The 71,505-nt window shown below is 45.8% G+C and overlaps 1 protein-coding gene, 1 non-coding gene and 1 pseudogene across 2 annotated transcripts; 1 reads left to right on the top strand and 2 right to left on the bottom strand.

Annotated features, from left to right (window-relative positions):
* The first annotated feature begins 230 nt into the window (after positions 1-230).
* LYRM9 (LYR motif containing 9) lies at positions 231-18,391 on the top strand. Its single transcript, XM_030296717.1, has 4 exons — positions 231-267; positions 13,690-13,833; positions 15,507-15,599; positions 16,848-18,391. The coding sequence occupies exons 2-4, from the start codon at positions 13,708-13,710 to the stop codon at positions 16,863-16,865; spliced, it is 237 nt and encodes a 78-aa protein (XP_030152577.1). The 5' UTR covers positions 231-267; positions 13,690-13,707; the 3' UTR covers positions 16,866-18,391.
* A 9,106-nt stretch (positions 18,392-27,497) lies between these two features.
* TRNAK-CUU lies at positions 27,498-27,570 on the bottom strand. Its single transcript has one exon. It is a non-coding gene; the product is annotated as a tRNA-Lys (tRNA).
* Positions 27,571-34,184: 6,614 nt separating this feature from the next.
* Positions 34,185-34,656, bottom strand: LOC115500381 (annotated as a pseudogene).
* Positions 34,657-71,505: the final 36,849 nt, after the last annotated feature.

Here is a 71,505-nt window from a genome sequence, read left to right on the forward strand (position 1 = left end):
GCCAGAAGGAAGAGTGGGTGTTCAAGGTTGTCAGCGAGGCAGCTTTCTTTTTCCATCGGGCAGGGTCGGATCAGGGAAGGGGCACCCAGCGGGTCTTGCCTGTAGGGTTTCCTCACGAACAGACCCCTGTCCCTCCTGCCGGCCGGCAGAGGGCGCTCCGCGAACAGCCGACGGGCGGGGGCGGGGCCGCGCCGGGCTCGGGGCGCAGGCGCACTTGGGGCTGCCGCGTCCGCCGCGTCCGGGGTTGACGTTGCCCAGTGGAGGCGGGTGAGCCGAGCGGCGCCGGCGGAGGGCGGGAGACGAGACGCGGGCGGGTGCGCGCGCGCGCGCGGGCTGGAGCCGCCTGGCGCGGCGGGGCGGGCTGGGGATGGGAGGCCTCGGGCGTCCTCGGCTTTGCGCGGCCTGTGGCCGACCCGCGGGGACCTGCGCGGTCCCCTTTCGCTCCGCGTCGTCGGTCGTGGCCGCGGAGGGCCGGGTGTCCTGGCGCGCGGCTCGCGGAGGCGCCGGGCCCGTCGCAGGCCTGGCGGGCGGCTCGGAGGAGGGGACAAGGCCCCAGGACTCGGGGAGGGTCGTGGGGCCACAGGGAGCCCAGGGGACTCCGGGCGCCTGTGCGAAGCGCTCACTCTGGCACACACGTCCGCGCTCAGCCTCGGCTGGGCTATTTTTCGTAAAGGTTTTATTTCTAATCTCTACACCCAACGTGGGGGTCGAACTGACAGCCCCGAGATCAGAAGTGGCATGGTCCACTGACAGAGCCAGCCAGGCGCCCATTTTTCAAACCGGGGGGCGGTGGGGGGGGGGGGGAAGCTTCGCAGTCCGTCCGCCCCCATCAAGCTCCCCGGGAGCTTTGCTTGCCTGCAATAACCTTCATGTTTTGATGGATGCTTCTGCATAACACATCTAGTCACGCGGAGGCCAAAACCCCTTGGTCCTCAGGACTATTTTTGTTTTTGTTTTGTTTTTACACAGCATACAACTCATTTAAAGTGCACAATTGAATGTCTTTTAGCATATTCAAGAGCTGTGCATCCATGCCATAATCAATTTCAGAACATATTCATTGTCCCCAGAAGAAACCTCTCCTTTAGCTGTCACTTTCAATCTCCCATTTCCCCCAGCTCTAGGCAACCCCTCATCGACTTGCCGTCTCTGTGGATTTGCACGTTCTGCACACTTTGTGTAAGTGGGCTCGTATAATATTTGGTCTTCGGTGGTTGGCTTCTTTCAGAGTGACGTTTTCTAGGTTTGCCCATATTGTAGCTTGTATCAGTTCATTTCTTTCTTTACTACAAAATAATATTCCGTTGTATGAATATTTTATTTATCCATTCATCAGTTGATAGACCTTAGAATTGATCTTAAAAATTTTTTTTAATGTTTATTTATTTTTGAGACAGAGAGAGACAGAGCATGAACGGGGGAGGGCCAGAGAGAGAGGGAGACAGAGAATCTGAAGCAGGCTCCAGGCTCCGAGCTGTCAGCACAGAGCCCGATGCGGGGCTCGAACTCACAGACCGTGAGATCATGACCTGAGCTGAAGTCGGAGGCTCAACCGACTGAACCAACCTTAGAATTAATCTTAACTCCTCCCCTCCTACCAGGCCTTTCTGGATCTGACCCAGCCTTCCTTGACAGCATTCTGTTTGCTCCTGCTCTCCCCCTTGCCTCAGTCCCTGGGCTCCTTTGGGCCTGGCAATGCCTTTCTCCCTCAGACCTTCATTCAAACTGCTGTCTGCCTTCACCACCCCATCGCCAACTCCTACTCCTCCTTGAGACCTCAGATTTAATGTCCTTGTCTCAAGAAACCTTTGACCCTTGACTGGGCGAGAGATCCCATGAGCCCATCTTACAGGGACCTGAATTCCACCTTGTAGTAATTAGTTATAATTGAAGAATTAGTTTTCATTTGACGTTAATGTTCAGGGTCTTCTGTTTGTTTCTGGAACCCCAGTACCTAGCACCTTGCTGGTGCTCTGTGACTATTTCAGTACTTGCCCACGCGTGCTTACTATGTATCAGGCACTCTACTATACTAGGGACACGGTCATGAACAAAATAAATGGACGCCCTGCTTTCTGGAGTTTACATTCCAGTGGGGGGATACAATGAAATATATGTCAGGTGGTAAAGAGTGCCGTGAAGAAGGATAGCCGGGACTGCACAGTGGTCAGGGAAGTCTTAAGTGAGACCTGGATTCATTTGCGGGGGAGCAACGTAAATGCTGGGAGTGGTTGGGTAAGGGAAGGCCGGAGGGAGGGAGAGCATGAGAGGAGAAGGATAAATCCAGAGCCTTCGGCTAAGCCATCCTCTGAGATGAGCCCTGTATGTGGGTAGGAGCTTGTTAGGAGGGTGGAGACCTGGGTACGAAGCCCAGCTGTGCTCTCACCTAGTTCTGTGTGAGCCTGAGCCTCAGTGTTCCTCCTCTGTAAAATGGGAGCAACCGAGTTGTAGATTCAGTAGCCCGTATGGAGTGCCCTGACCTGGCAGATGGATAATCGCTTCCTTCTCTCACCCTCAAACCACAGTGATGCGTTGTGGCCTGCGTGGGGGAGGCCACGGCCACAGGGCAGCCTAACGTCACAATGACTCACTGCAGGTTGCTGCTTGCTCTGCTCCGACACCGGCATGTTCGCCTTTTGTCTGATTTTTCCAGTTTGCTTTGGCCGGGATAGCTCAGCCGGTCCAGTTTCAACTGCTAAAGGCTCAGGGGGGTTGAGCTCAAAAAATAGGATGTTCGGGGTGGCTCGCTGGCCTTTGAGACAGCAGGTGTGGGAGAATGAGCTGAGGATCCAGAGCCAGGGATTCAGGGCCTGAGTTTGAGACCTGGCTCTGCCACCTGCTGGCTCTGTGATTTCAGGACAGCCCCTGTCCTGGCTTTAGTTTCCTCCCTGGTAAACGGAGATCAATCAACACCCATGTTTTGAGCTTCTGTTATGTTGTGGGCACCGTTAACCGTGGAGGGATGACTCCTGTAATACAGTCTGTGTCCTCCAGGAGCTTACAGTCAGCAAGGAACAAATAGGCAGCTAGAGTAGGAAAGGGTATGATGTTCAAGCACCTGATAATATGTGGCACTACCGTGCTGGGCACTGACGTCAGCTCGCGTGATCTTTACAACCCCCTCCTCCCCACAAGGTACACATCTTGTTCTTCAGTTTACAGAGGAGGCCGCAGAATATAGAGAAGTCAAACAAGTTGTGCAGGATCACGTAGCTCGTGAATGACAGAGGTAGGCTCCTAAATCAGGGTTGTTTGTCATCAAAACCCTCTCTGTGCCTCTTCCGTTACGCTGGGATAAGTGTAGACCTTATTAGAGGACTATGGGCAGCATGGGGTGTGAGCCTTGAGGGGGTGACATGGGAGCTGAATCTGTAAGGGTAAAGAGGAATTCTCGAGGCAGGTGAAGGGGGAAGAGAAGTGTTGACGAGCACAGCACATTTCAGAGATGCTATTACCAATAGTTACTAAGCGTGTTGTATGTGCTGGGCACTGTGCCGGGTGCTTTAGGAGTTATTTAATCCTTACAACGATTCCGTGTAGGAAATACTGCCAGTTGCCCCATTGGCAGATGTGCCACTGCCTCCAGGGTGGAAGCTGAGAAACTTGCCCGGGTCCCACTACTGGCAAGTGATGGAGCCGGATTTGCACGCAGACTGCCTGATCCCAAAGCCCGTGAACTTCGCCCCGCAGTTCAGCGTGTGGCTAGAACACAGGGAGTGTGGGAAGGACAGCAGGAGATGAGCTTGATGAGAGAAGTTGGAACCAGATGTCGGAAGGTCGTGGGTAAAGAACACTCCACAGAGGTTTCGGAGCAAGGGAACGACATGGGGTGTGTGTGTGTGTTTAGGAAGTATCCTTCGGTTGGACTGGAGAGAGAGATTCGGATAGTCCGAGCAAGGCATTGTTCCAAAGCTGAGAGCCAAGGTACTGCCCAGGTGCAGGACCTTGAAGGAGTGGGGGAGGCACTGAGGACCAGGAGGGTGAGGGGAACAGAGGGTGGGTCTTGAGAGCCTCGACCCACGTCGGAAAGGGACTAGAGAAGCAAGGACTGCCGCCCCGTTTCTAGCTCGGGAGAATGCGCATGTGCAAGACGAAGCCCCGGTGGTGGGGGAGCAGAACCACTCTGCTTCTGTAATTGCGACTTTCCCCATCCAGAGAAATAATTGCATATTTAAACAATGGCCTGTGCAGGCTTAATTTAGCCTTGTATCAGTGCCCAATAGGGCATAATTTCTGGTCATTTTCTGTAGTTCCATTCTTTTCTTTTTTTAAATATATGACTTTCCCCCACTTATTTTTAGGTGCCCTTTGTCAGGGCACAGGGTAGCGAAACCGACAGTGGGGTTAAATGAGGCCATAGGCCTGTTTCTCAGCCTCTGTACCAATGATACCACTTGGCTCCCAGGAAATTCCCTTTGTGGCTTTATTTTTCACTCTTTTCCTTTATTCTGTTATATTCTCCTTTGGGTTTCCTAAGAGCTTTTTTAGCATTTCCTTAGTTGCCCCTTTTCTTTGTCTGTGTAATTGACATCAGCCTTGTGACTTTTTTTTTCATCTTTGTGCCGCAGGAAGCTATAGATGGTGTCCTTGGGTTTCAGAAAAGCACAGAGCAAAGTTATATGAAGAAGGTTGAAAAAATAAGTAGTGAGTAATAGCACGGTCAAGTGCTTTCATGAATGCAGACCTAGTCCTGAATGAGCCCCAGGAGGGTTCTCTGTGGGGTCCTTAGCCCTGACCCGGGCAGCGTTTTGTGGATGGCTCAGATATGGACATAGCTGGTGTTAGAAGCACGTAGGGGCATGGGCTTTGGAATCAAACAGACGTAGGTTTGATTCCTGACCTTACCATCTAATTAATAGCTGTGTGGTCTCTGGCAAGTTACTTAACCTCTCAGAGCCCCAGTTTCATCATCTATAAAATGGGGCTAATGATATGTACCCCATAAGATCACACATGTAAAGCTCCCAACACCTACCTCGCACATATTGATCACTCCCTGAATGGTAGGTAGTAAGACGTGTCATCAGCTGTGCAGAGAGCTTGAGGTAGGACAACTAGGTAACATGTCCGGCTGTTCATCTCTGGTCCCAGGCCCAAGTCCAGAACCACACACATGTTGGATGCTCTGAATGACACTGTATGGGTGACTGACACAGCTCACTGGGGCTAAAGTCTCTCTCTGTGTCCCCCATTTGTGCCTGGTATGTGATTGTTTCTGTGCCTTTATTGTGCCGAATTGAGTTGAGTTGGATAACAGACAGGATCACGTACCCCAGGGATTGTAGCAGATGACGACTCTGGACTGAACTAATAGAATACAAGGTGGGAATTTAAAAACAGTTCATGGAGGGGCACCTGAGTGGCTCAGTCGGTTAAGCGTCCGACTTTGGCTTAGGTCACGATCTCACTGTCCGTGAGTTCGAGCCCCACGTCAGGCTCTGTGCTGACTGCTCAGAGCCTGGAGCCTGTTTCAGATTCTGTGTCTCCCTCTCTCTCTGACCCTCCCCCGTTCATACTCTGTCTCTTTCTGTCTCAAAAATAAATAAACGTTAAAAAAAAAATAAAAAAAATAAAAACAGTTCATGGAAAAAAGGTTCCTCTGAGCTGAATACCAGGGGCACATGGGGGCCTGAGCAGAGAATGCAGTCAGCAGCATGCCTTGAACTCCCAAGTAAAGGAGGTGACATTGCCACCTCAGCCCCAGGTGGTCAGAACAGAGCTGGTCAGAACACAGGGAAACCGCAGCTTTTCCACTGGACAGTATATCTAAGAGCGAGATCAGTAATGAGGGTGTGTGTGTGTCCAGAGGAGGCTGAGGGGGAAGGGGAAGCATTGGGAGAGGCTAGAACCTTCAGGGTGGGTATCTTGGAAAAGAATGGCTACAGGGCTGGGGTAATTGACTGAACAGTGACAGACTGGACTTGGGGGCCGGTTAGGGAGACTTGAGCCCCAAAGGGCAGAGCTCAGACCAATGACTAGAAGTTTACAGAGCAGATTTTAGCTCAGACCTGAAGGGACTTTGTGACGACTCTGGCAGAATGGAAATGGGGAGCTTGGACTTGGGAGGTCATGAGCTCCCTGCCATGAGGGAGTGTAAGGGAGAAAAGCTGGATGACTCCCTGCGAGGGATGTGGAAAAGAGATTTTTTTACCATGGATGGGAAAAGGTTGCCTTCAGTGCTCTGGTTTTGAAAGACTCCCTACTTTGGATGATTTTTCTGCTCATTCAGTTAACACCTTTTACCGAGCACCTCCCATCAGTCAAGCCATGCCACCTTAGGTATTTTTATAACCCTGTAATTCATTGAAGGCTACAGGATGAATAACCAGAACTCGGTTCTGATTTGGGAAAAAGCTAAATACATTTCACCTGCTCTTCAGTTTGATTTCAAAGAGAAAAAAAGATGGCTTTTTCTCTCTCTCTCTCTCTCTCTCTCTCTCTCTGATGTCGGCAGAGGTAACTAAAATCAATGAAATCCATAAGCCTCTGCCAGTCTCAGTTTGCACGACCAGCTTCCTTCAGCAGGCCATTTTTATCTTGGGTAGAAGCCTCGAACGGCATCATAACATATTGTTTTCCCTTCTGCTTTCCCAGGGGCGGAGAAGGGCCGGGGAAGAGGGCCTCCTGTTTAGTGACAGCATGTGTGCTGTCTTACTTAATCCTCACGTCAGTCTTGCCATGATCTGGGGCCCATGTTTTCACTGTTCCACCTCAGTCTTCAGGGTGCGGGAAAGTTGACTGAAGGTTGTTGCGGGGGAGGGAGGGTTCGATCTGACACCCTTCTGTTGCGTGACCACTGCCTGCCAGGCATTCTGTGAGTAACAAAGCCGCGCCAGGAAGAGAGTGGAGGGCATGGGGAATTTGGTTGCAGATGGGATAGAGATTGGCAGTTGACTGGGGAAAGCCTTGAACACCCCCTGCCCAACACCACCACCCTACACACGCATACTGATGAGCTTAGACTTTGTTCTGTGGGTGCCATTAGAGGATATTAAGCAAGACACTCATAGATCAGATTTTTGTTGTTAGTTGTTCCGTTCTGGCTGAGTATAGGGAGGGAATGAAGAAGAGACATGTCAGAAGGGTGTTGGGTTAATCCAGGAGAGAGGCTCCAAGAGCCTAGAAGAGCCAAGGGAAAGGAAGGGCCCCTTTCCTTTAAGAACTCAGGGAGGTTAGGGGTACCCGCGTGGCTCAGTTGGTTAAGCATCTGGCTTCAGCTCAGGTTATGATCTCATGGTTGTGGGTTCGAGCCCCGCGTCGGGCTCTATGCTGACAGCTCCGAGCCTGGGGCCTGCTTTGGATTCTGTGTTTCCCTCTCACTCTGCCCCTCCCCTGCTCATGCTCTGAATTTCTCTCTCAGAAAATAAACATTAAAAACAAAACAGAACCTCTTCAGGGAGGTTGGGGCACTGGAGTTACAGGCAGAGTCCACATCTCAGCCCCACCATTTCCTAGGTGTATATTCACGATCAGCCTCAGTTTCCACATCTGCACAATGGGATGATAATGTTTTTTCCTCAGAGGGTTGTTGTAAAAATGTCTAGCACCATGCTTAGCACATTGGTCAGCTCTCAGGCAAGGATGAATTTCTTGGGGGAAAGGATTTGAGGATATTCTTGCCTGGTGGCCTCTCCAGACTGAATGAGGCAGGAGGCAGAAGCTGCCTGCAAGTGAGGTGGAGGGAAGCTGAGGGGACCGGAAAGGCTTGGCACAGATGGGTGGGGAAGGGGGGGGTGTTGCTGCTGGAGGTGATGGGTAGGAGTACCGGGGGCCCGGAGATGCCGAGGTTGCTCAGCCAGCGAGCATTGGTGGGGGGGTGTGCTTGGTACCGTGCTTGTGCCGGGAGAGTTTGATCTGGTTGGGGAGGGTGGGGAGACAAACACTCGGAGCCCCGGGCGATACCTGGTGACCTGAGCCGCCACAACGGGCTGTGGGCAGACAGATAAGGGAGCAGAGAGTCTGTGTGGGCGTGAGAGGGGATTGGAAGACCTAACCCAAAAGAAATTTCCTGGAAGAGTGTTAGGGACTCACACAATCAAGGGAGAAGGCTGGAGAACTGGGCAGGCATCTAGACGTTCCTGGAAGGCCAGGAGGCAGGAGCCGCAAGGACAGTTCAGAACAGGAAGCGGCTGATCAGGGCGCACCATTGCTGGGATGCATGAACTCATTTTCAGGCTCTGTCTAACCCTGTTCAAGAACCCATCTCCAGAGGTGGGGAGCCCTCAGTTGGCCTCACCTGGGTCTAATGCTCTCCTTGTGGCCAGGAGAGATGTAGCCATGGACGACAGTCTCAGCAGACGAGACTCAATGGGAGGAAGTCATCCCCTAAAAGGAAATTGGTGGGGCAGGTGGGGGGGGAAGGGAGGGAAGCTGAGCTTAGGAAGAGTAACACCCACGTGGACCCTGGAGCCAGACCTCCCCGGGTGGAAATCCTGGCTTCTGCGTTCGTAGCTGTGTGTGACCTTGGACAAATTTCTTAACCTTCTTTTTGCCTCTGTTTCTGTATCTGTAAAAGGAGAGCATAATGGTACCTTCTTGTAGGATTGTTGTGAAAATTAAGTGAATTCGCGCGCATGGTTTAGAATAGTATCTATCACGTGATGCATATTCAGTAAGGCTGTCGTAGGAATAACTCTATGTGCTTCTTCTTATTATTTGTTGTCAGCACTAAAGGAACTACGGGGATGTGTCAAGGTGCCTGGCAGGTGGAGGAGTGATGGGGGATGAACCTGGGCGGGTAAGAAGGCTTCAGGAATTGGTGTCAGCCTAACAAGTTTAAGACTTTATCCCCTAGGTAAGGGGAAAGCTGTGGAAGAGTTTTTCTAAAATAACTTTCTGTTACAAAGAATTTCAAAATATAGAGAAGTCGAAACAAGAGCGCACCGTCCACCCTTATCGCTGCCACCTGAACGCAGTCTTCACGTTTTGCCACATTTGCTTTTCCTTTCTCACCCTACCTTTTCTCGTTTTGTGTTGTCTTCTGGGGAACCGTGTGAAAGTAAGTTGCAGACATGATGACACGGGTCTGGATGCTTCCTCCCACTTGCTGAGAATGAGGATATTCTCCCACACAACACATTGTCGTCGTACCTACGAAAATGAATAATTGATAATCATAATCATGGCGCGTCCAGCTGTGGGAAGATTTTAAGTTGAGCGTTAGACAAGGCACTGTGGCCGCCATGTGGAGGGTGGCTGAAAGGGGGCCGAGGGCTGGTAAATACCCTTCCAGTTATCCAAGTAGCAGATGATGAAGACTGAACTAGAGTGAGGTGGGGTGATGAGGGCTGTCTGAGGTACCCACAGGTCTCCCATTGAATATGGTAGCAAGATCCCGGGTCAATGAAGGCTTCCGCGGGGAGGTGCCAAACCTTAGAGCTGAGTGTTGAAGGATCCGGAGACCCGCAGGGAGCAGATGGTACGCAAGAGTAGGAGAATTCATTCAACACATGAATGTGGGACATCTACTGTCATGGTTCTGTTTATGTGTCAAGTTGACCGGCCATGGGGTGCCCAGTTGGTTAGCCAAACATTATTCTGGGTGTGTTTGTGAGGGTGTTTTTGGATGAGATTAACGTTTAAATCACCAGACTGAGTAAAGCAGATTGCCCTCCCTAATGTGGGCAGGCCTCATCGGAGCACTTGAAGTCCAGAATAGAACAATAGACTGACCCTCCCCTGAGTGAGAGAGGATTCTCCTGGCTGATGGCCGTCAGCCTGGGACAATAATCACGTGAGCCAATTCCTTATAAATAATATACATATATGAATATATCTGTATATATTCTCTCTCTCTATTCTATTGGTTCTGTGTCTCTGGGGAACCCAATGTCACGGTGCAAAGACTGTAACATGTGAACACGACACAGGCTGTCGTGGAATGTGCCACCCAGAGCTCAATTTGCCTAGACGCTGCAGTGAGTGATAGGAAATGTGATGAGGGGTGGGCAGGGGCCAGATCAAAAGGGGCCTTGGAGGCCATGGGAAGGAGTATGGATTTTGTTCCATAGGCCAGTGCTTTCCAAACTTCAGTACCACTTTCATGATTTTTTTTTTTTTAAGTTTATTTGTTGTGAGAGAAAGAGAGGGGCAGAGAGAGAGGGAGAGAGAATCCCAAGCAGGCTTCTCGCTCACAGCGTGGAGCCCAGTGTTGGAGTTCCGTCTCCCAGATAGAGAGGTCACGACCTGAGCTGAAATCTAAGAGCCGGATGCTTAATAGACTGAGCCACCCAGCCACCCCCACTTTCATGATTTTTGCCATATCCACATTGCAACTGCCTTCTGACTTGCTTGATAATTTTAAAATAGTGTTGCGGGGTGTCTGGGTGGCTCATTTGGTTAAACATCTGACTCTTGGTTTCAGCTCAGGTCATGACCACACGGTTCGCGAGTTTGAGTTGCACGTCGGGCTCCGCACTGACAGTGCGGGGCCTGCTTCGGATCCTCTGTCTCTCTTTCTCTTTCTCTCTCTCAAAATAAATCAGCTTGCATGATTTCTCTCTCAGAAATAAATGAACATTAAAAAAAAAAAGATAAAAAGTAAAAATTAAGGAATAAAATCAGTTTTGTGCCCGTTCCTTTTTTAAACTGTCTTAAGCCACAACACCAATGACATTATGGTATTTTTTGGTCATTACACATGAAAACAAATATAAAATCATTACAATAAAAAGGTATCGGTCCACATGCTGCTTAAAATAATTTCACATTTGCCACACATTTTGGGAAAGTTGTCATGAGCGGCAGGGGTAGGGGTGGATACCAGATCAAGGGTTTCGGGCAGGAGCGTGCCATGTTGAGAGTCATGTTTTGGGAAGATTCACTGGCTGTCAAGTGGTGAATAGATTGGAAGATAGGGAGGCCTGCTGGGAATTCTGGCCGTTGCCCACGGGAGCTCTGATAACAGTCTGAAGCATGGATTATGCAGTGGGAACAGAGGAGGGAGCAGATTGGAGGGGGCATTCAGAGGTGGATTTGGATAGGACTTAGAGACCGTGGCATGAGACTGAGGCAGGAAGACAAGGCTAGGTTGGCTCAGTGCTGGTTTTGGGTTGGTTGCCTGGGAAGACTGAGGTACCATCACAGAGGCAGGGAGCCTAGGAGAGGCCGAGGTCAAGAGCAAAGAGCAGGATGTGCCAAGCAGTTGTTTGGGGCCCCAGGGTCTGGCTAGAGTTTTAGCGGCGATGCTCTGGAGTTCATTGCCCCTTAATAGCCAACCCACACTTTAAATTAAATTAAAACATTTTTAGTTGAACTCTTCTGAGTGGACCCACACATGCATTCTCTGCTACTTATTACTGAGAATGACTAAGTATTATAATTGAGCTGAAAATAATCTCCCGCCCATACTTGCTGGGTTGGTTTCTAAGTATTGCTGGGGTTTTTAACTACTGAAACAAAGTTGTGCTCTTTCCAAATGTTAATCTGGAAGACTGCAGATGGTAACCATCTGTTCCACGACTAGCATTTTACAATATTTGATTAGCACTTTATATAGTTTGGGGAAGCCTGCCAGTGGAGTCTGCCCATCAGGTGGGCACTTTGGCGTTATGTCCTCCGTGGTGGCCCTCGAAGGTCTTTGCCCCCACTGTGTGGGGTTCCCCTGTTTTTTGGAGGCTTTTAAGTGCAACTAGTCAGACTGGCGGGTTGATATTCATGGCAGGAGGATCTTAGGGGCCTTGCACCGTTCGCACTCTTCCTCAGAGCTGGAACCATCAGAGCTCATCAGGGGAGCAGGATTTGGGAGGGTGGGATCTGTCCATCAGTTAGGGCTCTGGGTGCCAGGTAACAAAACAATAAACCCAAGCTGCTTTGGTAAAGGGGATCAGTTGGCTCGGACCCTTTTTTTTTTTTTCTTTTTAAGTTCATTTATTTATTTAGAGAGAGAGTGAGTGGGGAGGGGCAGAGAGAGAGGGAGACCGAGAATCCCACACAGGCTCCGCACTGCCAGCGCAGAGCCCGATGCGGGGCTCCAACTCCCAAACCGTGAGATCATGGCCTGAGCCGAAGTCTGACGCTTAACCCGCTGAACGACTCAGGTGCCCCAGCTCAGATCCTTGAAAAGTCTAGAGGTGGGACTGCCTTCAGGTGGATGGTCTTAGGGTTCAAATGAATTCTTCAGGCTTGGCATTTCCGCTCAGCCTGCTGCCGTGTGGCTTCAAGAGGAGGCAAGAGCGAATCCTTACCGCAGCAAGTCTGGAGGGAAAAAAAGGAGGCCTTTCCACTCACCCCTGCAGAGGTGGTAAGATTCACTCTGACTGGGCCAGCTTCCATCGTGTGCCCACATGTGGATGCAGGGCTCTGATTGATCGGGCCTGGAGTGGAGCCCTGTCCAGGCCTGGGTGCAGAGGCCTGGGGAGGGGTGGATGGCCAGTCACACATCCGGGCCGCTGGCAAAAGGGAGGAAGGGTGGGTGCAGACAAGCACCTGTCCATCCCGGTGTCATGGCAGAAGCCCAGAGGAGCAGGGGGCATTGGCGAACTTAGCTGTGGAGGCAGGCGGTTATTGTTGCCAGGAAGATAATATGCTGGAAATGGAAGGAAGGAGCCTCTGAAACTAGCTACTTAATGAATTCCCTTTCTTAGTTTAAGAAGCTGTGATAGATTTAGTATTCTGGTTCTCTCTCTCTTTTTTTTTTTGAAGGGGAGGGAGTTGTCTCTCTTCTTTCCATGTTACTTTGAAACTAAGGGCAGTCACTTAATCTTGGTCTTTCAGCTCCTTCGTTTGGAACATAGTGAGCTTCCCTCTCGGAGAGGGGAGATCTGTACAGAGCAGATAACAGTTTCCATTCAGTCCAGTTCGACAAGCAGGGCACGAAGCCCCGGGGCCTGGGCTAGGCTGCACAGGCTTGGCAACAGATGAATCCTCAGCCGTGTGGACAGCACTGTAACGGCTCTAGAGCAGGGCACTGCAGCCCCTCAGGCCCGGACAGTCAGGAAGGGCTTCCCAGAGGAAGGGACACCGAGCCGGACCTAGAAGGATGGACACGAGTTCCTCGCATGGAGGAGGAGGGGAGGGGAGCTTGACGCGAAAGTGACGGCAGGTGCAAAGGCACCAAGAGGGTGCCGATTTGGGGGATCTGGGAGAAGTTCCATGGGGCTGACTGCGAGATGAGCCCAGGACCCCGGTTCCAGAGCACATTCTGGCATCAGGGTAGAGGAGACTGGAGAGTGACAGGCTGAAGGCAGGGACGCCTTCAGGGTCAGATGCTGTGGTAGAGGTCGAGGCAGGAGCCTAGCAGGTCTGGGCAAGCTCCCGGGTGACGTCGATGCCACTGGTCCAGGACCACACTTTGAGTGGCGAGGCTCAGACCTCTGGACGTTCTCCCCTCTGTTGCCTGTAGTCAGCTCGTTTCTCAGTCTTGCGGTGCGGGGTCTTCCTGCTCGTCACCCCTACCCTGCCCGTCCGTGGCACCTCGTCCCCCACCAGCGGAAGTTGGCTTCCAGAAAGAAGGCACCAGGATGAGGCTGGGCATCTCCCCTCTGGTCCCTGCGGGCCTGCTCCGGGCTGAGACTTCTGCAGGACGGAATGCCCAGCCCGAGCTTGCGGTCTGGGCTCTGTGGAGCGTGGCACGAAGGCGACCTGGCCTCCACGTTGTATCAAACCCGCTTCACAGAGCCGTGGAACATGGGGGGTCAGGGCCAAGTACCGGCTTGATGCCTTAGAAGCGACGCTTTCTGTGTTTTCCAGGGACCGAGGGTCTGGAAGATGGCCCCACTCCCAGGGGCAGAGCTGGTCCAGAGGCCACTGCAGCTCTACCGATACCTGCTACGCTGTTGCCGACAGCTGCCCACCAAGGGCATCCAGGAGCATTACAGACATGCGGTCAGGCAGGTGGGAGCAGTGTGTACTGGGCTTGGGATGGGGGGGGGGGTTCCCATGATAGGGGACCCATCTCAGGGCCGGGGGCAGGGAGCGGGGTGCAGGGATAGTCTCTCGGGTGGCAGTGAGGGGGAGGGGCGGCAGTCTGGTAAGAGCCACCGAAAACCACAGCCCAGCCCCTCTTGTCTGATTTTCGCTCAAAAAACAGAAGATGTATCATCCACGCCTCAGCTCTGTACCAGGGCTCAAATAAGGCAGCTCAAATGGATACTTAAAATAAAATATGGGACACGACATCATGTTGACGGGCATTCCTGCCAATAACGCACAGCCTCACTTTACTCAGGAGAAAACGTCAGGCGAATCCATAACGGACGGGCCATTTCGCACACAGCTGGCCTCTGCTCATCCAACCAATGTGTCAGTGTCATGAAACACAAGGAGAGCTGTGCTTTCAAGGGGACGAAAGAGACATGACCACTCAATGTAATGAGTGGATTGGATTCTGGACCAGAAAAAAAAAACAAACCAAACACAGTGATTCAAAAGGACGTTATCGGAGAAATTCGTGAGATTGGAATTTGGGCTATTGATGAGAGAGTAGTATTATATCAACGTTGAATTTTTTGGATTTGACTCCCACGGTTATATAAGAGAGAATCTCCTTGTTGAAACACACTGAAGTGTTTAGGGGCTCGGGGCATGATGTCTGCAACTTTTAAATGCTCCCCCCCCCCCCCGCCTCAAATGGAGCACAAACCCATAAAAAGAGAGCATGATAAAGCAAATGTAGGGAGATGTTCACAATTGGTGATTCTGGTAGGGAATTCATTTGTATTCTTGCAGCTTTTCTGTGGGTTAGAAATGATTTCTAAATAAAAAGTTGAACTAAACTGAATGCAAATAGAATGTGGAAAGCATAGAAAAAATAGAGGTAGCAACAGACAGGCTGTGGAAACATGGAGGAGGGCGCAGCTGTCTGTCTGAGGGCGCCACGGAGGACTTCCCAGGGGCGAGCGTTTGAGATGCTCCTAAAGACCAATCGGAGGATGTGTGGGGTCGAGGGTGACCGGGCAGAGAGGGTACCAGTTCTTTGTGGAGGGTCCTGAGTGCCACACCAATGAACTTGGGCCTCCCGATCCATCTCAAGGGTGAACACGTGGCTGGGAGCAAACAGCAGCCCTGCATTGCTCTGCATCGGGCCTGGCTGGATCTTCCGGTCACCTTCACGGCTGCCCTTCCCTCTACTTGGCCTTGCAGCACGGGCCAGGGGAAGCCTGGCTATTGTGGAGCCTGGTGAAAGCAGCTTCCTGGGAGGAGCAAAGGAAACCGAGGGATGGAAGTTTCCCTTGGGCCCGTGCTGCCTGATAACCTTTGGGCCCAGCTTAATTGGGGGTAACTTGGGGGCCAGTCTTCCATTTTGTAATTGCTCTGCTGGCCAGAGGACAGGCTGTGTAGCTGAATAGACCAGGATTTAAATGCTGGCGCCATTGCATGGTGGCAAGTTGGGGTGTCTGAGCCTCTGTTTCCTCATCTCTGGGTGGGATCGTCATAACGGTCTACGGAGGGGTAAGAGCGATATGAGTGGAAAGGGGCTGCAGCGCGTCTGGCCTGTGACTGGTGCTCTGAAGATGCTGGTCTTGTGAATTTTGCCTCGTCATCTTTTTTTATGCTTCAACTTCCAGAGTTTCCGGGTTCATTCAGATGAAGACAGTCCTGAGAGAATCCAGCAGATTATTAAAAGAGCCATTGAAGATGCTGACTGGATCATGAACAAAGTAAGTGCCCGGCTCCCGGCTCCACCTGCCCAGCCTGCACGTTGATAGCTGTAATCTCTGTGACCACCAGGGGTCGCCCCTGCCCCACGGTTGAACCCCTCCCTGCCGGCTGCTCCCCTCCTCCAGAAGCCCAGAGGTGATGACAGGTGCCTTGCTGGTTGCATCTGTTTTCTGCAAGGAGTGGGGTGTTCTCAATCCCTAAAGGCAGACAGTGCTGAAGAAGCTGCGATGGTGGGGCAGGAAGAAGGAAGAGAAAGGTCTTTGTGATGCCTCAGACGCGAAAGCTTTCTTGGGGAACAGTGAGCTCCCTGTGTCCGGGGTGCTCACACTGAGGCAGGGCCATTGAGGAAACATCCAAGTGTCGATTGTGGTAGAGGGAGGGAAGGAGTCAGAAATACAGACTAACTTGCTGGTCCTTACACATTGGCGTTAGAACAACCCCCCTTCCTTCTAAATCACAGTCTCGAGACCCAGGGTCCAGGATTCTGTTTGGAAACTCAGTGATTGGACTAGATGGCTTCTGAGGGTCCTTCTCTATCTGAGATTAAAAAAAAATTTTTAAATGTTTATTTATTTTTGAGAGAGACACAGAGACAGAGAGTGAGTGGGGGAGAAGCAGAGAGAGAGAGGGAGGTAAAGAATCTGAAGCAGGCTCCAGGGTCTGAGCTGTCAGCACAGAGCCCGACACGGGGTTTGAACCCCCGAACCGCGAGATCATGACCTGAGCCAAAGTTGGGCGCTTAACTGACTGAGCCACCCAGGCGCCCCCCCTGAGATTTTTTTTTAAAATATTTATTTATTTTTGCGAGAGAGCATGAGCTGGAGCAGAAAGAGAGGGGAACAGAGGATCTGAAGCAGGCTCTGCGCTGACAGCAGTGAGCCTGATGTGGGGCTCGAACTCACCAACCGTGAGATCATGACCTGAGCCGAAGTCAGATGCTAAACCGACTGAGATTTTCTTTTCTTTGAACAAGACTCCGCTTAAAGATTAGCATGGACCCGCCGCACGTTCACTTCTAATGTTCCAGTGTCTTTCTTATGCGCCCCCCCCACCCCACCACCGCTGCCAGCTTCTTCTTCCATTAGAGAGGAAAGGCGGTCCAGGTGCTGACTAGGGATGTCACCGTCTGGTGCCTGCGGTGCCCCCTCCTCCGAGAAGCCCCTGCGGGAGGCGGCTGAGGCCCAGATGGTTCTCGGGATTCCCCGGGTTCTCCCTCACCCACTTCTAATGATCTCTCTGTCTCACAGTATAAAAAACAAAACTGAGACTCTGGGGCCTGAAGAACGAAGCTGTCCTAAAGACACTGAAGTTGAGAGGCCGTCTCCTGGAACTAATCAGCGGCGGCAGTTCTGAAACATCCATTGGCCTTGCTGGCTGAGAGCAGGGAATGCGGGGCGGCAGAAGCTGACGTTTGCTCAGATGGCTCCTTCTGCCACGTCCTGTGTCCCCAGCATCCTCGATGTTTGCTTTTCCGGCCGGTTACAATGTGAGATTTGGGGAGATTATGCTTTGTCGCTTTGCTTTGAACGTGGTTCATTTTATCTGGATGTTGTCCTTCGAGACTCAGAGGGGGCGTCCCCTCCGATGGCAGACGTGCAGAGGACAGGGCGTGGGTTTTAGAATCAGTCGGGTCTGGGTTCGAATCTCAGTTCTGCGGCTTGTCAAGGGCATTGCCCTTGAGCTCAGACTCCTCCTCTATCAGGATGAAATACGATGAGGCTGAAGCGCCGATTGCAGGACCTGGTGCACGGTGGCGCCACTAAATATCCCCCTGAGGAGGTCATCCTGCACCGCCCCTTCCTCCGCTCCCACGGTGCTCACACATCTCTCTGGCACACTCCTCGACGGGCCTTAGTTGTTTGTGGGCTTATCCTGCCCTGCTTGTTGTCCCTCAACCCTCATGGGCCCACCGGGCCTAGCCGTCTGCCAAGCGGCTACTCCTCCTGGCCCTGTCCTTCCTTGAAGTCCTGGTCCTTGTCCTCACGGAGTTTCTAGTGTCCCTGAAGTGGTGACACGCAGGCTGCACGAAACAAGGAAGAATGGCAAGGCAGCGACGGGAGACACCGAATCGTGCAGGCTCCTGTGAACCTGTGACCTGCCCCAATGGCCCTGCTTTGCCACCGTCTCGGAAGGAAGAAGGGAGGCAGGGAGGACGGGAGGGAGGTGGGGAGCAAGCATTCCTGTGGGTTATGGCGAGCCTGAAATCCATGGAGAGACAGGCTGTTCCCAGTTGGAACACATGCGACGCATCCCAGTTCCACAGACGTTGCTCTTGGGAAACATACTTGACCTAGTTCAGCCTCGGTTTCCCCATCTCCAGTGGAGGAACGCCCACGCCTACCTGCCAGGGCTGCAGTATGGAGTCCTGAGCTCTGACGTGAGCCAGGTGCTTCACACGGAAGCTGGCTCGCGGAGCTGGCTGCCCGCCGTGGCTCGTTACCAGTTAGGGAGCCTTGCTTCGCAGATGGGGAGATGGAAGCACGGACAGGTTGAGCCCCCTTTGCAGGTCACCTGGCGGCTAAGCCAGGTGTGTCTGAATCTACGAAACACCACAGGTTTGGGAGGGAGAGGGGAGCAGCAGAGGGAGGGAAGGCGGCCAGGAAGGACTGAGAGGCCAGACCAGAGCAGAGAAGCCACGTTGGGACCTGAGTCTCGCCCAAGGACTCTCAGCAGAGGGACGAGCTAGCATGTTTGTGACCCTGCTTCGTCTTACGTCTTAAAGTGACTCGGATACATCAGTATGTGCTTGACTGAGCAGCAAATAATGAAGTAAATATATCCATTTTTGAAAGCTCCGGTGTCTTGAATGTTATGTTCATTCATTCCCTAAATGCATGCTGTCCCTACCGTGTGCTGTCATACTAAGGATCGAGGATTAGAGACAGGCCTATAGAAAGCTGCCCGGGAGGGGATCGTTCTTCAGAGGGGATGACCAGACGCTGGTCCCACTGCCAGACAACAGGTGATGAGAGCAGGGTGAGGAAAGCCGAGGAGTTTCAGGCCAGTGCCACACCCGAACCGGCCTCCTCTGCCTGTGGTTCAGCCCTCTGAAATCAGGGGGCCCATCCTTGGTCAGCAGGGGTTTGTCTTGATCACAGGAGTGAGGTTGGTTGTATCCCAGGCCTTTTGCCAGCAGGAGCTGTGTGAGTGAAGTCTGGCCAGGGTTTGGGAGAGGATGAGTGTCCCTTGCCCTTGACTGGCTCCATGGCGGTGGTCCCGTGGCCTTCAGTTCACTGGTTGGTGCTTGATCCAGTTGTGCCGACTCCCCCAGGTGGCAGAGAGTGGGTGCCCAGCTGGCCAGGGGCTGGCCTGTCAAGGGGATGGGTCGGCTAACAAGGGGTTGGCCGCTTTCCACCCGCTGAGCAGGTCAACTGACGACACACACCCAGGAAGTGCAGGTAGAGGAAGCAAGATACAGGATGGGATGAACGTGGCAGGGCCGGGAGGTAGCGCAAAGTTGGGAGTGGGGGCACGGTGCGCTGCCTGGGAGAGCCTCTTGTCCTCACTAGCCTTCCGGTCTTCTGCCCTCAGACTTCCACCCCTGTGATCCCTGCGCGGATGCTGTGTTTGGGTAGGCCTTAAATTACCCAGGGCCCCGGCTCTTTTTTTTTTTTTTTTAATTTTTTTTTTCAACGTTTATTTATTTTTGGGACAGAGAGAGACAGAGCATGAACGGGGGAGGGGCAGAGAGAGAGGGAGACACAGAATCGGAAACAGGCTCCAGGCTCTGGGCCATCAGCCCAGAGCCTGACGCGGGGCTCGAACTCACGGACCGCGAGATCGTGACCTGGCTGAAGTCGGACGCTTAACCGACTGTGCCACCCAGGCGCCCCTGGGGCCCCAGCTCTTAAATGCACATAGCCAAAGGTTTACAGGGCAGCCGCCAAGCAGAAGGAAGAAGGAGATGAAGGCTTGTCCTAGAGGCTCAGGTAGTGTGAGCCCCAGAGCCAGACAGATCAGAGTTAGGTCCCAGCTGTGTCACTCCATAGTGCTGGGACCGGGAACGGCCCCTCACTGTTGTCTGCATGTTCCTCACCTGCAGCGGCCGCACATCCCAGAGGTGGTCAGTTAGGATGGTGCGTGCAGGTGGGCGGCCGGTCATGTGGCCTCCTTCTCCCACCTTCGGTTCACCGAGTCACGACCCTCCTCTGAGGTGGGTCTGCATGTCGCCCTGTGCCCACTGTACAAGCTCAGCGCCAGCGGGAGGGCACCTGGTACCAGCCCCTGGGCTGATGCCTGTTTGCACTTACGCGGCTTGACTGGAGTGCATTTGTATTGTGAAGTTCCGAGGTCTCCGTGAGCAACACAAGGCTGCTGCTGTTAAAGGACATCGGTTCTCCTGGAGGGACGGTCATATCTGGAAGCTGATGCCTGGGGCAGCTTTGCCACCAGCAGTTCCTCCTTCGTACCAAGCCTGCCCTGCCCTGTCTGGTTTTATCCCCCCCAGCTCCCCCCCACCCCCAGCTGTGCCTACCCCCATCTTAACCGAGCACCTGCTTTGTGCACAGCCCTGTGCTAGGCAGGAAGGCACGGTCCAAGGTCTGGACAGATAGGGGTCACCGGGAGGTTGAGTAAATGTGGCTTCTAGAATGTTCTCACAATGCAGATTCTTTTATTCCCTCTCTCATTATTTCCTCGTATGTGTATTTTTTCCTGGAGGTTTCCATGCTTCCCCTGTCTCTGGATGAAAACTGGCCTAGGCCTCAAAATTTAGGGGCCGGTCTTAGGTTAAACCCGAAGTTGCGGTTACTTTTCAATCATAAAACGGTGTCATTTCATTGATTGAAAGATGCAGTTGAAGGTAAAAATAAAATTTCAGAACTTGAATTAAAGTTGAGGCTTCTCTCCTCTTCCAGTTGGGATCTACTACAGATGGGAACCCCCCTGTCAGAGAAGAGGGACGTAGGTGGGTGGTCTTTGCTTACTGGTGGGGGTGGGGGGCTGAGGGGGTAGGGGCATTCCAGGCTGAGGCAGTTTAAGCAAAGGCACAAAACAGAACCCCATGCTCAGGAGCTCCCATGCTGTGTCATGTGGTTGAGACATCATGGACCAAAGCGATAGTTCTGTCATCACCTCTTCATGGAATTCTCTCTCCTACCAGAGGGTAAAGCCCTTGAGGGCAGGGAGCACACACCAGCCACCAGCCCGTGGCGGAATCCTCCAGGCCAGCTGTATGCCTGCTGCCCAGGTGGTAAGTTACGCATATTTGTTCAATGAACGAATGATAATACTGGGCAAACGGAGGTCTCTTATGCGTAGTTTTTTATTGCTTTCTAATAATGGGGAGGCGGGGAGGTGGTGATTATTTCTTGGCCAAGTACTGGTCGTGTGTGCAGGAGGGGTGGCAATACCTATCACGGGCGCTCAGGAGCTGATTTGGAGGTGGGAGCATTTACCACCGCTGCATGAGGGGCTGGCATGAGTGCCTCCCACGGACATCCTCAAGGAAGTTTGTCTGGAGGCAGAGAAAAGATTTCTCACGAAGCAAAGATTGTCAGGAGTTGAGACCCAAACTTCCTCCCAGCTTCCTGAAACGAACCTGTCCCTCTGTCCATCTTGCTTCCCTAGGGGGTGGGGATTAATATGAGCCCTCGGGGCAAACAAAGCAAACTACCTTTGTTGAATGACTGGGAGGAACTTGGTGCTGTTCGGTTGAGGGAATGGCCTTGTTAACAATGGGATGGGTGATTGCAGTTCAAGGGAAAGACCAGAAGTTCAGGAATCAGGCCTTAAGAGATTGAGAGCTACCTCTAGCTCCACCTCCTGACTGCTCTCGCTGCCAATAGCATGGAGACATAGCATCTCTGGAGACCGTGGATCTCTTCCCACCAGTGTCTGGGGAGGTACCTTATTCTCTCTGCGCTTTGAGCGATGCGTTCACAAGAGGGGTTTCGTTAGACCCCTGAGGCTGACTACGGCTCACACCCTTGAGATTGGGTAAGCCCGCCCACCCCCGTGCCTGTCAATTTCAGGTGCTAACCCAAAGCAGGCATCTGTTGTTGTTGTTGTTTTTTTAATTTTTAAGTTTGTTTATTTATTTTGAGAGAGGGAGAAACAGAGCACACGGGTAGGGGAGGGGCAGAGGGGGGGGTGGAGAGAGAGAATCCCAAGCAGGCTCCGTGCTGTCAGTGCAGAGCCCGATGTGGGGCTCGGACTCAGGAACTGTGAGGTCATGACGTGAGCTGAAGTCAAGAGCCAGACACTTAACCAACTGAGCCACCCAGGGACCCGAAAAGCAGGCACCTCTAATCACCAGTCCCACATACTGCCGTTCCCAAATTGACGTGGTTCTCTTACCCCCAGTGCTGACCTCCCTCTCACCCTGTCCATGACGTTCTCAGGCACCCTTGCACTTTACAGATGGATCCCTTGCTCTCCCAGCACTCCAGCCTTTTCATTCCATGTGTATTTGCCCACGGTCTCCTGCCCGCAGTGCCCTTCTTGCCTCACCTTATTCACCTGAAAAACATCTTTTCTCTATCAAGACTGAGCTCAGGCATTATTTCTATGAAGATATTCCCTGCTCCCCCCTAGCATCACATCTTCCAAGATTTATTTCATGTTAACTGCTGAGTGCAATCCAGATGACACTGGCTCCTTGAAAAATGAATGCAGTCTTAGGCCAAATTAAGAAAGACACGGGATCAAGAAGAAGGGAGGTGAAAATCCTCCTTATATTCTGCTTCATTCAGGTTACATCTAGAACAGCGATGGTCAAGTATGGTCCGTGGACTCCTGGGAATCCCCCAAACCCTTTTGTGGGGTTCTCAAAGTCAAAACTACTTTCATAGTAATACTAAGACTTTGTCTTTCCCACTCTGTGAACTTTTGCACGGATGGTACGAAAGCAGTGATGGGCAAAACTGCTGGTGCCTAAGCATCAATCAAGTTCAGGATTATCACCTCCAGCTTCCTCATGACTGTCCCTGATGAAACAGCAAAAATTGTTAATTTTGTTAAATCTCAACCCTTGAGTGCACTTATGAAAATATTCTGTGTGGTGAGATGAATAGCACACATGAGGCCCTCGTACCGCATACGTAAGGGTGCGGTCTGGAGGAAAAGCACACGGTTATTCCAGGTCTGAGCAAAAAGAAGTGCTTTATTCATGGAACACCCATTTTTTATTTTTTGTTGGAACAGTGACTGACCAACTGATTTTTCAGACTTCCTTTTTTTGGAAGACATGTTCTCAAAAGTCAATGAGGCGAGCCTGTCATTTCAAGGACACCAGCCGACAAGATTGGTTGCCAGTGGCCAAAATTGAGCTTGTCCGTCACAGGCCAATGGGTGTTAATGTAACCGTTTACATAAAGCCCGTGGATATGGTTTCGATTTCTACAGTGCAACTGACTTTAAAAAAAAATTTTTTTTTAATGCTTATTTATTTTATTTTTTTAAATTTTTTTTAACGTTTTTATTTATTTTTGAGACAGAGAGAGACAGAGCATGAACGGGGGAGGGGCAGAGAGAGAGGGAGACACAGAATGGAAAGCAGGCTCCAGGCTCCGAGCCATCAGCCCAGAGCCCGACGCGGGGCTCGAACTCCCGGACCGCGAGATCGTGACCTGAGCCGAAGTCGGACGCTCAACCGACTGAGCCACCCAGGCGCCCCAATGCTTATTTATTTTTGAGAGACAGACAGCACGAGCAGGGAGGGGCAGAGGGAGACAGACAGACAGACAGAATCCGAAGCAGGCTCCAGGCTCTGAGCTGTCAGCACAGACCCCGATGGGGGGCTCGACACCCAGGCGCCCTGAGTGCAACTAACTTTTAAGAAATGACCACTTGTCAAGTTTTGGTGTAGTATCAAAAAGAATATCTGGGGGCGCCTGGGTGGCTTGGTCAGTTAAGCGTCCGACTTCGGCTCAGGTCACGATCTCACGGTCCGTGAGTTCGAGCCCCGCGTCGGGCTCTGTGCTGACAGCTCAGAGCCTGGAGCCTGTTTTGGATTCTGTGTCTCCCTCTCTCTCTGCCCCTCCCCTGTTCATGCTCTGTCTCTCTCTGTCTCAAAAATAAATAAACGTTAAAAAAAAAAATTAAAAAAAAAAAAGAATATCTGAACAAAATTAAAAATGCCTCTGTTTTCCAAATACACAGCTGTGGGAGGCTGGATTTTCTTCATGTACTTCAACCAAGACAACATTTTGACAGGCCAAGTGTTGAAGCAGCTGCCTCCAAGAGATTTTCAAAACTGTAAAGTAATGCCAGTCCTCTGTAATTAAAAAAAAATATATTTTTCATAAATGTTAATATATAATAGGCTCATCATTTCTCTAAAACAATAAACACCAACATATAACCCACAGTCACAAAAACTGTGGGGTCCTTAGTAATTACTGAGGATGTAAAGGAGCCTGAGGGTAAAAAGTTTGAGAACTGTTTTGTAAGCATGGTTTAGTCAGGTCTCTCCCCTTCTGTCACAGCATAGATCCCGGTTACATATTCCTATTGACTTTGGCCCCTAAGGCCAGCATATCAGAATTACTGGAATGTGGACCCGTCCTCTATCATGTTAATCGTCCTTCATGGCTTCATCTCCCCTGAAGTTGTTGCCATTCATTCATTATTCATTAATTAATTCAGACACTGAGTGCCTCTTATGTATCAAAATTCCATTTATCTCCATTTGAGTTGGATTATGGGTGGTTTATTATTTTATTATTTTTAAAATTTATTTTGAGAGAGAGAGAGAGAAAGAAAGTGCAAGCAGGGCAGGGGGAAAGAGCTTCAGGAGCGGGGGGGGGGGGGTAGGGAAAGAACCCCAAGCGGGCTCCACGCTCTCAGTGCAAAGCCTGATGTGGGGCTTGAACTCACAAACTGTGAGATCATGACCTGAGCCGAAATCAAGATTCGGATATTTAACCCACTGAGTCACCCAGGCGCCCCAGATTATGAATGATTTCATTCGCTCCCCCTACCGATCTGTATGGTTTCTGGAAATGTGTGGAGAGATTTAGTTTTAGGCACCCATGATGAACCATAGGACTCTAGAAACCTCTTTCATAACTCAAATTTAACAAGTTTTTTTTCCCTAAAATTTTCCAATACACACACATAGAAAACATTTGTTGGTAACAAGTGTGGCTGAAACATGGTGAATCACTTTGAGAACTTGTTATTTTTTTCTCTGACATTGTCACCTTCCTATTCCCATAAATCTTTCAAATTCTTGAATGGGAGAAAGAAGAGGAATTGTCCAAGGGGCCAACTTGCCAGGTCAGCCTCAGGCTCCAGCCCTCAGGAATGAACATTCTTGTCCTTTCCCTCATCTTTGCTGCAATGTTGGTTTCATGCTGTCCCTGCCTCAGGACGCCCCGTCTTTCCCTTGCATACTTGGCTATGTCACCAACCACCGGTGGAGGAGCTTACGACCCTTATACACTGCTGGCGGGAATGAAAATGGCACAGCTGCTTTGGAAAACAGTTTGGAAGTTTCTCGAAATGTTAAGCGTAGAGTTACCATATGACCCAGCAATTCTATGTATATACCCAAGGGGAATGCCTCATGTTCACACAAAAAAACTTACACACAAATGTTGCTGACTCCATTTATAATAGCTGACAAACAAACAAACAAGCAAGCAACCCAATGTCCATCAACTGATGAACGGATGAATAAAGCATAGCGTAGTCATACGGTAGAATATTGTTTGATAGTAATAATTAAAAAAGTGAAGTCTGATATGCCCTGCAGCATGGATGAACCTTGAAAACACCGCTAAGTGTAAGAAGCCAGTTGCCAAAGACAATGATATATTGCATGATTCCATTTATATGAACTATCTGTAATAGGCAAATCTGTGGAGAGAAGAGGTAGATTAGCCTAGGGTCGAGGGCAGCAGGGCTTGGTTGGAATGGGAATGACTGCTGATTGGTATGGGGTTTCTTCTTGGAGTGATGAAAACAGTTTAGCATGAGATTGGGGTGATGGGGTACAACCTGTGAATGTGTTAAAAGCCATTGAATTGTGCACTTTATTTTTTTAATGTTTCTCTTGGCGGGGGAGGGTGAGCAGGGGAGAGGGGCAGAGAGAGAGAGGAGAGAGAGAGTCCTAAGCAGGCTGCATACTCAGCGCAGAGCCTGATGTGGGAGTTGTATAATGTATACACTTTAAATTGTACACTTTAAATGAAGGAGTTGTATGGTGTGTGAATTCTATCTCAATAAAACTGCCAACAAGAAATCAAATGCCAAGAGGAAACCAAATAAATCTCAACGTATCTGGAAGTTAACCAGTTAAACTATCACTAATTTCTAGAAAATTCTCACCTTCTTGATTAATTTTAGTTGAAAGGAATCGAACCGTCCTCTCCCTTTAGTGTATCTGAAGTTGAATTTCCCTATTGCGCCTCTCCTGATGCCTTCTTCAACCTCCTGCGCTCAGCTTGTGATCCTGTAGGGCGGTTCTCACCTTTCTTCAGAGAACTCTTTGGGTCCAAGAGAGACTATGACATTTGTCCAAGGTCATATCTCAAAAACATACAAGTCCCAAGTTAGGTCCTTTCTAGAGGTTGAAGGCTGTTCCTTCAAAGGCACAAAGAGATGATAACCTATCTCTGTTAAGTTATACTTTTAAAAAATTATATTTTCATCCCCTCTTCAAAATCTCAGAGGCACAAAAGGACTTGGGGAAATGACTTTGGTCTACAAGTAGTTTAGCTGAGTTTTTAACTGGCGTGCCCTCAGCTTGTCACTTCTGCTTAAAGTAACCTCAACCCATCATCCCAGTGTGCCCTACTTATGGTGTCACTTAAAACAAATTTTTGAAATATAATTTATTGTCAAATTGACTAACATACAGTGTGTAAAGTGTGCTCTTGGTTTTGGGATTAGATTTCCGTGATTCATCGCTTACATATAACACCCAGTGCTCATCCCAACAAGTGCCCTCCTCCATGACCATCACCCATTTTCCCCTCTCCCCCACCCCTCCATCCACCCTCAGTTTATTCTCTGTATTTAAGAGTCTCTTACGGTTTGCCTCCCTCCCTCTTGAGAAACTTAACAGAACACCATGGGGGAAGGGAAGGAGAAAAAAACCAGTTAAAAATTTTTTTTTTAATGTTTATTTATTTTTGAGACAGAGAGAGCACGAGTTGGGGAGGGGCAGAGAGAGAGAGAGAGAGAGAGACAGACAGACAGAGACAGAGACAGAGTCTGAAGCAGGCTCCAGGCTCCGAGCTGTCAGCACAGAGCCCAATGCGGGGCTTGAACTCAGGAACTGCAAGAACACAACCTGAGCTGACGTCAGACGCTTAACCAACTGAGCCACCCAGGTGTCCCTATGTTGTCATTTTTTAAGTGTGGCAAGGAATGAAAAGGATTGGAAAGCCCTGGAGTCTTCTTGGTGTTTTCTGTGGCTGAAAGCACTGAACAGAGGTGTCCCTCTGACTTGTATATGGCCATCACAACCCAGAAAAAGAGGTATGATACTGTTAGGGGATTGGCTAATAGCTGTGTGACTTTGGGGGAAATTACTTAACCTTGCTAAGCCTAAATTTTGTCATTTGTGTAGTAGAGATAAAAATCATAGCTGTCTCCCAGTGTAGTGGTGAGGATCCAATGTAACATGCTTAGCTAGAGCCTGGTACACAGCTAGCACTCAATACATGTAGCTGCTGTGCTTGTTAATTGTATATCATCTCCCTGCACTGGTGGTTGTCTGGGATCAATTAGGGCTTGCAGACTGACTTCCCTCTGCATGTTATTTCACTGATCAGGGAGGACAAACTCATTTTACTATTTCCCTAAAAACTTCCATCATAACTGAGAAGAGAAATCTGAGGGGAGAACCCAGGAACACGTCCAAGTGGTCTCCGATGTAGCCATGTGAACAATGTTATGAGGCTCTTAAAGGATGATAATTAAAAATAAAATTTTTTAAATAAGCTCTATACCCAACGTGAGGCTTGAACTCACAACCTTGAGATCAAGAGTCACATGCTTTACCGACTAAGCCAGCTAGGCTCCCAAAATAACTTGTCTTTTAATTTTAGAAAGAGAGAGAGCAGGTGCATGAACTGGGGAGAGATGAAGAGGGGGAGAGAGAAAATCTTAAGCAGGCTCCATGCTCAGTGCAGAGCCTGACATGGGGCTTGATCCCCTGACCTGGGATCATGACCTGAGCCAAAATCAAGAGTTAGATGCTCAACTGGGTGAGCCACCCAGGTGCCCCAATAATTTTTAATGAAAAGAAAAACACCTAAACAACTATGATATGATGCTCCCAAGAGAAAGCAGTATACAAAATTGCATGTACAATGTGCCCATTTGACAAGGAAACCATCAGACAAACTTGCCTGTGGAGAGAAAAGGAACCTGGAGAGAGAGCCATCAAAATGTGAGCCGTGATAGTGCAGTTGTGGGTAATTTTTCTTCTTCCTTCTATTTTTCCAAATGTGTCACATTTTCCTTCATGGGGAAAACCCCCATGTTTGTTTATTTAAAAGACAGCCACCCCAGAACAGGCTAGGTGAATCATGGGTCAAATATAGTAACAGGAAAACCCTTCAGGCATTGAGATAGTGGAGAAAAGGAGTCCCTAGGTCCCATGCTCCTCTCCTCCTCCAAGAGTGTGGTTACCTACCTTAGGGTTTTCCAGAGCCTGGCCCACCCTCAGCTGACCTCTCCCCAGTTTTTAGCACTCCCTGTGGTTACCAGTCTGGAGTGAGCCCTGAGGCTGCATTCCTGGGGACAGAGACTGACTGTGTCCTCTTCGTCTTTGTGCCCCCAAGGCCAAAAGCAATGCCTTGTGTGTGGTAAGAACACAGTAAGGGTTGGATAGAGAGAATCTCCAAGGTTGTTTTTTATGACTTGTGACTTGACTTGAGACCTGACCTGCCAACCAAGCCTCTGGGACCAGATGGTATCGGAATTCTCAGCACCATACTCGTGAAATGGATACACCAGTATGGAAAGAGGCATCTGGGGGACTCCGTTCTCCTAAACCAACCTCATCATTATTCCCCAGTATTCTCATTGTTCTGCCATCTTCTCTGATTAGCAACCTCTTCTCAGAGGTGTAAAGATCTCCATTAGCTCAAAGACCCTTATGTCTTGGAGTTCGAATACGTGATATTCAAGTTTACATTTTCCAATCACTATTGTAAGTAACTTATCCCGACAAAGCTGTTACTGACAAGAATCTGGCTATGTTGTGGACCAAACCACATCCTCTACAATTTAACAATGCAACCCCACAAGGCCCTGCTTATCCAGGTCCTTCTTGGCCCCGGTCTCCTACCCCAGGACTCCCTCCCTCCTCGTGCTCTGATACAGCTGCATCATGTTTCCTGCCCAAATGGGCCCAGTGTTTTGGGCTCTAATCCCAGCCTTTGTTCACCCTATTCCCCTGTCTATTGTGCCCTGCCCTTGGTCCATCTGCCAAACACTTCCCCTCTCTTTCAAGGCTACTTCAAGGCTCCTTTACAAAGCCTTTCTTGACTTCTATCCATGGGTAACACTGATTACTCCCTAAGAATACCGCCATCCCTAGAACATTTCTTGCACTTATTCCATATTCACCCTTTCTCCATTTATTTACTGGACACTTGATAAGGAACTAGGTGCTTGGTATACATTGTCTCGAATTCTGGCAGCAACCAAGTGAGGAGGCATTGTCGTTACCCTTTGCTAATGAGGACACTGGGGCTCAGAGAAGTGAGGGACTGGTCTGGGTTCTCACAGACGTTAATGGTAGAGCCAGGATGGACACTGGGTCTGTGTGATTCCAACACTCGGTCCGGTTTTGCCAGCATGAACTGGATCACCCAGCCACATGGTGGTTGCTACAGGTAGTGGTGGCTATGCATTGTCAGTAGTCCCCAGATAGGAGGGGCTTAGAGCAGCAGTCTGGTTACAAAGGGAGCAGCTAAGAGATGGTCTGAAGTGGCATTTGGGCCACAATCATACTGCTTTTTATGGACTGCGTGTTTATATAAGGCAGTTTTAGAGCGGCTTGATGGAGATTCTGGGGTGCTGAAACCCTCCCTTGCGTGACCACTGTGGATGGACTCAGGGAAAAGTTGGGGGTAGCGGGCTTGGTCAAGGAAGCAGAAGGCAGAAATGCAGTTATAGGAAATCACGTGTCCATATCAGGATGATCAGTCACTCAACTTCATCATCCACACTGAGTCATACCAAGACGGGCGTTCCATCAGGAGTAGATGATGCCATCCAGTCCCTAGAGGAATCTCTAATCCAAAAGAGATGTGTGAAAGAAGAAATTTGAAATTTGTGGGATATTAATAATAATAATAATTAATAATAGCCCTTTAAAAAAGTTCTCACTAAATGACATCTCCATTCTCCTGAGAAGGGAGCAGCAATTATTTTTTTTTTCTAAAACAAGAAAGAAAAAATCAATTGGGAAGAGCAAGGAACAGTTGCCATTATTAACAATAAAATCATGACACTTGGGTGTAAAAGTTTCAACTTAAAAAAATCTTTTAAGTCTACTTATTTTGAGAAAGACAGAGACAGCTCAAGCAGGGGAGGGGCAGAGAGAGAGAGAATCCCAAGCAGGCTCTGTGCTGCCAGCGCAAAGCCAGATGTGGGGGGTTCAAACTCACAAAACTGTGAGATCATGACCTGAGCTAAAACCAAGAGTCAGACGCTTAACCAACTGAGCCACCCAGACGCCCCAAATTTTCAACTTTTCCAAAGAGCTAGCATTGATCATTATCTCATTTGGTTCTCACTTCCATTAAGTGAGGTTTCGGGAGAGCCTCTTACCCCTAATCCACAGGGCGAGACAAAGCTCTCTGTGATGGAAACTGGGAGGAATGATGAAGCCCTAATGGGTCCTGTGAGGCAGGTGCTCCAGTGCTCATCATGGAAATTGAAGTTACTCAGTGAGCTGTTGTGGGCAGAGAGAGGGACCGGGTAGGTCCTTATTGACTGGAAGTGAGTTGAACTCAGGTCCTGGTAGACAGAAACTGTCCCTATGAGAAGGCAGGTGAGCTGTTACTACCTTTACGTTTCCTTGGTGATCAGATTCGTTTGGGTTGGCAAGGACATTCTCAAAAGTCCTCAAACGGCATCACCAATAGTGCCAGGCAATATCCTTGCACACAGGGCAAAGTTCAGCACCCTCTGAGTTGACCACTCAGGGATGAGTAACTTGCTTGTTGACATTCGACCCCTGATGCCTGCGACCCTCCTCTCTTCCTTTCAGCTTTAATTACTGCCTTCTTTTGGGATAGCACTAGTTATAGATGCTGTTGTACAAAGAAGCACTGATGATATCATCTGTCTCTTCTGTTCTTCATCCTTTTATTATTGATTTGATTCTAGGTTCTGGTTTTTGAATAGGTCACAGCACATATAGTAAATAAATACTAGCATATTAAGCTTTAAAGTCATCCTTTTCACTGGCATCGATGTCATCGTATTTCAACCCATTTTGATTCAGTTCAAAACAGTTCAGTAGGTTTTTGAACTCCTACTCATTCAGAGCATTGTGTTGGGCACTAAGGATACAGACGTGCCTCCTTATGGCTCCAGTTCTCATGAGGCTTACCGTCTAGTGAGAAGACAGACATTAAAGAAGTAATTATATGCCATTAGGATAATCACCAACGCTACAGGATAGTGTAGTAGGAAGACTCGACCTAATCTTTCTTTTCTTTTCTTTTTTTCTTTTTCAAGACTCAGCCTAATCTTGATGGGTAGAGCAGGAAATGGGCACAAGGAAGGAAGAAGGGGAAGTAAGATGCCAGCTGAGAATTGAAGGATGAATTTGTTGGAGGTGGGTGGGTGTTGGAGGGTGATGGGGACAGGAAGCAAAGCGCACTTCAGTGGAGAATATAGCAGTGCCGAGGTCTAGAGAGCTTGGCATATTTGTAAGCTTAAGGGAAGACCAGTTGTTTCCTACTACAAGGGGGGGAGTCATAGGGGATGACCTAGGACAACCTCGCCAGAGCTACACTATGGATCTGGGACTTCATCCCAAGGGATTGGGAAGGCTGGATTAAGTGGTTGGGATGTATTATACTAAGCAGGTAGCAGATGATGATGATGACGATGGGGTTGAAGATGATTGTAATCACAAACACTTATATTGTGCTTACTACGTGCCAATCACTGTTCTAAGCACCTTATAAACATGAATTAATTTACATAAAGACCCTTCTAATCTACCTCCATTTTCTGGTACCAGGAGGCAAGACCAAGCCAAAGTATATGAGAGAAACCTGAGTCAGGTGCTGGGGAGACCAGAGACCAGAGGCAAACCCTACGAGAGTGTTCTGGAACCAAGTTCTCAGGGTCTGGCAGAGAAGGACCTGAAGGAGAGCAGGTTGGGGATAATCCAAGAGGGCCGGGTGACTGGTACAGACAGCTTTGGGGTTTCTCAGCTCGGCTTAAATGGCAGAAGGCACATCACACAGAGCTTGGTGTGCCGAGGTGGTCTATCTCCTGCTCTTGGTGTGAACTTCAGAAGATAATGGAGGTGACCCAGAGACTCCTGTATAGGGTACGTGGACATTAGAATTGCAAATGCTAGGCTAAGACATGAGTAAAAAGTAGGAGAACCTCTATGTTATGATCAGAACCTGAAAATGTTTTTTGAAATTTTGTATTGCTTATTTATTCTTGAGAGACAGAGCATGAGCATGGGAGGGGCAGAGACAGGAGGAGACACAGAATCCAAAACAGGCTTCAGGCTCTGAGCTGTCAGCACAGAGCCCGACACGGGGCTCGAACTCACAAACTGCAAGATCATGATCTGAGATGAAGTCAGACGCTTAACCGACTGAGCCACCCAGGTGCCCTGATCAGAGTCTGAATTTTAACCGGTACTGACATTGACTGGCTAAGTCATCTGTCAGCTGACAATATGGGTAACATCCACTGCGCGTACGTTGCAGTAATTTGGAGTGGGGCACGGGTATTTGTACCGTGGAGGGTATCGGGAAACCTACCCTGGCCCAGAGTCTGAGAGGTTTGCCTCTAATGCCAGTGTTGCTATCATTCAGCCACGCGAGCTGCTGCAAACCACTCGCCCTGCCCAAGTCTCAGTTTTCTCATCTGTGAAACGGGCTCTATGCAATTGTTATGACGATGGAATGAAATTTTACGTGTGAGCGCATCCCTCCTAGGGGCGACAGACACATCACTGGATTAGGGGCGAGCGGATGCTGAGGAAACTGGCTGTGCTCTAAATCAGCATAAAACTGGCTTGTCCCAGAGCGTCAACTTTATAAATTGGTGTCATTCGGGAGATGCAGTTGGTGGGTATCTGTGTGTGTGCTTTCAGGGCATCCTTTCCCCGGGAAAGGGGCCCACAGAATACAAATGAGGGTCTGAGGGTTGCACGGCAGGCTCTCAGCAGAGTGGGCGGTTGCCATGTGATCAGTGTGGCAGGCTCACAGCAGGGTGGACAGCTGTGACAGTAGCCGCTTCTGCTTCCCATCATCCTTTCTCTCTCTCCCACCTGACTTTGCAGGGACCAGCTGTCCTCCACCCAGATGGTCGTGACTAAGTTCCGGAGTATCTAGAATTCCAAGAAGGGGTAGAGGCAGATGGCCTGGAGTGGTCAGAGAAAGCTTTAAAGCAGACCCAGGAACTTGAGCTAGACGTTGAAAGGTAAATCGAAGTGGGGCAGTCATGGAGAAGGAAAGGCATTTCAGGTGGAAGGATCAGCAAGAGCAAAGGCTCAGAGGCATAAGTGAATGCGGGGTTGTGACCAGGTGGCAGGGCATTCTCAGGAGATGGTGAGAGATAACCAACAAATCAAATCAACCACCATCCCGCGTCTGGATTATGTCTGGCACCTTGCCAATCAATTTATTGCTAGCCTGGCCTTTCCTGGTCACCTGTTTTATGAGCCAACATCCATCACTCATTGTCAGAAAGTTCTTGCTCATGTCTAACCTAAGTCCACGCTGCTAACATGAGGTTGTTTTTTCCGGGTTTGGTCTTCAGAAGAGATAAAAGGCACAGTTTATGGGAAGGCCCAGCTTGGAAAATATCCAGGTCTTGACTCCAAATATCCCCTTGGAAAGCCTCTGCTGTCTGGAATGGCCCAAGGAACTGGAGCAGAGGGATCCTGCTTCCAGAGAGGGGTTCTTGGCTGTTCTGGGGCTTCCGAGTATTTCCTCCTTGTCTTTTTTTTTTTTTAATTTTTTTAAAAATGTTTTTATTTATTTTTGAGACAGAGAGAGACAGAGCATGAGCAGAGAAGGGGCAGAGAGAGAGGGAGACACAGAATCTGAAGCAGGCTCCAGGCTCTGGCCCAACGCGGGGCTCGAACTCACACACTGCGAGATCATGACCTGAGCCGAACTCGGACGCTCAACCGACTGAGCCACCCAGGCGCCCCTTGTCTTTTTTTTTTTTTTTTTTAACTAAAACAGTTGACAATTTTATTTTCACATTTCACAATAGAAATGAAAATTGCCCTTTTTTTTTTTTTTTGGTCCCACTACTCCTCTGCCAAAACTATTCTCTCTCTTGATAGGAAGGGGGAGCAAGTCTTCCCTGTCATGCTGTTAGAAAACACCCAGAGTCACAGCACCATGATCTCCTGGTGAAGCAGAACAAGTAATAGAAAATGGATATAAAGAGGTTCCCGTCTCTGCTTATCTGCCTGGTCCGGTCATTCCAGGCCCAGTGGGCGCCATCATGGGATGGGCGGGGCTCTCACCACTGGGGGCCCAGGCGTCCTTGGCATGTGGCCTCCCCTAGATGGTCTCATTCCAGAAGCAGGTCCCACTGGCATCATCCCAGAAGAGGGAGGGCCCATCCTTGGCATCATGGCAGGGCCCCCCCCTTAGGGGTCCTGGCATCATACCAGGGCGAGGAGGACTCGGGAGCCTGGGGGGAGGTGGGATCATGGCCCCAGCAGGAGGAGGAGCAGAGAATGGAGGAGGAGGGATTTTGCTGAAATGCCGCGGTGGTTTTGTGGGTCAGGCTCTGAGGCTGCTCTCTATCCATTTCTGATAGTCTTTTACATTCTCTTTGTGTTTCCTACCGCTGCGGTGTTGTCTTTCTCACAGATGGAGAGTCATGGGTCAGGGATGTGTCGCAGGGGTCACAGTACAACCCAGCCATGCTGTTCTGCGGGCCAGTGCCCCCCCCCCCCACCTTTGTCTTTTCCGCTGATAAAAGGGCTTGAGATTCCCCCATTCAGCTCATGTTGAGAAGGAAAAAAAAAATGGAAGAATTCCTCGTCTTTGTTTTTGGAATAAAAATAATGTGCAGATGCCAAAGATCATATTGGGATGCAGCATTTAAGAGAAAAATAGCACAGGTTTTTAAAGGTAGTTTATTTCTGGGCGCCTGGGCGGCTCAGCCGGTAAGTGTCCGACTTTGGCTCAGGTCACGATCTCACAGTTTGTGAGTTTGAGCCCCACGTTGGGCTCTCTGTGGTCAGCACAGAGCCTGCTTCGGATCCTCTGTCCCCCTCTCTCTCTCTGCATGTCCCGCTCCCCCTCCCCCGCTCTCAAAAATAAATAAACATTAAGAAAATAAACTATATTTCTGATTTTTAAAATGGGTGCTTCTGGTATATTAAAATTGCCCCCAAAAGCAAGGGAATGGCATCAGAGAGACCAGGGCTCCTATTCCGACCGGGGGCACTTGCTAGTTGTGAGAACCTAGGCAAGTTATTGCACTTTTCTGAGCCTCAGTTTCCTCATCTGTAGAGTGGGGTAGGGCAGAGGAATCCTTTCTCCATAGGGTTGTTAGAGAAATTACCACATTATAGCACAGACGGACACTGGGAGTTCAAGCTCCCCAGTCTACCTTGTTCTCATTCTTTTCTGTTGCCTCTCCCATTTCTTCCTCCCCTTCCCGATCCACTAGTCTGGTCCAAGTCTTAACCTGCCTGAGGGGCCTCCAGGGCAGGGCTCACAGCTGCTTTCCTCTGTTGGCACCTGGAGCCCAGCTCCCCTGCCCAGAGAAACCGGGAACTCCTTCTGGAGGTGAACCTGTTGGCCTCCCTTTCATCTTCCTTATCAAGCTGGGGTGATGAAATCGAGCGGCCCAAGACAATTACCCGTGCTGTCAAGCACTGGAATTTAATCAGAACTCACAGACCAGCTCTTTGCCTTGTGGCATTTGGGGAGCTCGAGACATTCTGGCCTTCCCCACGTTGTGCTGCTTTTTCTGATACTGCGAATACTTTTGGATGCTTATTGGTATGCAGGAAAGCCCTGAATATCTGGCTTTTTAATGAGAGTTCCCGTGGAGGGGTGATGGATTGCATCTCTGGAGGCCAGTTGCCACTTCGGAGACTGATGGGGCAGCTTTTCAGCAAAGAGCCTAATTAAACAAGCTCGAGAAAGCTCCAAACTGACGTGTCTCTGTGGGGCCACAAGACCATGGTTTCAGGGACAAAGAGGGAGGCTCCAATGCCAGCTGCGTGAAATAAACATTTTCATCCCACAGCCCTTTCCAAAGGCCCCGAGGACTCCTGTTGGTGGGTTCCCCTTGGGGACCCTGCCAGGAATCAGGGAGTGAGGCAGGGACCAGGACTCCCTAAACCTTTTTCCTCTAATAGTACAGGGGAGTACTATGGCTGGAAGCCATTTGTTTAACAAATTAATTTCCTATTTCATTTAATCAATGAATAATTGTCATATGCATTTTTTTTTTTTACTTACAGAATAGGTAAGATATTTTCATGCTTCAAAATTCAGAAGATATGAGGTAAAAGTCCCCCTCTGACGCACTCCCCAACCCAAGGTCTGGAGGCAAGCAATACAATAATAATAATATATTATTATATTGCAAGGATTCCAGTTTCTTATACCCCCCTTCCAGAGATATACTGTGTACAGAAAAGCTATACATATTTTATTCCTTTACCTGTTTTTTTTTTAATCATATAAATGTTAGTCATTTATAAACTTTGTCCCAAACCTTGATTTTTAAAAACTTAATAAGGGGCACCTGGGTGGCTCAGTCGGTTAAGCGTCTGACTTCGGCTCAGGTCACGATCCCGCAGTTTCTGAGTTCGAGCCTTGCATCAGACTCTGTGCTGACGGCTCAGAGCCTGGAGCCTGCTTCATATTCTGTGTCTTCCCCTCTCTCTGCCCCTCCCATGCTCATGCTCTCTCTCTCTCTTTGTCTCTCAATAATAAATAAACATTAAAAATTTAAAAAAAAAACCTTAATAATAAATCTTGGAATTTTTTCAAAAATTGCATAAAAACTTCATTATTCTTTTTTGCGGTTGGTTTTAGTCCACTGTGTGGAGATATCCCAACTTTTTTGTGATCTCCTCTTGAGAGATATCTGGTTTGCTTCCATTCTTCTGCTATTCACTGCAGTGAATAACCGGGGACAAATGTCATTTGATACATGGGCAAGTCAGTCTGTAGGATAAGTTCCTAGAAAGGGGTTTTGGGGTGGAAAGGTATTTATCTTTGTCATTTTGAACAGTGTGGTGAAATTGCCCTGTTGAAAAGTTGAACCATTTTACACAACCATCAGCAAAGTATACGTGTGTTTTCAACATGCAAGCGTGTTTAATTGAGTGTCTATTATGTTCCCCATACATCAGGTGGTTAAAAAGGTAGAGCCAACCTCTAATGGCTTCCCTTTGCCCTTAGGTAAAGAGCAGCCTCCTACCGGCTGCCTTGTATGACTCCCAGCCTCCCTGCCTTCCTCTCTCCTTGCCCAACTCACTACCCTCAGGCACACCGACCCTTCTTTAGTTCCTCAAACATGCCAACCTCCTTCCCCTCGCATGACCTTTGTATATGAAGTGCCAGACGCTTAGAAGGCCCTTTCTCCCCTCTCCTCACATTGTTTTTTAAATGTTTATTTCTTTTTGAGAGAGAGAGAGAGACAGAGTGTGGGCAGGGGAGGGGCAAAGAGAGAGGGAGACACAGAATCCGAAGCAGGCTCCAGGCTCTGAGCTGTCAGCACAGGGCCCGACGTGGGGCTCGAACTCACAGATCACGAGATCATGACCTGAGCTGAAGTCAGAGGCTTAACCGACTGAGCCACCCAGGCGCCCCGCCCCTCTCCTCACCTTGTTAACCATTTTTAATCCTTAGCACTCAACTCAGGCACCATGACTAATTCCCTATAGCTAAGTTATAAGCTCCCCAGCACCATGGACTCCTCCTCAAGGCCCAGAAGCTATTATCCATTTCATTTCTGAGGTTATTCAGTTAATGTCTGTCTTTCCTGCTGATCTGTGAGCTCCATGAAGGCAGGGACCATGTCTGTTTTGCTCCCCATTGTAGCTCCAGAGCTTAGCACTCTCCCTGGTGCCCAACAGGCACTCAGTAAATATTTCTTATTTGGATTTATTCAAGAAGATCAATGCCTATTAAGTATCAACCATGTGCAGGAACTATTCTGGGTACTGGGAATCTATTTGTGAATAAAACAGACAAAGTTCCTGCGTGGTGCTTAACATTCTGACGGTGGTTGGGGAGAGGAATATGCAGTCAATAAATACATAAACTGAACATAGAATATGTCAGGTTGTGGTACATGAAAAGAAATGAAGCGCGGTAAAGAAGAAATGCAAGATAGGATCGGGAGAGCCATTTAACACAGAGTCTTCAGGGGCACCTGGGTGGCTCAGTCGGTTGAGATTGGACTTTGGCTCAGGTCACGATCTCACGGTTTGTGAGTTTGAGCCCCGCATCGGGCTCTGTGCTGTGCTCCAGTTTGGATCCTCTGTCCCCCTCTCTCTCTGCCCCTCCCCCACTCATGCTCTCTCAAAAACGAATAAACATTAAAATGAATAAATAAATAGAGTCTTCAGGAAGTTCTTTTAAATAAGGTGATATTTGAGCAGAGACCTGTATGAAATGAGGGAGTGAGCTGTGTGGATATTTGGAAGATGAGCATTCCAGACTAAGGGAATGGCAAAGACCTTGAGGCTGGTCCATTATAGGCATGTTAGAGGAACAACAAGAAGACCAGCATGGTTGGAATCAAGAAAGCAAGGGGAAGTGAATGAGGATGGACGGATGAATGAATGACCCGTTGACGTGTGGTGGGAAAGGTGAAATTTGCAAGGGGAAAAACTGTAGTGTTAGATCAAAATCGACAAGGGTCTTCAACAAGTGGTACCAGGGCAAACGGACATCTACATACAAGTAGTTGACCTTGATCTACACTTCCCACCATCTACAAAAATTAAAATGGAGCAGAAACCAAAATGCAAAACTTAGAACTATAAAGCTCCTAGAAAAAAAAAGAGAACATCTTTGTGATCTCAAGCTAGGTAAAGAATTGTATCTAAGAATAGATACAACACCAAAAGTATGATCTGTAATAGAAAACAAATTGTAAATTGGACTTCTTCAAAAGACATTGTTAAGAAAATGGGGAGACAAGTCATAAACTTGGGAAAAATCATTGCAGAGTGCGTAACTGATAAATGACTTGTATATAAAGGACTCTTAATACTCAAAGAAGCAAACAACACAATTTAGAAAGGGCAAAAGACTGGAACAGGTACTTCAAAGAAGATACAGGAGTGGCAAAAAATATGGAGAGCAAGTTACATAGAGAAGTATGTGAAAAGCTGCTCAACGTTGTTAGTAATTAATGAAATGCAGATCAAAACCACAGTGTTATATCATTATCCATCTTTTAGAATGTCTACAGTAAAAAGTATTGATGCTATCAACTGCTGACTAGGTTGCAGAGTACCTGGAACTCTTTTTCATTTCATTTCATTTCATTTCATTTCATTTCAACTTATTTTATTTTATTTTATTTTATTTTATTTTGAGAGAGAGAGAGAAAGAGCACCTGCATGCATGAGCAGGGGAAGGGCAGAGGGAGAGAGAGAGTGTGGAACCCAACCCGGGGCTTGATCCCACAAACCTGGGATCATGACCTGAGCTGAAATCAAGAGTTGGATGCCCAAACAACTGAGTCACCCAGGCACCCAGATTACCTGGAACTCTTTTTTTTTTAATTTTTAAATTCATTTTTGAGAGAGAGAGAGAGAGAGAGAGAGAATGAGTGGGGGAGGGGCAGAGGGAGAGGGGGAGAGAGGATCCAAAGCGGGCTCTGCACTAACAGCAGAGAACCGGTGCGGGGCTCGAACTCATGAACCATGAGATCGTGACCTGAGCTGGGACCCTCAGCCAACTGAGCCACCCTGGCGTCACCTGGAACTCTTACACCTTGCTGGTGGCAGTGCAAAAATGCTGCAGCCACTTTAGAAATCACCTTGGCGGTTTCTTACAAAGTTAACATACATCCACCGTATGACCCAGAAATCTCACTCACCCCGAAAGGAAAACAATGATCACACAAAACCTGTATGTGAATGATTACATCGGTTATTTGTAATTGCCCAAACTTGGAAACAACCTAAGTCATCCTTCACTGAGGAATATATAGATAAACTGTGGCACATCCATACGAGGAAGTACTACTTCTCCATTAAAAAAAAAAAAAAGTGGACTCCAGATATGTATAGCAACATGAATGAATGTCAGATGCCTTATGCTAAGTGAAAGAAGCCAGACTCCGGTCTGCATACTTGGACATTTTGGAAACGGCCAAACTATGGGGACAGAAAATTGATCAGGGCTTGCCAAGCATCTGAGATCAAAACCTGAGCCACATGATCTCTCTGAGCTTCTGTTTCTTCATCTGTAAAGTGAGGGTGATTATACCCATCTCCTCAGGTGTTGTGAGCACTCAATGCCAAACTATATGAAATAGCTGGAAAACTGCCAGGGCTCAAGAAATGCTCGTTTTCTCCCCTTTTTCTTCTCCTACTTTGGGAAGACCCCTTTGACAGTTGGCTAATCTCTTCTGCTAAGTGTTGATTTGACTAGTTTGCCTCTTGGAGGGGCCTCTTATCTTTAGATTCTGGAGGCACCTTCTTGCCCTCTAGGCGTCAACAGCTTCTACTGACATATGTTGACTATGACTTGGGTGGTGATACCATCTGGAATCCAACCCAGGATTCAGATAGGTCTGAAGCCCCAGTGGGACGGCTTTCTAGAACCTTATTTGCATAAAGGATAGAACTTCCCTGAGAACTCGTTCTAAGAAGGTGATACAGCCAAGGATGATGAATGGCTAGGAAGGAGCCCTTAGGAATGACCGAGGCGGGGAGAGAGGGCAAGGACTCCGATGGTCTCTCAGATTGGCACACCTGCCCAGCCTCCCTTGGACTGTTTAGGGACCCCCCTCTCAAAGGAGTGTAGCACCAAGAGGGATTACTGCGAAGAGGGATTCTCTTCCTCTTTGCACCAGCAAACCCCACAACTTTAATATTTCGAGGGCTCCTGGGTCTTGGCTATGACAGGAGATGGTGGTGTTTCATGGCCATGGTAGTGCCCTGGAACAGCTCTGTGAAGAAACCAGGGCTCAGCAGGAGAGGACTCAACCATGGGCACATGGGGGGAAGTCTCCAGGGAACTCCCAGAAGTGCATGAGCATATGGAACAAGGGGAAGCGGGTTTTGAGTCATTATTCTTCTTGGAGCACCTTCTGTGTCCGTAGGCTGGGAGGATCTTCTCCGTATTTCTCCCCACCTTTCCTTCTGATGATTGTCACGTAGTGTCTACAGATGATTATGATCCTTCCAGTATGGCCAGGTATTTGAAGACAAGCCCAAAGGAGGTCTTCATTAACAGAAATTTGGTCAGCAGACATCCATTAAGCATCTACTGAGCACACATCATAGACAGAGCCCTGGTATGTTCTAACAGGAGGCTCCAGTCTCCCTGGTGAGTGCCTCTTACTGGGGGCAGTCACGCATGAAACAACTTTAGAATTGTGGTCTTAATAATATATGTTCTCATACAGACACAAGGGTGGTGGGCTCTAGGCGTGGGAAGAAGAAGGAGCTTCTAGGCTCCTTCCAGAAGAAGGAGCTTTAAAAACTCTGAGGCCTGAGGGGCGCCTGGGTGGCTCAGCTGGTTAAGCATCCAACTTCCGCTCAGATCGTGATCTCGTGGCTCGTGAGTTTGAGCCCCACATGGGGCTGCTCAGAGCCTGGAGCCTGCTTCAGATTCTGTGTCTCCCCCTCTTCCTGCCCCTCCCCTGCTCATGCTCTCGCTCTCTCTCAACGAGTAAATCAATATTAAAAAATAAAAAACAAAAACTCTGAGGCCTGGGTCCCACCCAAGACCAATCCCATGGGAACCTGTAGGTAGAGGCCTGCTGCTGACATTTTTAAAAGCTAACAGGTAATTTATTTTCCTTACCTCATATTTTTAGGACCATTTTCCAGTTAATTAAGACTGAATATTGAACAGGACACAAATAGAGGCAGATCAAAGAACATTCCGCATTTCTAAGCTTTGTAAAAATTCAAAAATGGGACTCTCGCCCTTTGATGTACTATGTGTTTTCAACAGCAAACTGCTTTAAATATACTGTGCAAAAAATGAATCAAAAAATAAATTTTATAAATACGCAGGTAGATATTTTTAAGATTAGACATAGTGTTGTTTAAGATTCAACATAGTGTTGAAACAATTTGGCTCAGTTTATCCCACTGTCTTAGTTATGAGGTTGGAAGATTCCAGGGATAACTTAAGATTGAGAAAAAAGCAAATTTGATAGTGAAAATATTACTTTCTCCTGAGACCACAGGCCAAAAATAAAACCAGGAACTTCTTTCTAGAAACATCTTGTTCTTTGTGTAATTAGGGCCAACCATCTTGCTTCAAAATATTTAATTCATTTTGTCTCAGCTTCTTTAAGCCAACAAGACAATACAGTGAAAATTCTTTTTAGCAATAAATAGCCACATTAGGATAAATAAAACCTCCTGAATATTTTAAATGACGTCAAAAATTTCAATTTATTTAATATTTATGTAACTTTTCAATATAAACATATGTAAAATTACTTATTTTTTTTGAAGAGATTATCAATGAAGGAGTTTATCTCTACTTATAATCTTTTAAAGATTATTATCAACATTCTACTCAGTTCAATGTAATAACTCAATATAATATTGGTGATTCTATTTTTGCAAGTGCTAGTCAAAAAAGGGGCAGTGAGATGAGATGCCAGTTAAAAGAATTGTTTTTACTGAAAGAATTCCATGTGCAGATTTGGTCTCCTGAGAACCAGGCAGGATTCACAAAATTGCCCTCAGTGTCATTACCTCCTCAAAAGATTCATCGTAGGTATTTACAACCACTGTAGATCAAATACTGTGACACCCGCCATGTCAAAATTGGGCCCCCCAATAGCAGATGTCACCGTGGTATACTGAGGCAAGCTCACACTGGGCTTCCAAGGCTGATGGTTAAATATTTAAGAACTTTGCAACCAGGCTGTTCAACTATTAGTAACTTGAAATCTTCCATCGTGAGAGGAATTTCATCGCAGAAATCAGCAAATGCTACACAATCAGGCCACCCCCAAAAGCCAGCTTACCAGAACCTACTGTCTAGGACAATATTTGTGATTTTACCTACATTTGCCATATTTGGAACGGCAGTCCCCCCCAGGACTTTTAGGGAAGATGGCACAGTAGGAGGAAAAGCCGTTCCTCCCAAGCCCTAACCTGCCTTATCTTTTGCCTGGGGACACATCGAACTAGGATTTAATGGCCACAATACTGAGCCCACTGTGGGCCCATGTGACACAGGCCCGGGTGTCCCTCTTCTTCCATAATTGAGTTATGCTAAGTCCCCCTAGTCCTGGAATGACACCCTGTGGTTGCATTAGCGGAGTTTCTTTGGTAACATGTATGCCCGTTTATTTTGAGCCTGGCTATTTAACATGTATGCATACATGTTAACATATTTGTCCTCGCCATGGGTGAACAGAAGATGTATAAAGTACTTCCCAACAGGTGTGGATTTGGGTAGGGAAAAGAAACATGAACAGGGAAACTGCCTTATAAGAAAGTCTCCAAATCTCATCAGTATGACTCACAGATGCAGAGAGTCCCATATTTCTACCTGTGAAGTGACAGAAGTCTGTGTTTTATTAGGTAATGATTATTCCCGGTAAGAGCACTGTTCTGCCCAAGACTCACGTTTGAGTGGTATCTCCCGTGAACAACTTTGTGATCTCGCCAAGTTACCTGGCTACTCGAGTTTACTCCACTGCTCTGTTGTAGACTGGGAAGATACTGAAATAGAACAGTTTCTCAACTTTTCCAACTTGAGGGCATCTGGGATTGCCTGGAGGACTCCCAGAAACAGATGGCTGGGCCCCACCTCCAGAGGTTCTGATGCAGTAGGTGTGGGCAGGGCCTGAGAACTTGCATTCCTAACAAGTTCCCCGTAGATGCTCCTGAGCAGGGACAACACTTTGAAAACCACTGAAGCAAAGCATAGAAACAGTAATTACATGGAGACAATAATTCTCTGGGCGCTTGGATGGCTCAGGCATTGAGCTTTGGCTCAGGTCGTTATCCCAGGGTTGTGGGATCCAGCCCTGTGTCCGTCTGTCTGTCTCTGCACTGAGCACAGAGCCTGCTTGGGATTCTCTCTCTCTCTCTCTCTCTCTCTCTCTCTCTCTCTTCCTCTTTGCTTCTGCCCCTCTCCCTTGCTCACACTCTCTCTGTCTCTCTCAAAAAATAAAAAATAAAGGGGTGACTGGGTGGCTCAGTTGGTTAAGCATCCGACTCGATCTCAGCTCGGGTCACAGTCACGGCTTGTGCATTCAAGCTCCACATGGGGCTCTGTGCTGATAGCATAGAGCCCACTTGGGATTCTGTCCTTTCCCCTCTCTGCCTCTTTCCTGCTTGCACTCTCACTTGCTCTCTCAAAATAAATAAACTTTAAAATAAATAAATATTTAAAAATTTTTTAAAAAACAATAATTCTGTCTCCCCTATTGCCTTGACTGGTAGGTTAAGGGCACAGAAATAGCATTTATTGCGGATCTGCAATTACACAAATCGTCTCGTTTGATTTAATTCTACACCCTCAAAGTAATTATCATTACTTCATTTTACAGATGAGGAAATTGAAGCTCAAAAAAAGGTAAATGCCCTGAGTTTTACAATGAGGAAATGGTGAATGTGGGCCAAATACAAATGTATCCTACTCCAAAATCTGTGTTCTCGTTCTTACACCTTACCGCCTTCTCCCCTTGTTCGACCACGGCAATTGCGTAAGCTTAAGGGTTTAATTTTACTGTACTTCTTCCTGCGTGACAGTGTGTCATCCACTTTAATGGTCTTATTATATTTTTTCCAGGTACTCGGATGTACAGCCCGAGTTCAGTGCCCTGGTCTGGGATAAGTTATGTTGGCTCACTCAGCCTCGTCTTCCTCATCTGTAGGATGGGGAATCATATCCACCTTGGAGCGTTGTGGTGGAGCTACCGGGCAATGAGCCTGGCAGACGTTAGGTGCACAACCCTTGATAGGTGTTATCATCCCTCCAGAGCCTCCTGCCTCTCTTCTGTACCACTGTCGCTAACTTCAGAACAAATTAGATGGTATGTTCTCCTCCTCTGTGTTAGCTTCATTAGCCAGAACTTGCTCTGCCCATGTGCTTGAATGGTCTTTTTGTCATGTCTTCCGCTGGCACCATAATGTTGTGTTGCCGGGTGTTGGGATTATAAATGAGATAACGTGCAAGATGCGTGGCAGCTGGTGAGCGAGCAGATATTTACTGCGCGTCTGCTCTGTGATAGGCATAGGGGGAGTCGTGGAGCAGAGAGGCCCTGCCCTTAAGGAACTTACATAATGATTCGTATTGCTTCTTTCTGGAAGTGGCAGGGATCGGATCTCTGACACTTTCATGAAGTCACTCCTTCTGCTTCTCCGCTACTGTTTTGCTTTGTTTCTGAGCCGTTTGGTGGGTGGGTGGGTTGGTGTTCAGTATGCGTTCTGGGAGCCAGTGACTTGGCTGGGAACTCGGAATCCTGCTTTTGAACTCCCGCGGCTACCTGTCTGCTTTCCCACAGATGGGCTTGTTGGTGTCAGCAGTGTGATGCTCAGTATCTACGATGTTGCAGGTCTGGGTGAAGCCTTCTGCTGTGACCCTCCAGACAGCAGCAGAAGCTGCAGTTAGGAGCTTGCTTTTCCTTCCAGCATCTTCCATGCTCTTGTACAGAACCTGAATTTCCGTGCTTGGTGCGGTACCTGTGACCTTCAGTATTTAGTGGTGCTCTTGTCAAGGTCGCCAATGATTTTCGTGTTGCTTAAATCCCATGCCCGGTTCTTGGTCCCCATCTTAGCTGACCCATGGCAGCATTTGGCAGAATTAATCCCTCCCTCCCTCCTACCTCTAACATAGCCTTCACTTGGCTTTGAGGACATGGTACTCTCCTGGATGGTAGTTTCCTCCTTGCCCCTAAGGAGGTGTTCAAATTCGATCTCCTTGCCTCCCCACCCCTGATCTGCCTACCATGTTCTCCTTCTCAGCTAAAAGCACCTTCACCCTTTTAGTTGCTTTGGCAAAACCTTTGGGGTCACTCTTTATTCCTCCTTCTCTCATGCCCCACATCTAATCAACCCAGTAGCAAATCTTGTTAGCTCTACTTTCAACGTATATCTAGAATCTCACCACTTCTCATCATCTCCGCTGCTGCACCTTGGTCCCAGCCACAACCATCCCTCACCTGGATGACTTTAGTAGCCTCCCAACTGGTCTCCTCACTTTGCTCCTTGTCCCCCTCCTAATAATTTATTCTTGACCACAGTGTCCAGGTTAATTCTTTCCTTTTTAAGTTTATTTGTTTATTTTGAAAGAAAGAGAGCATGCAAGTGGGGGAGGGGCAGAGAGAGAGGGAGATAGAGAGAATCCCATGTAGGCTCCATGCTGACAGCACGGAGCCCTATGCAGGGCTCAAACTCACAAACTGCGAGACCGTGACCTGAGCTGAGGTTGGATGTTTAACTGACTCAGCCACCCAGGTGCCCCCAGATTGAGTCTTTTCTTTTCTTTTTATTATTTTTTTTATGTTTATTTACTTTTGAGAAAGAGGGAGAGTCAGGGTGCGAATGGGGGAGGGGCCTAGAGAGGAGACACAAAATCTGAAGCAAGCTCCAGGCTCTGTGCTGTCAGCACAGAGCCCGATGCAGGGCTCGAACTCACGAACTCATGAACTCACGAACCATGAGATCATGACCTGAGCCGAAGTCAAGTGCACAGTGCCTGGCCCACAGTGAGTACTTAATAAATGCTTGTCACATTCAGGACTACCTGATGTTTACAGGTTCTCCCTGTGTCCTGGGCACTATGCCGACTGCCTTTGTGGATTCTGAAGTTTCACCCTCCAGCAGCACTGTGAGGTGGGCACCGTTATTTTTTTTATGGGTGAAGAAATGAAAACTCAGGCTAAGTAACACGCCCAAGGTCACATGGTTAGAAAGCGGTAGACGTAGGCTTTGAACCTGCCTCGCCTGCCTCCACAGCCTGCGTGCCTCAGCTCGTTGCTGTGCTGCGTTTAAGTCTCAGTCCAGAGTCTCTGCCTCCAACAGGCCTTCCTGACCCTCCACGCAGGCCGGGCGGGAGGACCTCCCCACACAGTTGGTGCTCACACCACATCAGGACCATCTTGGTCATGTAGCACTTTCCTGTTATGCTAGGAGTCTGTTTGTATGTCTGTCTGTCCCTTTAGACTGTGCCCTCTGCTACAACGAAGCCCTGTTCATGTTTTCCCAGCCTGGCACACAGTAGGTGCCCAGTGAACATTGGTGTAGGAGGTTGGAACTACTTGTGACTTCTGGGCACCGTGGATTAGACAGCGGCTGCCGGGAGCTGTACAGGAACCCCAGGCCCAGCAGCCACATGCGTCCTGTGCTGGGATGAAGAACAGTGTTACGAGTACCTGTCTGCCCTCATCCAAACACGGGGTGGATAACTTTTATGTAACTTTTGTGACTTGAAGGACAGAATGACTTCCTTAAGGAACTGACCTCTTCAGGCCACACGGGGGGTTTTTGGTTTTGGTTTTTGTTGTCCTTGCCCTTTCTGGTTTAACCGAAGGGAAACCCACTCTATTTTGGTTGACACGCTTTTGAAACTTCGTTAAAATTCTACTGAAAGAAAATGCTTTTGCCTCCAGTGACTGAGGATGCGATAGCATCTATAGGTTAGTACAGCAATCATGCTTGCTGGGTGGGTCCACGCAGCCACGTAAGGACTCGGGTTAAGTCAAGGACATTCCCTGGGTATTGGTCCTTTTGTTACCTCTCAGACATAAACGTAACTTCGTGTACTTTGGCTCTTTATGTTAAAAATGGAGCACCTATGCTTAGGAATGGGATGGATAAGATTCCAATGAGCTGAGGGTTTTATTTGAATGAATTTCCACTGGTTGACTTTGCACGTAAGGGGGCCCCAAGGCAACTTTGGGAACATGTCCCATGTTTACTCATTCCGTGAACCAGAAACAGCCACACCTCCCTGAGGCCAAACCTGAGCTCAGTCCAAAAGGTTCAGCTGTTCTGTAACTTTGTGGGTTGACAATTGTTTTAATAAGCGGACCTCTTTTCATTCCCAGGGCTTGGACGCCTTTTGTTCTATTGAGATTTCTGCTAGTTGTTGTAGCAAGGTTTGGCTGAAAGATAAGAACATGGATATGTGTGGCTGAGGGAAGTGCTTTGCCGAGAGCAGAAAAGATTGTTTTGAGCCACTGCACCTGCCTGTCTCCCTGGGCTGTGAGGCAAAACACAATCCTTTCAAACAAAAGAGTGTAGGAAGTGACTGTCCCTTAGCCTCGCCAATCAATTCAAATCAGCTCCCAGAAAACAGATTCAAATCAGTTAACCCAGACTCCACCCAGAGCCAATTCTTTCTGAACAACAGTAGTGACCAAGCCTCACTGAACATTAGGTGTTCAATTCTATTTTAAGTGGCATGGGAGCTTAGCCCCAAAGTCAGGTTTAATTAGCTAATTAATTTTATTCTGACTCTCTCTCTCTCTCCCTACATATATATATATATATATATACACACACACACACATATGTATGTATATGTACATATGTATACATGTATATGTACATATATATGTGTGTGTGTGTATATATATATATATATATATATAAAGACACAAGGGGTTTTATAATTTTAAAGATGGTGAAAATGACGAATTTCAAGAGAGAGACTAGAAGCCGGTTATGGTGGGAAGTAGTCTATCAGCAAATGTGGATAAAATAGTTTGAGCATGAAAGTTAACTCTGAGCTTCCTAGCACCCAAGGCAAAAATAAAAATGGCGGGTAGGCCATGTGAGTTTCATCCTCATTTGAAGACGGAGAAAGAAAGCAGCTAAAAATGGTTTTGTTTGGGGGAGCAAACATCCATCTGGCATTACATGGTTGAAAAATTAGATTTTGTAGAACCTCACATAAGGGACTTGAGATCACTTGCTCAAAGACATCCTCAACCATGATTTTGTAGGAGCAAAATACCCAGGTCTGGGTATTGCCACGAAATCATGAAGGCACAGATCAATGATGGCTCCTCTGAGGAGAGCAGTTGACTCATATTTACGTTTCCACATCAATGCCCGATCCCACGTCACACTTATTTTTTACTTCGGTTCAGGGATGCGAGATGGTTGCTTATAATGAGTTGACTTCCAGAAAGGTGGAGTTTAGAGACATGGCCGATAAAGTAATACAAACAAACCAGCTTGAGCAAACCACCAGAAAACCCCCATGCCTTCTCTTTCCACTGGTTGCTCAATACTGTATTTACCCCTGGGTGATTCTGTCAAAAAAGAAAGTGAAATAACCAGGAGAGGCTTGATCAAAGGAGGCACGAAGCACTGACTTCATGGACTGAGCAGAACCTTTGGTGATTGGAAATGCCCAAAATACGTGCACATTCTGGCATTTCCACCTAGAGCGTGGACTTCCCGGGGTGGTGGAAGAAAGCCAGGCTTGGCATCTGCAGTAAGAGTGGTTCCTGCCCAAGGGCACATATCCTTGCCCTGAGCTCTCCCTCTTCAACCAGCAGGCGAACTGGCCCAGTTCCAGGGTTTGGCTTTGTACACAAAGGTGGCTTTTCTTTTCAACGTTTATTTATTTTTGGGACAGAGAGAGACAGAGCATGAACGGGGGAGGGGCAGAGAGAGGGAGACACAGAATCGGAAACAGGCTCCAGGCTCTGAGCCATCAGCCCAGAGCCTGACTCGGGGCTCGAACTCACGGACCGCGAGATCGTGACCTGGCTGAAGTCGGACGCTTAACCGACTGCGCCACCCAGGCGCCCCAAAGGTGGCTTTTCTGATGCATGTTTGCGAGAGATTCAATTAGCTAGTTTCCTTGTCTTCTCTCATCTAGCTCTTTTACAACCAGCCTCAAACGTCTGCGTTGCAAGTGAAGGGTTTAGCACGGCCGTGACCCCTATGACTCCTGTAGGCCATCCGCAGGGGGGCTTCCAACTTCTCTGGATTAATAGCCAACATGTGGCACAGGAGGCAGGTACCGGATTAAATGCAGACCTTCTGTCTCCTACTTCCATCCCTTCTCATGAGGAAGTTTCCACTTGGGAGACAGCTCAGTGATGGATGCTTTCCAGCTACGTGCTCGTTGAGAGGTTAGGTTCCTGCCAGGGTGCATTGTGAATGGCAGCGGCGATGACGAAGTCTTCTCTCTAGAACAGTGTGCTGTTTTATGACCAGTAGAGGGCATGAGTTGGCATTATGAAACAGGGGGCTGGGTTGTCTGTCCCCTTACTGGAGGGACAGTAAGCCACTGTCAAGTCAAAGGACAGGAAGAGAGCTCCCCACCTTCCCCGGTGTAGTAAGCCGGTACGTTCTGGGGCACCTGGTTCAGTTCTGAGCATGGCAGCCATGGGGTTTCCCCTGTCTGGGTAAGACAAGTGATTCAGCTCTTTGGCTAATTCTCTTTTCTCAGTTCTTGGCTGTAAGTATTGGCTTGGCTCTAGAAAAAACACTTCTCGGAAATGGGCAGCACTTAGTTGAGCCACTTATGAGGGAGCCAGACATCCATGCAGAAATTCTCTGGGCTCCCCCGAAGGTCCAGCAAATAACGCTAGGAAAAATAATAAGAACGACCATGCCTCATGTAGCAATTACTATGTACCAGCTTCTGTCCTAAGCACTTTCCGTACTTCTGTCATGTTCAGAAGAGCCCTATGAGGCAGGTGGGGTTGTTATCCTCTTTACAAATCAGGGACTTTAGGAACAGAGAAGTTTCGTAACTTGTGCAAGGCCACACAGCGGTGGGAAGATGTCTGCCGAACACAGGCTACTAAGAAAGCATCAGAAAGAGTGGCTTGAGGTAACGGTAGCCAGCCTGGTGAGGCCCTCGTGCTGCTGAATCTTCTCGGGGTCCAGGAACCCTTTGAGAATATGCTGACAGCGTATAACCTCTCTCCAGGAAAATGTGTGTGTGCTTTATCCTGGAAAAAAAACTCCAGTGTAGCTGCTTTACCTGAGGAATTGCAACTCGCTGTTTAACAAGGAATAGTGTGGTTTTTCTGTTTGCTACCAATAGTGCTTGTCAGCCCTCTTTTCTGCAGGTAAGCCCGCTGATGAACAGCCTGAAGGATGTCTCAGTCTGTCCCCATGACATCTTAGTCATGTGTATTTATTAAAGTAGTCTCGTTTTGTGCACTTTGAATATATACAGTTGTATCCGTCAGGAATACTTCATAAAGCCGAGGGGGAAATCAGTCTTAAGGTATGAAATCTTTTTTTAAAATTTTTTAAAAAATGTTTTTATTTATTTTTGAGAGAGAGAGACACAGAACACAAGTGGGGGAGGGGCAGAGAGAGAGGGAGAAACAGAATCCAAAGAAGGCTCCAGGCTCAGAGCCTGACTTGGGGCTCAAACCCACGAACCGCGAGATCATGACCTGAGCTGAAGTCAAGAGCCCAATGCTCAACCGTCTGAGGCACCCAGGTGCCCCGATACCATAGAGAATTTAAAAAGCAATGATAAGACTGACCGAAGTCAGTTTGCGTTTATCATCACTACACCCAGATAAAACTAAATAACGTCAGTGGTACAGCAGTTCTTCCTGCCTAAGCAGACCACCAGCCCTTGGTGTTGCCATGAGGTCGCGGGACTTTGGCAGGCCTTGACAGTCCCTTGAGACCTGGAATCTTCAGGCCGACTTCCAGCCGGACGCACCTGTCGCTCACACCTCTGTGCCCAGCGCTGCCTGCCTCTTTGGCCCTCCAGCTAACCTGTAGCCCTCCCAGCTCATCTAACTCTCCACAGCCCCAGCTCTGCCTGCAGAGAACCTGGCAGGGACCTGGGGTTGGAGGGGGTGACCCCTGCCCTTTCTTGACCACCCCACACGTTACTCCAACAGCCCCATGGCATCTTGGTGGCTCTGCAGACACCCAAATAAGCAATGAGACGTCAGTCTCCCCATCGTGCACATCCCCACAGGTTTTTATTGATCCTTGTCCTTGTTGAAACTAGTCAAAAGTCCCACTCTCCCCCTAACCCCACCAGGGAGAGGAAGGATGGACTAACTTCTTTTCACAAACACTCTGCTTCCCCAGGAGACCTCTCCCGACTCCCACAGCCCTCCAGCTTTATATAGACCAGGGTGGTGGGGAGAAGGGGGTGTGGCTCTGGTCGTTCCAAGGGTTACCTCTCGGCGGGCCTGGAGGGAAGGAGGCTTGCCTCCAAGCCCTGCGCTCACGGACCTTGCTATGCAGTATACCTAGTCCCTGTGGTTCTCTGCTCCAGTCTCGGTTTTGGGAAAAGAGACAATTCTTCTCAGCATCTCAGGCCACCATGCAATAGCTGTATGAAATTCCAGACCCACTTAAGCCCAGGCCCCGGCCTCAGGTCAACAACCTCTGTGACAGTGTCGTCACCTCTGAGGCTGGCTCTCACTGGGGGACAGTGCTGGCTCTCACTGTCGGCACAGCCAGTGTCTTAGTCACCAGGGCCCTTTCCTCACCTTCGTTTTACTTGCGAAACCTGGTGCAAGCTTCATGTACCCCAAGGAAGGAGTGGCCTCTTCCCTATTGACACACGGCGCTCCCTGGGTCAGTTGCTGCCTGGGCACAAAGACCCTTTAACAACCCCCTACCCCCACCCCGAGTCCCCCGGGTCCTCACTAGCTCCCAAAGTTACCCAGTCCCCTGCTTGCTTTGATCTGGGCTATCTTCTTGCCTTGTAACTTCCGGGCTTTTCTCCCTGCATCTCTGGCCTCTTTCTGCATTTGGGCCCATTTTGTTTTACCCCGGCTCCTTAGCAGGACCTCTTCCTCAACCTGCTATCCCTTGTTCCAGTCTGATCCTTCACCTAGAGCGTGGTCAGCTCCATGCTGGGACTTTCCAGGTCTGCTTTATGATAAGGGAACTTTGAAGGCCATATTTATCATCAAAGGATCCCAGGATCCTTGTAAAATACTGCTCTTGAAGTTAATTAGTTAAGAAAGAACCCGGGGTGCCTGGATGGCTCAGACGGTTAAGCATCAGACTTCGGCTCAGGTCATGATCTCTCGGTCTGTGGGTTCGAGCTCCACATCGGGCTCTGTGCTGACAGCTCAGACCCTGGAGCCTGCTTTGGATTCTGTGTCTCCTTCTCTCTCTTCCCTTCCCTTGCTTGTGCTCTGTCTCGCCCTCTCAAAAATAAATAAACCGTTAAAAAAAAATAAAGTGATGCTAGGTTTCTACTAGACAAGATGAAGTAGACACACTTTTCCCTATTCCTCCCACTTTAAACACACCTAAATATCCTGGACATTACATATAAAGCAAATATAACAAGGCCCATAGTGGTAGAGAGAAGAAGACAGACCAGCTAGGGACCCTGGGACTCTAGGATTTTCTTTTGGTCTCCTTCACCAGCGCTGGGTGCTGGGTGCAGCAGCCTAGAAACACCCAGTGGGCACAGAAAAAAAGACCTAAGAAGTCTGCTGTCTCTAGCCAAAGTACAAGGAAAGGGATAACCTAGCAAGACAGAAAACTTTTAGAGAATAATTGGTCTAATCTACCCAATACTATAGAAAGACCTGTGGCCCCACTTCTGCCTCCATCATCAAAGGCTGCATGAGGACTCTAGAGCCCCACATTTGGTGTCTATAATGAGGATCCCTTCCATCTCCTCACTGAGGTAGTGTCAGAGGAGGACTAGTGGAGAGTCAGAACTTTCACTGCCACTCAGTGATAACAACACTTCCCCACCATGATGTCAACGGAAACCACATGGTTAGCAAGGCACTCTTGTCTCTTCCTCCCGGAGTATCAGCGGAAGCCAAGTGAGGAAGCTGGATTTTTAGCCTCACCAGGAAGCAGTGAGGCAGTGTCAGAGGAGACCTGCTAAACAGATAGAAATAAAATTCAGAATTTCATAATATAATATCCAAAATGTCCAGAATTCAACTGGAACTCACTTATCACACCATGAACCTTCATACCAGGAATATCTCAACTTGAACGAGAAAACACAGTTGACAGAGACCACTACTGAGGTGACACGGATGTTAGAATTAACTGACAAAGACTTTGAAGCCATCATGAAAGTGCTTGAACAAACAATGACAAACATGCTTGAAACAAATAAAAAAAAGACAAAATCTCAGCAAAGAAATGGAAGATCAAAGAAGAATCAAACATATGTTAGAACAGAAAATACAATAACCAAAATTTTAAAACTCAGTTGATAGCCTTAATAGAAGAATAGAGGTTATGGGAGAAAGAATCAGTGAACTGGAAGTTAGAACAATAGAAATTCCAAAATCTGAACAATAGGGAAAAATAGACTGAAAAAAACAAACAAACCCACGGGAACCTAGGAAACTATAACAAAAGATAGAACATTTGTGTCATTGGAATCCCAGGAGAGGAGAAGGAGAGTGAAGTTAAAATGAATTTGAAGAAATGATGGATGAAAACATCCTAAATTTGGCAAAAGACCAATTCAAGATGCTGAGAAAATATGAAACAAGATAAACCCAAAGAAATGCATGCCAAGACACATTATACTCACACTTATAAAAAGTAAAGACAGAGAAAAAATCTTGAAAGTAGCAAGAGAGAAATGACACCTTAACCTATAAGAATAAAGCAGTTTGAATGACAGTATATTTCTCAACAGAAGCCATGGAGCCCAGAAGGAAGTGGTGTAACATTTTCAAATCCCGGAAGAAAAGAACCAGAATTCTATATTCAGTGACATAGAAAATATCCTCCAGGATTGAACAACAAATCAAGACATTTTCAGAGGAAGGAAAACTAAGAGAAGTTGCCTCCAGAATTTGTCTACCCTGAAAACTGGCTAAAGGAAGTTCTAGAAACAAAAAGGAAATGGTAAAAGGAGGAATATCAGAGCATCAGAAAGGAAGAAAGAACAAAGGAAGGAATAAAACTATTGGGAGATACAAGAGTTTCCTTCTCCTTTTGAGTTTTCCAAATTATGTTTGATGGTTGAATAAAAACCACTATTTGATGTGGTTCTCAATGTACGTAGAGGAAATATTTAAGACAATTATATTATAAATGTGAAAGAATAAGAGACACTGAGAAGAACACAACATCATGTCTGTGTTTTTCTTGCCCAAAATGCTTGACTTCAATCTAATGAGTAAACACCAGACAAACTAAAATTGAAGAACATTAACTGACCAGTACTCTTCAAAAGTATCAAGGTCATGAAAGACAGAAACACAATCTTGGATTGGAAGAGTCTCAAAGAGATATCACAAGTGAATGCAATGTGGGATCCTAAACTGGATTTTTAAAATTTGTCCTCCTTTTAAAAAACACTGCTTAAGGAAATTAATATTAACAGAGTGCATAAATACACTAATTTTAAGTATGATGATTTTTTTTACATATAGACACAACTATGTAGCCAATACCCAAGTTAAGACATATAATATTTATTTTTAAAATTTTTTAAACATTTATTCATTTTTGAGAGACAAAGCATGAGAGGGGGAGAAACAGAGAGAGAGGGAGACACAGAATCCGAAGCAGGCTCCAGGATCTGAGCTGTCAGCACAGAGCCTGACGCGGGGCTCAAACTCGTGAACCACAAGATCATGACCTGAGCCAAAGTCAGATGTCCAACTTACTGAGCCACCCAGGAGCCCCAAGACATAGAATATTTCCATAAGGTAAGACAGGGCATACCCATAGTTTCCTTTGTGCCCATTCCCTACCTATTCCCTCCTCCAGAGGTAACCATTCCTCTGAGTTCTGTCATCACTAGTTAGTTCTGCCTGTTTTTGAACTTCATATAAATGGAATCACATACCATGTTCTGTCTTGTGTCTGATTTCTTTCATTCAACATATCTGTGAGATTCATTTATGTTGTTTTGCAAATAACATATGGTGTGTCGTATTCCACTGTACACATTTACTTACTTATTTTCCTATCGATGGGCATTTAGCTTGTTTCCAGTGTTTACTATGGACAAAATCTCCTATAAACATTTTTGTGTGTCTGTTTTTGTCCTCACATGAGCTCATTTCTTTGGGTAAATATATGGCAATTGCTAGGTCATAGTTTTAGCCTTATAGATTTCCCAATTTATATTCCCACCAGCAATGTATGAGAACCTGTTGTTCTGTGTCCTTGCTCACACTTGGTATTCTTAGTCTTTTTTTCTTTTTTTCTTTAGCTATTCTGGTGGTTGAGATGCTCCTTTTATTTTCATGCCATTTATTTGTTGAAGCATCTGGGTCAATTTTCCCATAAATCTTCCCATAATCTGAATTTGGCTAATTAATTGTTCTTTGCAGTAGCATTTAATTAATACATTTCCTTTCTCCCCAGTATTTCCCTTAAACTAATGATTATCTCTAGAGACTTGATTATATGAAAGGTTTTTTTTTTTTTAATACTTCATAGGCTGTTCTTCCTTTATTGCATCAAATCAGAAAGAACATAATGTCTGTTGTCTCGCTTCAATTTATATTAAGAGATCACTGGACTCAGGTGATATCAGCATGTTTCATCTGCTATCAAGTTTCCCATCAACCTTCCACTTGATGATTTTATTTTATTATTATTTTTTTAATTTTATTTTTTATTTTTTAAAGTTAACGTCCAAATTAGTTAGCATATAGTCCAACAATGATTTCAGGAGTAGATTCCTTAGTGCCCCCTTACCCATTTAGCCCATCCCCCTCCCAAAACCCCTCCAGTAACCCTCAGTTTGTTCTCCATATTTATGAGTCTCTTCTGTTTTGTCTCCCTCCCTGTTTTTATTTTTGTTTCCCTTATGTTCATCTGTTTTGTCTCTTAAAGTCCTCATATGAATGAAGTCATATGATTTTTGTCTTTCTCTGGCTAATTTCGCTTAGCATAATACCCTCTAGTTCCATCCACGTAGTTGCAAATGGCAAGATTTCATTCTTTTTGATTGCCAAGTAATACTCCATTGTATATATATACCACATCTTCTTCATCCACTCATCCATCGATGGACATTTGGGCTCTTTCCATACTTTGGCTATTGTTGATAGTGCTAGTATAAACATGGGGGTGCATGTGTCCCTTCAAAACAGTATACCGGTATCCCTTGGATAAATGCCTAGTAGTGCAATTACTGAGTCATAGGGTAGTTCTATTTTTAGTTTTTTGAGGAACCTCCACACTGTTTTCCAGAGTGGCTGCACCAGTTTGCATTCCCACCAACAATGCAAAAGAGATCTTCTTTCTCTAAATCCTCGCCAACATCTGTTGTTGCCTGAATTGTTAATGTTAGCCATTCTGACAGGTGTAAGGTGGTATCTCATTGTGGTTTTGATTTGGATTTCCCTGATGATGAGTGACGTTGAGCATTTTTTCATGTGTCAGTTGGCCATCTGGATGTCTTCTTTGGAGAAGTGTCTATTCATGTCTTTTGCCCATTTCTTCACTGGATTATTTGTTTTTTGGGTATTGACTTTGATAAGTTCTTTATAGAGTTTGGACACTAACCCTTTATCTGATATGTCATTTGCAAATATCTTCTCCCATTCTGTCTGTTGCCTTTTAGTTTTGCTGATTGTTTCCTTTGCTGTGCAGAGGCTTTTTATTTTGATGAGGTCCCGGTAGTTCATTTTTGCTTTTGTTTCCCTTGCCTCTGGAGACGTGTTGAGTAAGAAATTGCTGCGGCCAAGATCAAAGAGGTTTTTGCCTGCTTTCTCCTTGAGGATTTTGATGGCTTCCTGTCTTACATTTAGGTCTTTCATCCATTTTGAGTTTATTTTTGTGTATGGTGTAAGAAAGTGGTCCAGGTTCATTCTTCTGCATGTCGCTGTCCAGTCTTCCCAGCACCACTTGCTGGAGACTGTCTTTATTCCATTGGATATTCTTTCCTGCTTTGTCAAAGATTAGTTGACCATATGTTTGTGGGTCAATTTCTGGGTTCTCTATTCTGTTCCATTGATCTGAGTGTCTGTTCTTGTGCCAGTACTATACTGTCTTGATGGTTACAACTTTGTAGTATAGCCTGAAGTCTGGGATTGTGATGCCTCCTGCTTTGGTTTTCTTTTTCAAGATCGCTTTGGCTATTCGGGGTCTTTTCTGGTTCCATACAAATTTTAGGATTTGTGAAGAATGCTAAAGAATTCTCTGTGAAGAATGCTGGTGTTATTTTCATAGGGATTGCATTGAATATGTAGATTGTTTTGGGTAGTATCGACATTTTAACAATATTTGTTCTTCCTATCCAGGAGCATGGAATCTTTTTTCATTTTTTTATGTCTTCTTCAATTTCTTTTTTTTTCAACGTTTATTTATTTTGGGGACAGAGAGAGACAGAGCATGAACAGGGGAGGGGCAGAGAGAGAGGAAGACACAGAATCTGAAACAGGCTCCAGGCTCCAAGCCATCAGCCCAGAGCCTGACGCGGGGCTCGAACTCACGGACCGCGAGATCGTGACCTGGCGGAAGTCGGACGCTTAACCGACTGCGCCACCCAGGCGCCCCTGTCTTCTTCAATTTCTTTCATAAGCTTTCTATAGTTTTCAGCATAGCGTATAGATTTTTCACCTCTTTGGTTAAATTTATTCCTAGGTATTTTATGGTTTTTTTATGCAACTGTAAATGGGATCGATTCCTTGATTTCTCTTTCTGTCGCTTCGTTGTTGGTGTATAGGAATGCAACCGATTTCTGTGTGTTGATTTTATATCCTGCAACTTTGCTGAATTCATGGATCAGTTCTAGCAGTTTTTTGGTGGAAACTTTTGGGTTTTCCATATACAGTATCATGTCATCTGCGAAGAGTGAAAGTTTGACCTCCTCCTGGCCGATTTGGGTGCCTTTTATTTCTTTGTATTGTCTGATTGCAGAGGGTAAGACTTCCAATACTATGTTGAATAACAGTGGCAAGAATGGACATCCCTGTCTTGTTCCTGACCTTAGGGGGAAAGCTCTCAGTTTTTCCCCATTGAGGATGATATTAGAGTTGGGTCATTCATATATGGTCTTTTATGATCTCAAGGTATGCTCCTTCTATCCCTACTTTCTTGAGGGTTTTTATCAAGAAAGGATGCTGTATTTTGTCAAATACTTTCTCTGCATCTATTGAGAGGATCGTATGGTTGTTGCCCTTTCTTTTATTGATGTGATGAATCACGTTAATTGTTTTGCGGATATTGAACCAGCCCTGCATCCCAGGTATAAATCCCACTTGGTTGTGGTGAATAATTTTCTTAATGTATTGTTGGAACCGGTTGGCTAATATCATGTTGAGAATTTTTGCATCCGTGTTCATCAGGGAAATTGGTCTATAGTTCTCCTTTTTAGTGGGGTCTCTGTCTTGTTTTGGAATCAAGGTAATGCTGGCTTCATAGAAAGAGTTTGGAAGTTTTCCTTCCATTTCTATTTTTCAAAACAGCTTCAAGAGAATAGGTGTTGGGGCGCCTGGGTGGCGCAGTCGGTTAAGCGTCTGACTTCAGCCAGGTCACGATCTCGCGGTCCGTGAGTTCGAGCCCCGCGTCGGGCTCTGGGCTGATGGCTCAGAGCCTGGAGCCTGTTTCCGATTCTGTGTCTCCCTCTCTCTCTGCCCCTCCCCCGTTCATGCTCTGTCTCTCTCTGTCCTAAAAATAAATAAACGTTGAAAAAAAAAATTAAAAAAAAAAAAAAAAAAGAGAATAGGTGTTAACTCTTCCTTAAATGTTTGGTAGAATTCCCCTGGAAAGCCATCTGGCCCTGGACTCTTGTTTTTTGGCCAATTTTTGACTACTAATTCGATTTCCTTACTGGTTATGGGTCTGTTCAAATTTTCTATTTATTCCTGTTTCAGTTTTGGTAGTGTATATGTTTCTAGGAATTTGTCCATTTCTTCCAGATTGCCCATTTTATTGGCATATAATTGCTCATAATATTCTCTTATTATTGTTTTTATTTCTGCTGTGTTGGTTGTGATCTCTCCTCTTTCATTCTTGATTTTATTTATTTGGGTCCTTTCCTTTTTCTTTTTGATCAAATTGGCTAGTGGCTTATCAATTTTGTTAATTCTTTCAAAGAACCAGTTTCTGGTGTCACTGATCTGTTCTACTGTTTTTTGTTTTTGTTTTTGTTTTTGGTTTTGGTTTCGATAACATTAATTTCTGCTCTAATCTTTATTATTTCCTGTATTTTGCTGGTTTTGGGTTTTATTGGCTGTTCTTTTTCCAGCTCCTTAAGGCGTAAGGTTAGGTTGTGTATCTGAGATCTTTCTTCCTTCTTTAGGAAGGCCTGGATTGCTATATACTTTCCTCTTATGACCGCCTTTGCTGCGTCCCAGAGGTTTTGGGTTGTGGTGTTAACATTTTCATTGACTTCCATATACTTTTTAATTTCCTCTTTAACTGCTTCGTTAGCCCATTCATTCTTTAGTAGAATGTTCTTCAGTCTCCAAGTATTGTTACCTTTCCAAATGTTTTCTTGTGGTTGATTTCGAGTTTCATAGCATTGTGGTCTGAAAATACGCATGGTATGATCTTGATCTTTTTGTACTTACTTAGGGCTGATTTGTGTCTCGGTATATGGTCTATTCTGGAGAACGTTCCATGTGCACTGGAGAAGAATGTATATTCTGCTGTTTTAGGATGAAATGTTGTGAATATATCTGTTAAGTCCATCTGGTCCAGTGTGTCATTCAAAGCCATTGTTTCCTTGTTGATTTTTTGATTTGATGATCTTTCCATTGCTGTGAGTGTGGTGTTGAAGTCTCCTACTATTATGGGATTACTACCAATGAGTTTCTTTATGTTTGTGATTAATTGATTTATATATTTGGGTGCTTTCACATTTGGTGCATGAATGTTTACAATTGTTAGGTCTTCTTGGAGGATAGACCTCTTGATTATGATTAATGCCCTTCTGCATCTCTTAATACAGTCTTTACTTTAAAGTCTAGATTGTCTGATATAAGTATGGCTACTCCGGCTTTCTTTTGTTGACCATTAGCATGATAGACGGTTCTCCATCCCCTTATTTTCAATCTGAAGGTGTCTTTAGGTCTAAAGTGGGTCTCCTGTAAACAGGATGTAGATGGATCTTGTTTTCTTATCCATTCTGTTACCCTATGTCTTTTTTTTTTAATTTTTTTTAACGTTTATTTATTTTTGAGACAGAGAGAGACACAGCATGAACGGGGGAGGGGCAGAGAGAGAGGGAGACACAGAATCGGAAGCAGGCTCCAGGCTCTGAGCCATCAGCCCAGAGCCCGACGTGGGGCTTGAACTCGCTGACCGCGAGATCGTGACCTGAGCTGAAGTCGGACGCTCAACCGACTGAGCCACCCAGGCGCCCCTACCCTATGTCTTTTGATTAGAGCATTGAGTCCATTGACATTTAGAGTGAGCACTGAAAGATATGAATTTATTGCCATTGTGATACTTGTAGAGTTGGAGTTTCTGGTGGTATTCTCTGGTCCTTTCTAATCTTTGTTGCTTTTGGTATTTATTTATTTATTTCTATATATATATATTTTTTCATCTTTTCTCCCCTCAGAGAGTCCCTCTTAAAATTTCTTGCAGGGCTGGTTTAGTGGTCACAAACTCCTTTAATTTTTTTTGTCTGGGAAACTTTTTCTCTCTCCTTCTATTTTGAATGACAGCCTTGCTAGATAAAGAATTCTTGGCTGCATATTTTTCTAATTCAGCACACTGAATATATCCTGCCACTCCTTTCTGGCCTGCCAAGTTTCTGTGGATAGGTCTGCTGCAAACCTGATCTGTCTTCCCTTGTAGGTTAGGGACTTTTTTACCCTTGCTGCTTTCATGATTCTCTCCTTGCCTGAGTATTTTGTGAATTTGAGTATGATACGCCTTGTTGATGGTCGGTTTTTGTTGAATCTACTGGGGGTCTTCTGTGCTTCCTGGTCTGTGCTTTGAGGTCTGTGTCTTTCCCCAGGTTAGGAAAGTTTTCCGCTATGATTGGCTCACATAACCCTTCTACCCCTATTTCTCTCTCTCTTCCTCTTCTGGGACCCCTATGATTCTGATGTTGTTCCTTTTTAAAGAGTCACTGATTTCTCTAATTCTTAAATCGTGCTCTTTTGCCTTCATCTCCCTCTTTTTTTCTGCTTCGTTATTCTCTATAAGTTTGTCCTCTATACCACGGATTCTCTGTTCTGCCTCATCCATCGTTGCCGCCGCGGCATCCATCCGTGATTGCAGCTCAGTTACAACATTTTTAAATTCATTCTGGCTGTTTTTTACTTCTTTTATCTCTGCAAAAGGGATTCTAATCTATTTTCAACTCCAGCCAGTATTCTTATTGTCGTGATTCTAAATTCTGGTTCAGACATCTTGCTTGTATCTGTGTTGGTTAAATCCCTGGCTGTCGTATCTTCGTGCTCTTTCTTTTGGGGTGAATTCCTTCGTTTTGTCATTTTGAAGGGAGAAAAGGAATTAATGAGGTGGAAAAATTAAAATTAAAATAAATTAAAATAAAAAATACTAAAATTAAAAAATTAAACACACACACACACACACACACACACACACAAATCAAATAAATGATGCTAGATCCTAGGTGTGTTTTGGTCTGGGTGTTGAAAGTGGTTTGACAGATTAGAGAAAAAAAGGGGGGGAGGGAAGGAAATCGTTTGAGAATTTGAAAAAATGAATACACTGAAGTAGACTAAAATGAGATGATGGGAGTAAAATAGAATTTGAAAAACTATACGCACAAGTAAAGAATATGGTAGAAAAAAATTAAAGAAAAATATTTTTAATAAAAATTAAAAATAAATATGAATGTTTTCTTTTTCTGTATTCAAGAAAAAAAAGAAAAAGAGAAAAAAGATTAAAAAAAGAAGAAAAAGGAAATCATTTGCAAATTTGAAAAAGTGAATACACTGTAGTAGACTAAAATAAAATGATGGAAGTAAAATAGAATTTGAAAAAATTTACATAAAAGCAAAAAATATAGAAAAAATTTTAAAGAAAAATATTTTAAATAGAAATTGAAAGTAAAAATGCAGTTTTTCTCTTTTTGCATTCAAGAAACAGAAAAGAAATGAAAAAGAAAAAAAGAAAAAGAAAAAAAAGGAAATCATGTGAAAATTTGACAAGGTGAATACAGTGAAGTAGACTAAAATAAAATGATAGAAGTAAAATAGAAAGTAAAATAGAATTTGAAAAAATTTACGTAAAAGCAAAAGATATAGGAAAAAAATTTAGAGAAAAATATTTTTTTTTTCAACATTTATTTATTTTTGGGACAGAGAGAGACAGAGCATGAACGGGGGAGGGGCAGAGAGAGAGGGAGACACAGAATCGGAAACAGGCTCCAGGCTCTGAGCCATCAGCCCAGAGCCCGACGCGGGGCTCGAACTCACGGACCGCGAGATCGTGACCTGGCTGAAGTCGGACGCTTAACCGACTGCGCCACCCAGGCGCCCCGAGAAAAATATTTTTAATACAAATTGAAAGTAAAAATGAAGTTTTTCTCTTTCTGCATTCAAGAAAAAAGAAACAAAAAAGAGAAAAAAAAGACAAAAAAAGAAATCGTTTGAAAATTTGAAAAGGTGAAAACACTGAAGTGGACTAAAATAAAATGATGGAAGTAAAATAGAATTTGAAAAAATTTACGCAAAGTAAAAAATATAGTAATAAAAACTAAAAAATATTTTTAATAAAAATTGAAAATAAAAATGAATTTTTTCCTTCTGTATTCGAGAAAAAGAAGGGTAAAAGAAAAAAAAAGAAAGAAAATTGAGTAGATGGACCTGCTACCAGATTGAAGCAGGACTGAAATTACTTCATTTTCCCCTAGAAGTCAGTCTATGTAGCGCTTTATAGTCCATAAACTAAGCCAGCAGTGAGACTTGTGTTCTTGAAAAGCGAAATTGGCCCAGTTGGGCGGGGCTCAGTGTAACACCTCTGCTCTCCACTACATGGCGCTGCTAGCCATTGGGGTGGAGTGTTGCAGTGCTCGTAGGTGCGTATGCGCATGCGCGGGAGCGGCGAAAATGGCGCCCCCCGCCAGCCACCCAGTCTGTTCTCCCGGATCAGCAATCGCGCACCGGTCCTCTGTCTTCAGCTCTCGTCCACTCCCCACCTTTTCACGCCCCAGGCAGTACCTCTCTCCCGAGTTTTGTCTGATGCGGCTGTTTTCCCTGGCCCCTTACTTCCAAAGGACTGCGGCTTTGACCCGTTCCGCCCCTCTGCGGGAGGGTCTCACGGAGCAATGGCCGAATGGGCAATGGCCGAATGTCGGCTGCACCCAGGAACGCCCGCTGGACCCTGCTGCTGCTGGTGCCCCGAGACTGTGGCCAGGTGCCAACCCGCCCAGCAAACATTCGCGAGATAGTGTAGCAGCAGCTTTTCAGGGATTCTGGAAAATCACAACACACAGCTGGCACCGGACTTCACCCTTAATGACCTTGTTCCAGCACCAGTGAATGTGGCTGTTTCCTGGGGTCTGCTGGGACCAGGTGGCTTCAACAGTCTCTACCAAATGTCCTTCCAGCAGTGGAACCGCTTTTCCCCGTGTGGCCTGAGAACCTCCTGGACCCCACCCTGTTCCTGGGGATTCGCCCTTCCCATCAGAGCACCACCAGGTAACGAGCTGCGGAGTTGCAGACTTTGCGCTCCCCTTCTTGTTTACAGTCTTAATGGAACTTAAACCCTCTTTTTCCTTCTTTCTCCCTTTTTAGTTTAGTCCCTACAGCTGTTTCCAATTTTCCACTTTCTCTCCAGCTGCTTTTGGGGAGGGGTGCTTTTCCCGTTTTCTCCCTGCCCTCACCCAGTCTCCGTCCTCTCTCCACTCGCAAAAGCACCTCCCTTCCTGCACCTTCTTGCTCCCCAAGTTCACTTCTCCGCGCTGCGTACCTGCTGAATTCTGTGGTTCAGGTTGTGCAGATTGTTGTGTTAATCGTCCAGTCAGTTTTCTAGGTGTGTAGGATGGTTTGGTGTTGGTCTGGCTGTATTTCATGGATGTGAGACACACAAAAAACCTCCATGCTGTTCCACCATCTTGGCTCCTCCTTATTTTATTATTTTTAAAATATTTATTTATTTTGAGAAAGAGAGAGCTTGTGCATATGAGTGGGGGAAGGGCAGAGAGAGAGAGAAAGAATCCCAAGCAGGCTCTGCACGGAGCTCATTCCCACAAATGGTGAGATCATGACCTGAGCAGAAATCAGGAGTCGGGTGCTTAACTGACTGAGCCACCTAGGCTCCCCCACTTGATGATTTTAATGGAGATTGATGATTATTGCTTAGATCCATCATTTCATTGGAGTTGCAAAATGATAACTTTCTTATTATAACATTCCTTTGCATTTGTTATCTCTGATTATTGGTATTCTTCCTTATCAATTATTTGCTTGTCTTGTAGACATTTCCTACCAGAAAGGCAAGATAACTGCCTGATTATCTACTATCAGAATACTGGGTTTTTGCTCCTTATTGTTGTTGCTTCAACTTTCCAGATAATGAATGATTTTTTTTTTTTTAAATATCATTATCCACTTAGGGTTTTATAAAAAATATCGAAAGGTTTTCAATTCACTGGAGTTGTTCTTTTTGATGTTCAAACTGTCCCATCTTTGGCCAGCAAGAATAGCTTCAAGTTAGCTCTAAGTGTATGGTCGTTTTTAAGGCATTTGATACATACCACCATATTGCTCTCCAGGAGACCTATGTGACTATATACCCACAAGTGGTGTGTGACGATGTCACTTTTCTGCTGTCACTTACAATGGGTTCCGTAATATATTTTAAATAAATACCTGCCCATGTGATAGATTAAAAATAGTATCACATTAAACATTTTTTATTGTGGGGGCACCTGGTTTGTTCACTTGGTTAAATGTCTGACTCTTGATCTCAGATCAAGTCTTGATCTCAGGGACATGAGTTCAAGACCCACGTTGGACTCTGAGCTGGGCATGGAGCCTACTTTTAAAAAAAGAGAGATAAACTTTTATTGTGATAAAATGTACAGAACATAAAACGTACCATTTTAACCATTTTTAAGTGTACAATTCAGTGGCATGAAGTACATTTTATTGTCGTGTAACCATCACCACTAACCCTCTCTAGAACTTTTTCATCATCCCAAACTGAAATTCAGTCCCACTAAATAATAACTCCCCATTCCTCTCTGCTCCTTGCTCCTAACAATCCCTATTCTACTTTCTGTCTCTATGAGTTTTTAAAATTTAAATCCAAGTTAGTTAACATATGGTGTAATGATGATTTCAGGAATAGAATTTAGTGATTCATCACTTACTTATAACACCCACTGCTCATCCCAACAAGTGCCCTCCTTAATGCCCATCGCCCGTTTTTTTCCATTCCCCCCCACACAACAACCCTCCAGCAACCCTCAGTTTGTGTTCTGTATTTAAGAGTCTCATGTTTTGTCCCCCTCCCTGTTTTTATATTATTTTTGCTTCCCTCCCCTTATGTTTGTCTGTTTTGCATCTTAAATGCCACAAATGAGCGAAATCATATATTTGTCTTTCTCTGACTGACTTATTTCGCTTAGCATAATACATTGCAGTTCCATCCACGTAGTTGCAAATGGCAAGATTTCATTCTTTTTGATTGGTGAGTAATACTCCATTTTATAATGGAGTACACACACACACACACACACACACACACCACATCTTCTTTATCCATTCATCTGTTGATGGACATTTGGGCTCTCTCCATACTTTGGCTATTGTTGATGGTGCTGCTATAAACATGGGGTTGCATGTGTCCCTTTGAAACAGCACACCTGTATCCCTTGGATAAATACCTAGTAGTGCAATTGCTGGGTCATAGGGTAGTTCTATTTTTAGTTTTCTGAGGAACCGCCATACTGTTTTCCAGAGTGACTGCACCAGTTTGCATTCCCATCTATGAATTTTTTTAAATTTAAATTTTGTTTTTGAAATTGTGGTAACATAACAAAATTTATCATTTATCATTTAACCGTGAGTAAGTGTACATTTCAGTGGCATTAAGTACATACACATTGTTGTGCAACCATCACGGACATGTATCTTCAGAACTTTTCGTTTTCCCAAACTGAAATTCTGTGCCCATTAAACAGTAACCCCCGTTTCCCTCCTCCCCTTGGCCCCAGCAACCACTATTCTACTGTTTGTCTCTATGAATTTGACTACTCTAGATACCCCATATAAGTGAAATCATACAATATTTGTCCTTTTGCAACTGGCTTATTTCACGTAGCTTAATGTCTTCAAGTTTCATCCATGTTGTAAGCATGAGTCAGAATTTCCTTCCTTTTAAAGACTGAATAATATTCCATTATAAGTATACACCACATTTTGTTTATCCATTCATCTGTACTTGTGAATAAGTTTAAGACTCTGTGCTTTCAATTCTCTTGGGTATATACCCAGAAGTCAAGTTGCTGGATCATATGAAAATTCTATGTTAACTTTTTGAGACATTGCCGTACTCTCTTCCACAATGGCTGCACCATTTTACATTCCCACCAGCAATACACAAGGGTGCTAATTTCTCCACATCCTCACCAACACTTATTATTTTCTGTTTGTTTTTTAATAGTCATCATCCTAATGGATATGAGTGGTATTTCTTTGTTGTTTTGATTTGCATTTCTCTAATGATTAGGGATATTGAGCATCTTTTCATTTCCTTATTGGCCATTGTATATCTTCTTTGGGGAAATGTAAATTCAAGTCCTTTGCCCTTTTGTTATTAATTTATTTTTTTAATATTAATTTATTTGAGAGAGACAAGGAGAAAGTGCACACGCCCGAGTGGGGGAAAGGGGCAGTGAGAGAGGGAGAGAGAATCTCTAGCAGGCTCCATGTTCAGCATGGGGCTCAATCCCACGACCATGAGATCATGAGCTGAGCTGAAATCAAGAGTTGGACACTTAACTGACTGAGCCACCCAGGCCCTCCAAATCCTTTGCCCTCTTTAAAATTGGGTTGTGTGTTTTTTGTTGTTGTTGAGTTATTGGAGTTACATATATTCTGGATATTAACTTTTAAAATTGGTCAGGAAAAATTTGGAGGTACAGGTACCTATATTATCTGTCTATCATCATCTTCATAAAGATCAGATATAGGATTTGCAAATATTTTCTTCCATTCCATAGGTTGCCTTTCACTCTGGTTGATAGAGTCCTTTGGTGCACAAATATTTTTAATTTTGATGAATTCCAGTCTTTGGTCTTTTGTTGCTTGTGCTTTTGCTGTCATATCCAAAAACTTATTGTCAAAGACAATGTCATGAAGCTTTCCCCCATCTTTTCTTCTAAGAATTTTATGGTTTTAGTTCTTCGGTCCATTTTTTTTGTTTTGTTAAAAAAAATTTTTTTTTTAAACATTTATTTATTTTTGAGAGACAGAGCATGAGCAGGGGAGGGGCAGAGAGAGAAGGAGACACAGAATCCGAAGCAGGCTCCAGGCTCTGAGCTGTCAGCACAGAGCCAGACACGGGGCTAAAAACCCACGGACTGTGAGATCATGACCTGAGCTGAAGTCAGAAGTTCAACCGACTGAGCCACCCAGGTGTCCCTCTTTGGTCCATTTCTAGTCAATTTTTAAATATGGTGTAAAGTAAGGGCCAAACTTCAATTATTTTGCATGGGGATATCCAGTTTTACCAACATGTGTAGAAAAGACTGCCCTTTCCCCATTGAATGGTCTTGGCACCCTTGTAGAAAATTGTTTGACTATTTATGCCTTCCTGGGATGGCTTGAACCTTTATATCCCCAGGTCCTTTTTCTACACAACAGGCCTTTAAATATTGTAGACAGCCATTGTGGTCCCCCATATGGATCCTTAGGTACATCAACCATCTTTTGATATAATTCTTCCCTTTCATTTGCAGTGCCTAGGAGGTATTTGTAGGTTGAATTGATGAACTCATAAATGAATAAATATGCATGGTATAAATCTTCCTCATGATCTTGGTCATTCTTCTTTGGACATGCCCCAGTGTTCCAATGTTCTTAAAAAATGTGATTTCCCAAACTGGACACAAGGCTCCATATGAGGATGAGCCATCTGTAGACCAAAAGTTGTCACCTCCTATTTTCAGGACACTCTGCTCTCTTCACATGGCTGAGAGTTGTGTTAGTTTTTTTTTGGCAGATCTGTCTGTCTCACTGTTGACTAATCCTGGGCTTATGATCAGCAAAAACACCCAAGGATATGTTAAAAGAGTTTTTATTGCCATTTCCTCAACTTAACTATAAAAGAGAGAGAGATTTTGGGAAATGTAGAAAGGTAACATGAAAACAAATCAATCGTTAACATGTTTAGTATTCAGTCTACCTTCTTGTCTATTTGTACGTTTTAACTTTTTTAAAACAAAATTCAGATTATATATTTTATGACATTAAGTATTCTTTAAAACCTCATTTCATAATGAGACTCTATAAGATCATAATGACCATATAAAATTCCTTCATTTAGAGTGTATTGTACCTTGATATTCTATTTTATAATTTATTAAACCATTTTGCTATTGTTGGACATTTCAATTGTTTTCACTATCTGTTATAAATAATACCATAGGAACATCCTGGTACACAACTCTTTTTTAATCTCTCTGAATCTAAGTTGGACTTCACAATTTATCCACTAAATTTTACTTTTTCCAACATTTAACTTGTTTTTGGTTGGTTTTACTTGATTCTTTCATCCTTATCAAAGTCTCTATGAACCTCAATTTTCTTTCCTAATATATTAGACATTCTTCTCCCATTTGGGTCAATATAAGCAAGTATTATATCTTCGCTTGAGTTTTTACTAAAAATATTGAAGAGTGCAAGGTCATATGCAGAGCTGTGTAGCTTCCTATTAGAGAGAACTTTCTGTTGATGTTAACCACTTAGGGGGAAGAGAAGTTACATCTTATTACTATTATATTCTTGACACTTTGGAAACTGACATTAAGAGAGGTTATATCACACAAACTGAGTCTGACTGGAACTAAAGCCCACGTTAGTCATATGCCACATTTAGTTTTATAGTTAGTCTTAGTAAGTCTTGATATCTGGTAAAATTAGTCTCCAACTTTCTTTTCTTCTTTTTCATGATTTTCTTGGCCAGAGGTCAGAAAACTATGACTCACAGAACAAATTTGGCCCACTGCCTGTTTTTGTACATAAATCATTATTGGAACACAGCCATATCCATTTGTCTAAGTATTGTTTATGTTTGCTTTTGTGTTACAAACAGAAATGAGTAGTTGTGACAAAGATTGAATGGTTTCTAAGTCTGAAATATTTACTATCTGGGCCTTTACACAGTTTCCCCAACCCCCAGTCTTAGTTATTCTAGGTCCTTTGTATATCTGTATTTTAAAAATCCTGCAGGGACTTTAACAGAGATTGCACTGAATTTTTAGGTCAATGCCGTCTTGCAGTATTGAGTTTCCCAATGCATCAATATGGTATCTCTTGCCACTTATTTGTGTCTTCTTTAATTTCTCCCAGCAATGTTTTATGGTGTTAGTGTAGCTCGTGCACATCTTTTAATAGATTTATTCCTAGGTGTCTGATGTTTTTGATACTATTATAAATGCATTTTTAGACTTTTTATTTTAAAATTATTTCAGACCTAAAGAAAAGTTGCAAAATTAGTACAAAGAATTCTGGGTAGTCTTCTTCCAGATTCCCTACATGGTAACATTTTATTGTATTTGCTTCATCATTCCCCCCCTCCTCTCTCATACACACACACACACACACACACACACACACACATTATTGGTAAGTGATATTTTTAAAATCTTATTTTTCAATGTTGCTAATATATAGAAATAAAATTGATATTTTATATTGACCTTGTAGCTAGTGACTTTGCTAAACTCACTTGTTAATTCCAGTAATAGACTCCTTGGCTTATCTACATACATAATCATGCAATCTGCAAAAAAAAAAAAAAAAAAATGACAGCTTTACAGTTTCCTTTCCAATCTTTTTTATTTCTTTTTCTTGACTTATTGCATTAGCTAGCACTTCTGGTAAGGTGTTGAATATAAGTGGTGACAGTGGATATTTTTGTTCTCAAATCCAGAAGAAAAGTGTTCAATATTTTACCATTAAACTGGTTATTAACAGTAAACAATTTGTTGATATTATAATAGAGTATCAACAAAATTCCAACAAAACCCAAAATTCCATAAAATAAATTCATACGACAATGAAAAAGAATGAATTACTGCTACATTCAACAATATGGTGAATCCTCATAGATACAGCAATGAACTAAGAAAGCCAGAAATGAAAGAATTCATTATGTATCATTCCACTTATATCAAATTCAAGAACAGACAAAACTAATCAGAATAGTGGTTTCTGAAGCAGGAGACTGACAAGACGGGGGCATGAGTAAGCCTTCCGGGGAAGAAGTATTATATCTTGATCTGAGTGATGGGCACGTAGGCATGGATCATCGACCCTGCTATCTAAACTGTATGAAGTCTATTTATCTAAACTTTGGTATTTCCAAGTAAAATAGGCCAATAATCTCTTCCTGCCTTACAGAATACTATTAAAATTCAAATAAGATAAGAGCCATGATAGCTAACACATGCTAGGTGTTTTTTCTGTGCCAAGCATCACTTAAACACTATATACATCAATTCATTTGATTCTCACTATACCCTGGATGGTAGAGTCTGTTGTTGTACATGTGAGAAATGATGC

This window comes from Lynx canadensis, chromosome E1 (assembly GCF_007474595.2).
Source record: "Lynx canadensis isolate LIC74 chromosome E1, mLynCan4.pri.v2, whole genome shotgun sequence".
Taxonomy (NCBI): Eukaryota; Metazoa; Chordata; class Mammalia; order Carnivora; family Felidae; genus Lynx; species Lynx canadensis.

What these genes read in the sequence shown, in the direction of transcription:
- LYRM9 (XM_030296717.1), top strand. Translation starts at nt 13,708, where the DNA reads ATGGCCCCACTCCCAGGGGCAGAGCTGGTCCAGAGGCCACTGCAGCTC. An exon ending in ACAGACATGCGGTCAGGCAG is followed by an intron (nt 13,834 to 15,506) that starts GTGGGAGCAGTG and finishes TTCAACTTCCAG; the next exon opens with AGTTTCCGGGTTCATTCAGA.